Consider the following 70,930-nt stretch of genomic DNA (forward strand, 5'->3'; position numbering starts at 1 on the left):
CAGTTACACCGCACGGGCCGAGTTGCTCCACGGCACGTGGAATCTTCCTGGACCGGGGGTCAAACCTGTGTCCCCTGCATTGGCAAGCGGGTTCTTATCCACTGGACCACCAGGGAAGCCCCTAATTTGTTGTGGTTGCTGTTCAGTCACTAAGTCCTATCTGAGTCCCTGCGACCCCACGGGCTGCAGCGTGCCAGGCTTCCCTGTCCTCCGCTCTCTCCTGGAGTTCGCTCAAGTTCCTGCCCATTGAGTTGGCGCCGTTGTCTCACCATCTCATCCTCTGCCAGCCTCTCCTCCTTTTGCCTTCAATCTTTCCCAGCATCAGGGTTTTCTTTTAGTTGTTGTAGTGGGAATTTTGGGAGACTGCAACTTACCACATTTTACATGGCAGTGGAAGTCCTCTTCTTTTTGTCTGCAGTATTCCCCAGTTTCACTCTGACACGATTTGTTTGTATATATTCTTGTTCTTCCTCCTAGGTATCAAGTTTGTGCTTTCGATCTGAAGAATCTCCATGTGTCATCTCTCTGAGTGTTGTTCTCCTACCATTTCTTTTGATCTCTCCGTGTGGGGTACTTGGTAGAGCTGGGATGGAGCCTCTGATCTCTTTTCCATGGTTCTTGGCTTCTATCTCATGGCTGAACCCTTTAGGAGTCCTCCTACAGTCTGGGTGAATTTCTCGGTGCTGTCTTCCCTCCTTCTGACAACTGTGAGGGAGAATCTGTTCTCTGCTGTCTCCCAGGTCCTGGAGACGTGTGGCCATTCTTGGCGATCCCTGGACGCATCACCAGAGTCCCGCTTCATCTTCTCACTGTGTTCTCCCCGTGTGTGCGTCCGCCTATCCCTAAACTCCCCCTGTATATGAGGACACCTGTCAATCTGGGTTAGGAGCCCAGCCGGCTGCGTTATGACTCTGAGGAACATGGCACCTGTGGCTGGACAGTGGGTGTCGTTAAAGTCCCACACAAAGGTCCACAATACCCTTACCTGCTTCTGCCTTATTTTTCTTCTCTAAACACCATGAGAAGGTAAATGCAGAGTGGCTGAGCCCGTTGCATCTGGAACCATGGCTACAAGAGAGTCAGGAGAGTGCTATGCAGCCTCTGTGAAGTGAGACAGGAGGGGCAGGCAGAGGATGCTGGCCCCAACACAGCAAGTCTGCTGCTCCCCAAAGGGAAAGTCCCACTGCTAGACACTCACATCCAGGACGCACACGCCACATCCTGACTCGGAGCCCAGGCCTCTCTGCCGCGCCCTGGAATGTCCCCTGGCCGCAACATCGGTGGTGGAGTATGGTCGTGGCTGGAGGCAGACGGGACACCTGGCGCTAAGTGGAGTCAGCGCCTGGTCAGCTGGCATGCGCTCCCGGGCTCCCGGGCACCCACTTCCAGTGAACCCCCTTGTTCCTCAGTATGTTGTACAGAGACTGCTATGAAGAGTTACACTGGGAATGAATTTGATTGGCAGTGACAGAGATAATTTTATTGACAGGACATTTTATTGTATTCTAACAAACAAGTATAGAAACCTGCTGTAGGGAAGGCAGTCCTGCTGGACTGGGCTTCATTGGAGAAGGAAACTTGGATGTGATCAAACTGGCATCTTTTCTTATTGAGAAGCCAGGAGCTGGATGTTCTTGACCAGTCACGGGGAGACCCTTAACATGAGGGTCAGTGCCTGATTGTGGCGGATGATGGCCCTTAGAAGAGTCAGAAGGACAGGTGGTGGCCACCTAGTTTTTAGAGGACTGCTAGCATACAACCTTCCTCTGCGTGATGATATCCTAGATGGGTGGGGACAGCGCCATGGCTCCTCATGTGAATGGTGCATCCTCTGCTGGAGTCAGGAAATGCAGGGAAGAGGTACAGAGCAAGGTGTGTCCAGGAGAATGACCAGCCAGGGAGCCTCACAGATGCTGCAGTTGGAAGAGGTTAGCTGAATGCTGGGCTGACCATTACATCAGATCTTGCACTGGCAGCATATGGGTGCACAGCAGCTGGCCTGAGAGCAACAGGGCTTGCAGCAGCTGGACTGGGAGCAGCAAACAGGGACACAACAGCTGGACTGGGAGCAACAGGGCTTGCAGCAGCTGGACTGGGAGCAGCAGGGCTTGCAGCAGCTGGACTGGGAGCAGCAGGGCTTGCAGCAGCTGGACTGGGAGCAGCAGGGCTTGCAGCAGCTGGACTGGGAGCAGCCACAGGAGCCACACCCACCTTTGCCACAGCCGGAGCAGGAGCAGGCTGGCACACAGCAGCACACGGGCACACAGCAGCTGGAGCCGCAGCCCCCCTTAGACCCCCCACACGAGCCACAGCCCCCCTTGGAGCCCCCACACGAGCCGCAGGGTCTGCAGCAGCTGGACTGGGAGCAGCAAACGGGGACACAGCAGCTGGACTGGGAGCAGCCACAAGATCCACAGCCCCCCTTGGACCCCCCACAGGAGCCGCAGCCCCCTTGGCCGCAGCTGGAGCAGGAGCAGACGGGCACACAGGAGCAGACGGGGACACAGCAGCTGGAGCCGCAGCCCCCGGAACAGCCAGAGCAGCCCATGGTTCTGGTGGGTTGAGGATGGAGCAGGTCAGAGGAGCAGGTGGAGAGAGAGAGAAGGGGCTCAGTGTGGGGCCTCCTGGGCCAGGAGCCTTTATATACCTGCCGGGGTGTGTCCCAGGCCGTTGATCACTTCCTCTTGTCTGTTTTTCCAGGGTCATGTTTCTGTTTGTGTCTCCTCTTCCGTGACTTCCTGTTCCTGGGTCACTAACAACTCTCTCCGGTTTCTAAAGTTTGCCTCTTCCTCGTTCATCCGGGTTTCAGCCTGTCCTTCCTCAGCGTCCCCGGGGGCTGGTCACCTGCCTCTGGTTGGACTGTGTGTGACCTGCGAGGACAGCACTGGGCCCAGGCTCCTTCATCTCCGTTGGGAGCTTGCAGGTGTGATTAAGCTCAGCATCTTGAGATGAGAGACTGTCCCCCTGGGTGGTGATGGGTTAAGTGACCACAGCCGTCACTGAGAGGCAGGGGCGGAGCACGCAGAGGGGCCGAGGATGTGAAGGTGCACCGGGGGGCCTGCAGGTGCCGCTCTGTGCGTCCGAGTGAGGTGGCCACAGGCCAGGGCAGGCTGGCCGCCCCCAGCCGGCCGTGGCGCTGAGAGACGGGCTCTCCTCGCAGACTTGCAGAGGGACCACGGCCTTGCTGACAGTTTGACTTACGTGGGACTCTCGGACCAGGGCTCGAACCCGGGTCCCCTGCACTGGCAGACAGATTCTTATCCGCTGAGCCGGGGATAGTCCGCTCAGGGAAGTCCTGGGGCGAATATTATTGACCTTAGCCCTGTAGCAGAACACACAGCTGAGTTCTTGAACCATTTTCAGCTTTTAGTTTTATTGTCAGCAGATCGTGTGTACAGAGGTGACTTGAGGCGCTTCTAAGGGTATTTTTAGCCAGAAGAGGGATCCCTGAGGGCGTGTGCAGGGCCTCTGGGTCTCTGTTCCAAGACTCTTAAGTGTTCTTTCAAGAAACCTGGGTATCTCTTTGGTATCTAGATATCTAGAGCTCTAACAGAGAAAATAAAATGTGTAACTGGGAAAGGAATACCTCCAAATGGAGTTCTGACAGCTTCTTATTAGGAATATTTAAGAAGTTGGGGCTACATAGTGTTGATGTCTTCCGTGTTTGTCGTGGAGCTGGGGAGACACCCCCGGCTTCGGGCCACGCGGCCCCGGCCCCGGCCCCAGGCGCGGTTTCTTGGGTCGTCACCAGGGGGCGCCGAGGGGCCCGCAGCTTTCTTTGCTGGAGCAAAACTCGCTTGACACCAATTTGGCCTCCTTTTGAGATCTGTACGCGTTGTCTGGCTTTGGAGGCCCAACCCAGAGAGGGTATGCGTATATTAGAGTTAACCTAGTAAGAAAAGAAACAACACCAAATTACAGATTTAAAGAAACGACAGATCCCACACATAGGACGGAACCTGAGCAAATAGGGGGCTTCCCCAGTGGCTCAGCTGTGAAGAGTCCGCCTGCAGCGCAGGAGACACGGGAGACGCGGTTCGATCCCCGGCTCGGGAAGATCCCCTGGAGGAGGAAGTGGCGACCCGCTCCAGTATTCTTGCTGGGACAATCTCATGCGCAGAGGAGCCTAGGTTCACATTACGGAGCACAAACAGGGAAAATAATCTTATTTTGTTGAATGAATTGCCCCAACCCCTCTTCTCTACCCCAGAGCACTTTCCCCCACTATGGCTTTTCTTTTTTTTTGGCCACATGTCCTTCATCACTTATTCATATGACAACAATTTCAGAGTTTTACTTTCTAAAGTGACTACAAAACTTCTTCAGTTTTTCCTTTATCATGGCAGCTTGAGGTTATTATTATTATTTTTTTTTAGTTCTTGATTTTGAAAATTTGTTTTAGCCTCATGATACTGTCATGTAAGAATTTAAGTTTGCTTTCAAGTCTGGGGAAATATTAATCAAATGTCTTTACATGTGTGCTGTAAAAGTTCCGGGGATCAGCATTTTGTGTGATGTTTAATCTTACTGTTGTTCAGCTGCTAAGTCGTGTCCAGCTCTTTTCGACCCTGTGAGCTGCAGCACGCCAGGCTCCCCTGTCCTCCACCATCTCTCAGAGCTTGCTCAAACTCATGTCCATTGAGTCGGTGATGCCATCCAACCATCCCATCCCCTGTCGTCCCCTTCTCCTGCCTTCTATCTTTCCCAGCATCAGGATCTTTTCCAATGAGTTGGCTCTTCCCATCAGGTGGCCAAAGTACTGGAGCTTCAGCTTCAGCACGAGTCCCTCCAGTGACTATTCAGGACTAATTTCCTTTAGGATGGACTGGTTTGGCCTCCTTGTTTACCTTATATTTCTTTTCAATTAATTACATTTGTCAACCTGTTTGTGATTACATCCTTGGTGGAGTGAGCCCATTATGTGTTTTATACTCGCTTTTACTGTGCCAATATTTTCATGTCAAATCAGCAGGAAACTTAAAGCTTTACCAAAATATTCATGTGATTTGCTATTACACATTAATTGGATTATCAAATAATTCATGAACTTTCCTTACTTTTGTTTGAAATGTGTCACCTCTTGTTAATGAATTCTGCTATTGGCATGATGTGAAAATTTTGCTGCAATTTGGGCCTTTCATCATGACTTCCGTGGTGGTTCAGACAGTAAAGAATCTGCCTGCAATGCAGGAGACCTGGGTTCAGTCTCTGGGTCGGAAGGATCCCCTGGAGAAGGGAATGGCAATCCACTGCTCTATTCTTGCCTGGAGAATTCTGTGGACAGAGGAGCCTGGCAGGCTATGGTACATAGGGTCACAAAAGTTGGATATGATTGAGTGAATAATATTTTCACTTTTAGGAATGAGTTATAGCTTATTTTATCATGTGTATTTCACAGTTTATTACTTGTTTTTCTTTTGAGCTTTTTACTTCACATTGGAGTATAGCTGACTAACCATGTTGTGATAGTTTCAGGTGAACCGCCAAGTGACTCCGTCAGACATAGATATAAATCCATTCTCCCCCAGACCCGGCTCCCATCCAGGCTGCCACATGACATTGAGCAGCATTCCATGTGGTATACAGTAGGTCCTTGTTGGTTATCCACCTTAAATATAGCAGAGTGTACACAGCTTCCCAGACTCCCTAACAATCCGCTCCCCCATCCTTATCCCCCACAACCAGAAGTTCATTCTCTGAGTCTCTGAGTCTCTTTCTGTTTCATAAGTAAGTTCATTTGTATCATTTCTTTTTAGATCCCACATGTAAGGGATGTCATTCATTCCTTCTCCTTCTCTGTCTGACTTACTTCACTCAGTATGACGCTCTCCAGGTCCATCTCTGTTGCTACAAATGGCATTTCATTCTTTTTAACGACTGAGTCGTATTCCATTGTGTGTATGTACCACAACTTCTTTATCCATTGCTCTGTCAATGAACATTTAGGGCTTCCACATCCCAGCTGGTGTAGACACTGCTGCAGTGAGCACTGGGGTGCATGCGTCCTTTCAGATCATGGTTTTCTCCAGATATATGCCCAAGAGTGGGATTGCAAGGGCACATGGTAGCTCTGTTTTTATTTTTTAAAGGAGCTTCCATACTGTTCTCCACAGTGGCTGCACCAATTTACATTCCCACCAACAGTGTAGGAGGGCACATTTTATTCCTTTTGATGAGAAATCTTTCTTAGTTCTTTAATAAATAAGTGTGAACATGACAAAAGAAACTTAGCTTTTGTACGTTCAGCTCAGGGTCCTGTACTTTCTCAGTTTTTTTTTTTTTTTTTTTTGGCTGCACTAGGCCTCTGTTGCTTCGGGGGCTTTTCTCTGACTGCAGTGAGCGGGGGCTACCCTCCAGCTGCGGCGCATGCACTTCCCGCTGCAGTTCTTGGCTCTAGGGCGCGGCCGCGGCGGTTGCGGGACACAGGGTTAGTTGCGGAATCTTGTCGGACCAGAGGGCGGATCCATGTCCCCTGCATTGGCGGGCGAATTCTTACCTACTGGACCACCACAGAAGCCCCTGTCTCAGTTTTTTACCTGGAATGTTTAAGAACATATTTCCAAACATTTCTGGGCTTCCCTGGTGGCTCAGAAGGTAAAGAATCCACCTGTAATGCACAAGACCCGGGTTCGATCCCTGGGTCAGGAAGGTCCCCTGGAGGAGGGCATGGCGACCCATTCCAGTATTCTTGCCTGGAGAATCCCATGGATGGAGGAGCCTGGCGGGTTCCAGTCCATGGGGGTTGCAAAGAGTCGGACAATTGGCGTCATATGTGTTTTCGAATTGTGTCTTTCTTTTCTCTGGGTAAATACCGGAAGTGAAATTGCCGGGTCACGTGACAGGCCGACTTTGTCTTTCCGGAGGGGCCTCCCGCCTCTCCTCCGCAGTGGCGGCGCCAGTTGGCCTCCCACCGGCAGTGCCCGGGCTTCCCTACTCTCCACGTCCTCGCCAGCACCGGCTCTTTGTTGTCTTTATAACTGTGGTCCTTCGGACAGGGGGGAGGTGGTATCTCTCAGACCTTTTCTGGGGAGGGGTCTTCTCTGGGTTCGTGTGTGAGCTTGGCATCGCCTTGGCTTTCCCGGGCGTTTAGTCCCGGCCCCTTCTTGGCAGCTTGTCGTCTCAGCCCCTGGCGCCTGCCCCGGAACGGCCGCTCAGATGCATCGTGTGTTCTGTTTTCTGCGGCCTCCAAACCAGAGTATCAGTCGAGTCAGTGCCCCCGGCAGGCCAGACAGACGGCCGTCCCTCCGGCTGAAGTTCGTCCTTTGTTAATTATCAGTCGACACTGTTATCGTTAATTTTTGCCATACAGATTTTTCTTTTTATATGTTTATTTTTCTTTAATGCCAAATTTATCTTTTTTTTTCATTTGTTTTTATTAGTTGGAGGCTAATTACTTTACAATATTGTAGTGGTTTTTGCCATACATTGACATGAATCAGCCATGGATTTACATGTATTCCCCTATCTATCTTTTCTTTTCGTGAGCTGCTGAATTTTGTGTCACGGTTAGAAACAACTATCGCATCTCAATATTATTTTAAAAGTTCCTCTTTTGTTTTAGTCATTTTGTGTTATTATCTTTTATTTGAGTCTTTATTCTGTATGGGATTTATTTTTAGAGTAAGAGATGAAGTGGGGTTTCCCTGGTGGCTCAGCGGTGAAGTCTGCCTGCGATGCAGAAGACACAGAAGACCCAGGTTGGATCCCGGCGTAGGGAAGATGCCCTGGAGAAGGGCATGGCAACCCACTCCAGTATTCTTGCCCGGAGACTCCCATGGACCGAGGAGCTTGGTGGGCTACAGTCTACAGGGTCGCAAAGACTCAGACATGACTGAAGTGGCTGAGCACAAGAGATGAAGTAGAGGAAGAGGTTTGATTTCTTAGCGTCCTCCATGGCTGTTTCAGTTACCTGGGCGTGGTGGGTCTTTCTTGCTGCACGTGGGCTCTGCTCCAGCTGCAGTCCATGAGCTTCTTACCGTGGAGCGCGGGCTTTAGGCACTCGGGCCTCAGTACTTGTGGCTCGTGGGCTCAGTACTTGAGGCTCCCGGGCTCGAGAGCACAGGCTCAGTAGCTGTGACCCACGGGCTTCGTTGCCCCGTGGCATGCATGATCTTCCCGGACCAGGGATGGAACCAGCATCTCCTGCGTTGGCAGCTGGATTCTTTACCACTGAGCCACCCGGGAAGTCCCTGCTTAGTTGTTTTAACATCCATTTGTGGAATACTGTACTTTTAAGCAAACTTAATATGCTATCTTGTATATGTAGAAAATTCTCACACATATTTGCACCTCTCTCTGCTGGTTCTGTTCTTTTACCTTTATTTGTTGGATTTTTACATTTGTTTCAAGTTGTTTGAATGCTCATAACTTTTTAATAGGTTTGCTATCTGGTTCCATTTCTTTTTAGGCAATGGATTCTTTCTAAAACTATATCTTTTCTTATTTTTGGCTCCGCTGGGGTTTTGTAGCTGCACGTGGGCTTTCTCTGGTTGGTGCTGGGGCCGCTCACTGCAGGGGCTTCTCTTACTGTTGAGCGTGGGCTCCCGGCGCTCAGGCTCCAGTAGTTGTGGCAAGAGGGCTCAGCAGTTGCCAGGCTCAGGCTTAGCTGCCCCGCGGCATGTGTGATCTTCCCAGACCAGGGATCGAACCTGTGTCTCCTGCTTTGGCAGGCGGGTTCTCAACCACTGGACCACCAGGGAAGTCCTGGACCCCTTTCTTTTCAGCATTTTCTTAGCTATTTTTATGTATCTTTTTTTTTTTTCCCTGTATAAATGTTCCAGTCAGCATCGCTACTTAAAATATCTTCTTGGTGTATTTATTCAGATCCAACATATAGATTAATTTAGAAAGAATGACTTGCTTAAAATATTAACACTTCCTGCTCCCTGCAGCAAGGCGTGAGAGTGTGCCTGGGGACTGCGGCAGCCGGAGTCACGGCAGGACAGCCGTTTAGAAAGTTTCCTCCCCTCTGACTGAGTATTAGGTGAAAAAAGGACAACTGAAACTGCAACCAAAGGGGCATTAGGCTTCCAGAAAAATCACAAGGGCAAACATTGCAGGCAATGGTAGTAGCTGTTGGATGGGGCTCTAATGGAAAGAGTGGAGAGATTCAACCAGTTAATGGGCAAGTTGGAAGTACAGTTCTCCTCCCAGGCGATGCGAGTTTGATCTGTGTGTCAGGACGATCCCCTGGAGGAGGGCATGGCAACCCACTCCAGCATTCTTGCCTGGAGAATCCCATGCACAGAGAAGCCTGGTGGGCTACAGTCCATAGAGCTGCAAAGAGTCGGACACAACTGAAGTGACTGAGCACAAGAGATGAAGTAAAGATGCAATTTACTTAGCACACTGCACACGGAGTAGTTATAGACAACAAGGGTTACTTCTTGTTTAGAGACGGTGGGTGGCATTCTTGATAAGTATGTTGACTGAAATAAGTCACTATTGAAATGGCATCACATGAAGCTGCCCATTCCACTGAAGTTTTGAAGTCTTCCTCATGTAAATAATTTCCATGTTTCTCTTTTATAATAAACTAACAATATCCAAACTAATGATATCCACTGTCTCTAAAATATAGTTTCACCGTACTGGTATAAACATTTTGAAATAAAAATATATAAATGAAAAAAACCTTCCCATTAAAGAAAGAATTATCTGTTCTTTTATTCATGGCTTCTTTTATGACTCTCAGTATATTACAGCTTTCTTCACATAGGTTTTTAAAGACTTTCATTGAAGTATAAGTTCTCGGAGAAGAATGTCACCATGTTTCCTGTGAAGGTGTTTTACCTTAATGCTCATCACCTGCAAGGCAAGTTTTCCAAAGATGGGCCACTAAGTACCGTTTAGGCTTAGAGGCAACATGCCTTTAGTAATGAACTTGTAAGAGAGTGCAAAGGTTCTTCCCTGTTCCAGCCTGCAGTACACACCGGCTGCGTGTAACACATGAGGACCCATCTTTGACAGATTCTCACAAACTGAGCACGCATGTAACCAGCATGCCCAGATTTAGAGAGAGAGCATCCCCAGACCCCAGGAGTGCTCTTCCGTCCTCTTTCCAACCACTAGCCCCCCAAGGAGCCCCGTCCCGGTCCTGGGTGGTGTAGACTAGGTTCTGTGTGTGTTTATGAGCTTCATGTGGAGACGGTCAGAGTGCGCACCTTCCTGTTGACTTCTGTTACTCAGCATCATGTTTGTGAGGTTCCCACTGCTGCCTGGTGGTTTCTTTTCTATTAATGGACATCTGGACAATTTCCATTTTTTACTGTTAGAAGTAGTGCTTTTGCATGCAGATTTTAGAAATGGTTTTCATAAAGTTCACGTTTAAGGAGTGGAGGAAGTCCTTTCTTTCATTATATTTCTGTTTGTTTTGTGTACTTAGAAAGGCTGTTGATTTTACATTTTATGTCCCCAGTCTTCTACTTAAGTTCACTTACTTTTTGTAGTACTTTTTCATCGCCTCCCCCCCCCCCAGGTATACAATGGAAGCATCTGTAGATAATGATAATTTTGCTTTCTTTTTTGCAACTGCTGTATTTTCTGTTTCATTCTTACTAATAATTGTGTTTAAAAATGCCATCAAAGCAAGGAAAATAATGCCAGCCACAGTGAAATTATAGTAAATATTGCCAAAAATACCTTCAGAAAAAGACATTGCACCTGTTTTTTCCTCCCATCAACAATGTGCAGTTGTTTTTTGAATTCCTCATGAGAGTGTCCATTAAAGAATTATCTTGGGGACTTCCCTGGTGCTTCAACAGCTAGGACCCTGTGGTCCCAATGCAGAGGGGCCTGGGTTCGATCCCTGGTTGGGGAACTAGATCCAACCAGGGAACTAGACCCAACGTGCTGAAACTGAGTTCACGTGCCCAAACTAAAAGATCCCACTGCCTAGACTAAGACCCAGTGGAGCCAAAGAAATTTAAAAGAACATTAAAAAAGTAAAGAAGTATCATGGAGACAGAATCCTTGAGAGGGGAATGTGTTTATTTAGAGCCATCACCAGGTCCAGACTGGACTGTGGCCGGTGACGGAGGCACAGGCAAATCCTGCTGAAGGGTGGCGCTGGGCCAGCTGATGCAGGGCTGAAGGGAGTGGGGGGCACCTCCTGGGTCTGTGGTCTGGATGTCGGCCTTGTGGGAAGGGCTAGGTCAGCCAAGTCCGAAGCACGAGGGGCAATGGGCTCCAGGAATCAGGGGCCTGTGGGAACTGCAGTCATTTCGGAGACTGGGAAAGAAATGACTTCCTCGAGGTGGAGGAGGGGGGGATCCAGAACGGACAGAAGACACGAAGAGGTCCCCCTTCTACTGGATCTGGGAAGCAATCTGCTGGGACTGGAGAGTTGGGCTCCCCATTCTAGAAAAGATGGATTCAAAACCGCCACTTGCTAATCTGGGATGGGGCACCGGTCACTTCCTAGATTCCTGGGTTCCTGGAAGCCACTTGAGGTCCCTGGACACAGCTTCAGATCTTGCACTGGCAGCACACGGGGGCACAGCAGCTGGACTGAGAGCAACTGGGTCTGCAGCAGCTGGACTGGGAGCAGCAAACGGGGACACAGCAGCTGGACTGGGAGCAACAGGGCTTGCAGCAGCTGGACTGGGAGCAGCCACAGGAGCCACATCCACCTTTGCCACAGCCGGAGCAGGAGCAGGCTGGCACACAGCAGCAGACGGGCACACAGCAGCTGGAGCCGCAGCCCCCCTTAGACCCCCCACAGGAGCCACAGCTCCCCTTGGAGCCCCCACACGAGCCGCAGGGTCTGCAGCAGCTGGACTGGGAGCAGCCACAGGAGCCACAGCCCCCCTTGGACCCCCCACAGGAGCCACAGCCCCCTTTGCCGCAGCCGGAGCAGGAGCAGACGGGCACACAGGAGCAGACGGGCACGCAGCAGCTGGAGCCGCAGCCTCCGGAACAGCCAGAGCAGCCCATGGTTCTGGTGGGTGGAGGGTGGAGCAGGTCAGAGGAGCAGGTGGAGAGAGAGAGAAGGAGCTCAGTGTGGGGCCTCCTGGGCCAGGAGCCGCTATATACCTGCCCGGGCAGGTGTGATCTGGGCACGTGCTCACTTCCTGGTTCCCGTCTGTGTTGTGTCTTGTCTGTGGGCCTGGAACCCATGGGCTTCTGCTGAGTTTTCCCAGCAGACACCCTCCTCGGTTTCTAAGTCTGGATTTTTCCGCATCTTGTTTGTTTCCTGTAAAAAGGAACAGCTCCATCTTGTGCTGTTTCCAGTTTTCTGTTGACTACATATAACTGGGGGTCCTGGGATCTTTCTCAACATCTGTTTTCTGTGCTGAAAATCTCCCCATTATTTATCTTCAATATTTTATTTTTAAAAATTTGAGGTTCGTAGTGGAAACAAAAGCAAAAGTAAGCAAGCGGGACTGTCTCAAACTAAGAAGCTTTTGCACAGTCAAGGAAACCAAACCATCAACAAAGTTAAAAGGCCACCCGCTGAGTGGGAGAAAATATTTGTGACTCATCTGATGAGTCCTATTTGATAAAGGGTTAATATTCAAAGTATACAAAGAACTCATGTCACTCAACAGTGGAGAAAAAACAACAACACAAAAACAGGCAAACGACCTGCTTAAAAAACAGGCAGGTATCTGAATGGACGTTTTTTCCCCCAAGGAAGACATACAGATGACCAACAGACACATGAAAAGATGCTCAGCATCACTAGCCATCAGAGAAATGCAAATCAAAACCACAACGAGATATCATCTCACACCTGCAAACAGCTATTATCAGAGAGAAAACAAATTGCAAGGTGAGGAGGTGGAGAGAAGGGAACCCTCATGCACTGCTCATGGGGCTGTAAATTGGGGCACCCACTGTGGAAAACAGTATGGAGTTTCCTCAAAAAATTAAAAATAGAGCTAGCATATGATCCAGCAATTCTACTTCTGGATATTTATCTTAGAGAAATGAAAACATTAACTTGAAATGACATCTGGACCCCTATGTTTGCTGCAGCATTATTTACATTAGTCAAGACATGGAAGCAACCTAAATGTCCACTAAAGGTGAATGGATAAAGAAGATGTGGCGTATCATGGGATATTATTCAGCTATAAAAAGAAGGAAAGGAAAAAAAAAAAAAAGAAGGAAAGGTGTCCTGCCCTTTGGGACAATATGGATAGACCTAGAGGATATTGTGGCTGCTTACCCAGTGGCTCAGCGATAAGAATCTGCCTGAAGTGCAGGAGACGCAGGAGATGCAGGTTTGATCCCTGGTCAGGAAGATCCCCTGGAGAAGGAAATGGCAGTCCACTGCAGTATTCTTGCCTGGAGAATCCCGTGACCAGAGGAGCCTGGTGGGCTACAGTCCATGGGGTCACAAAAAGTCGGACACTGGGCAAGTGAACACTCAGAGGATATTAAGCTAAGTGAAATAAGTCAGACAGAGAAAGACAGATCCTGTGTGATCTCACTGATAATGTGGGATGTAAAACTCCCCCAAACCTAGCAGGTTCATAGGTAGAGAGAGAGGTTGGGGTTGCCCGAGGCAGGGGGTGAAGGGTGGGCAAGGTGGGTGAAGGGGTCAAAAGATAGAAATGCCAGTTACAGGATAAATAGGTCCTGGGGACCTAATGTATAGTGTGGAGACAATAGTTAACGATACTGTATTCTATGTTTCAGAGTTGCCGAAACAGGAGATCCTAAAGATCTGGTCACAAGAAGAAAATTGTAATTAGAAGGTGAGCCTGCTGCTAGATGCACTGTGGTGATCGTTTCACAATATATATATATCAAATCATTGTGTTGTACCCCCAAAACTAAGATAGCATTATACTCAAATGGAGAAGGAAATGGCAACCCGCTCCAGTATTCTTGCCTGGAGAATCCCATGGACAGAGGAGCCTGGCAGGCTACAGTCCATGGGGTCGCAGAGTCGGACACGACTGAAGAGTCGGACATGACTGAGTGACTAAAGAGAGAGAGATACTTCAATTATTTCTCAAGAGAAAAATGAGGTCTTGGTTAAACAAAATGGGAGAAGTAGAGAAGCAGGCAAATTACCCACAATCCCACTCTCTAGAGCGTCAGGTGTGTGTGTGTGTGTCTGTGTGTGTGCGTGTGCACGCGTGCTGGGTCTTCCTTGCTGCACGTGGGCTTTCTCTAGTTGTGGTGAGCAGGGGCGACCCTCGGCCCGTGGAGCACGGGCTCCTCACTGCAGTGGCTCCTCCTGCTGTGGAGTGCGGGCTCTAGAATCACAGGCTCAGTAGTGTGGTGCGTGGGTTAATTGCCCTGTGGCAGCACGTGGCATCTTCCTGGGCCAGGGATCGAACCCATGTCCCCTGTACTGGCAGGTGGCTTCCTAACCACTGGACCACCAGGGAAGTCGTAGAGTGTTCATATTTTGGTTGATCCCATGTAATTTAAAAAAAAACCAAAAACGGGCATCTCTCATACTTTCTTTATTCTCCAAGGTTATCCATGCATGTCAGTTCTCAGAAGAGACTTTTTAAGGGTCAAACAAGAGGAACCTCAGCCCTTTTCCTGGTGGGCGTGGCTGCCCCTTTCCAGACCCAGGTCTACCCTTGAGTCCCCGGGCACCTTGTGCGCGGTGAGTCTGGTTGGTGGCTCCTCCCTGTCCCTTTGACCCGCTGTTGCAGACTTCTCCCAACTCCTCTTCCGAGACTCCTGACTGCCGCATGCTCACACCAGAGAGACTTCGGGGTGACCGGATTCTCCCTTCCCTACATGGCTTCCAGTGGATTTCCTGGGGCCACTAGTGGAGGAAGAAGCCTCGTGGCCTGGCCTGTGCCAGGCTCAGCCTCCTGAGTGGACGTTTGCTGCATCACAGCCTGGGGGATAGGCTGGCCCCGCAGGCGGTGGAGGAGCAGCCAGTCGTGAGCAGAGCCTGCAGGGTCTAATGAAGCTGTTCTGTTTGTAGGAAAGAAGAGGTGGATTTAGGATTCAGGAACAGTGGTCAGCAGGTTGTCTGGGTGGTCAGAGTTTGGAAAGGCATGGCTGGAAGCTCGGTGGCAGCTTACGTCCAAAACCCAACTGCAGAAACCCAGAAGGGGGCACCTGCCTTAACAGAGGCAAAGAGAGAAAATACCTGCGTTGTCCGAGTTCAGCCAGGGCCTAGATGATGCAGCATGTGATACTGCTGGCCACACGCGCTGGTCTTGTCTGGTCTCCCCAGGACAGTCAGAAAGGAAAGAGGAACTAAAGAGCCTCTTGATGAGGGTGAAGGAAGAGAGGGGAAAAGCTGACTTAGAATTCAACATTAAAAAGACCAAGATCATGGCATTCAGTCCCATCAGTTCATGGCAAGTAGGATGGGAGAAAGTGGACAGATTTTATTTTGGGGGCTCCAAGATCACTGCCGATGGTGACTGCAGCCATAAGATTAAAAGACCTTTGCTCCTTGTAAGGAAAGCTATGACAAACCTAGACAGCGTATTCAAAAGCAGAGACATCACTTTTCCGACAAAGGTTCGTCTAGTCAAAGCTATGGTTTTTCCAGTGGTCATGTACTGATGTGAGAGCTGGGCCATAAGGAAGGCTGAGCACTTAAGAATTGGTGCTTTCAAACTGTGGTGTTGGAGAAGACTCTTGAGAGTCCCTTGGACTGCAAGGAGATCCAGCCATTCAATCCTAAAGGAAATCAGTCCTGAATATTTATTGAAACTGAAGCTCCAACTCATTGGAAAAGGCCCTGATGCTGGGAAAGATTGAAGACGAACCGAGAAGGGGGTGGCAGAGGATGAGATGGTTGGATGGCATCACTGACCCGATGGACCTGAGTGTGAGCAAACTCCAGGAGATAGTGAAGGACAGGGGAGCCTGGTGTGCCGCAGCCCGTGGGGTCGCAGAGAGTCAGACATGACTTAGCGACTGAACAAGAAGCATAACAGCAGCAGGACAGTCAGAGTCCCACCTGCCCGGCGGCGGACCCCAGGGGCTCCGCCAGGTCTTGAGCAGCTCTGCAGGCAAGCATGGGAGCCCAAACTCTGTTTACCCGCCCCCCGCCCCACCCCCACCCCCGCTGTGCTCTTTATCTGCCCCCTGCTCCCAGCCTGGGAGACGGTCCTGTCCCAAATGGAGAGTCTGGTCCAGAAAGCAAAGGCCGGAACGGGCAGACGCGACCTAAGAGTTTGGAGATGAAGGCTGCGGCCCCGGTGCGCACGCCCTGGCCCAGGCCGAGCGGGCTTCTCTCTGTGGCTGGACGTGGCCGGTTTCCGGCGCCGACGAGGAGGCAGCTGGACGCGGGTGGCTCGCTGAGCAGCGCCCGCGTCTGCAGCGTCTCCGCTTAGCACTTGCGGGTCTCGGCCGTGGAGCCCGAGGCCCCGGCGGGAACACGCGCAGAGCGGCTGGCAGCAGCACCAGGCGTGACGGGTGCACACTTGGGGGGTCCCCAGCCCGGCCTCAGGAGCCTTCCAGGTACACGACTGGCTATGGTGGCCTCCGAGCTCTGCGACCGCGCGGTTCAGAAGGCGTCCCCCTCGTCCTCTGATGTGCGTGTGAGCACACGCGCACACGCACACACACGCCTCTCTCTGAACTTGAAGAGCAGACGTCAGTGTCTGCACCGCAGCCTCGCTCCCTTCTCAGCAGAAGGGCTGGTCGTCTCCAGGATTCAGGCTCATGGGTAGCGTGGGATTTCCCCGTCTGCTTTTTTAAAAAAAAAAAAAAAAAGACTTGAAAATAGAAATGCCTTTCAAGCAAATGCGAAACCACTTGCAGCAGCTCCAGCGCCACCCAGTGGAGCTTATGCGGAACCACACTGAAGACCGGGGACTCGGGTCGCTCTCAGTTCTCTGATGCAGCGACACACCTCTCTCGACGGCTCAGCTTCCTGCCGCAGATCCAAACGGTCATTGTGTTCAAAATTCTTACGCCCAAGTTACCGAGAAACGGGGCTGGCCCGCACCCCCTCTACAGCCTGTCTCAGACCTTCACGCCGTCCCTCCCTTGGTGTCCCTGTCGCCCCCTCCCGAACCCGATGAGGGTTGCCCCCCTCCCCGCCGCAGTCAAGCCGTCTCGGGGGCAGGTGTGTGCCGGGTTCTCGCCTGAGCCCCACAGTGCTGAGCACTCTGGGTTGCTTGGAGCAGTGGGTTGCTGAATGCTCTGTTGGGATTCAGGAAATCCAAAAGAGACAACAGTCCAGAGAGAGGAGGGATGTTGAAATGGTAAACTACCAGAAACAGTGAGAAAACAATCACGATAAGACCAGGAGGTGTGCGGGGAAGGGATACGTTTATTGAAAGGAATTGCAAGGATTCTCAGAATCTGTAGCCCATGACAGAGAATTAAGCCGGTGAGGTCAGGGGAGACGTCTGAGGGCTGCGGTCGAGGCTTTTCACAGGAAGCTGATGGGAGGTCAGGGGTCAGGCCCTCTCAAGGGTGTGCTGGGTGTGCTCCTTCTACTACAAACACCCCTGCTCCCACGTTCCCAAAACAGCAGGCCAGGGCTGGGATTCAGCGCTTTGAGGTCCAGTATTGATCTCCATCCAGGGCATCTGATACGTACTGGGGTGTGTGTTGAAGAATCAGATCTTGCGCTGGCAGCAAACGGGGACACAGCAGCTGGACTGGGAGCAGCAGGGCTTGCAGCAGCTGGACTGGGAGCAGCAAACAGGGACACAGCAGCTGGACTGGGAGCAGCCACATGAGCCACATCCTCCTTTGCCACAGCCGGAGCAGGAGCAGGCTGGCACACAGCAGCAGACGGGCACACAGCAGCTGGAGCCGCAGCCCCCCTTAGACCCCCCACAGGAGCCACAGGGTCTGCAGCAGCTGGACTGGGAGCAGCAAACGGGGACACAGCAGCTGGACTGGGAGCAGCCACAAGATCCACAGCCCCCCTTGGACCCCCCATAAGATCCACAGCCCCCCTTGGACCCCCCACAGGAGCCACAGCCCCCCTTGGACCCCCCACAGGAGCCACAGCCCCCCTTGGACCCCCCACAAGATCCACAGCCCCCCTTGGACCCCCCACAGGAGCCCCAGCCCCCCTTAGACCCCCCACAAGATCCACAGCCCCCCTTGGACCCCCCACAAGATCCACAGCCCCCCTTGGACCCCCCACAGGAGCCACAGCCCCCTTTGCCGCAGCCGGAGCAGGAGCAGACGGGCACACAGGAGCAGACAGGCACGCAGCAGCTGGAGCCACAGCCCCCGGAACAGCCAGAGCAGCCCATGGTTCTGGTGGGTTGAGGGTGGAGCAGGTCAGAGGAGCAGGTGGAGAGAGAGAGAAGGTACTCAGTGTGGGGCCTCCTGGGCCAGGAGCCTCTATATATCTGTGCAGGGTCAGGTGAGATGCTGGGCGCATGCTCACTTCCTGGTTCCTGTTTGCACTACTTTCCGGCAGAAAAATTCTGAGTATTTAAAACAGATTTAGTCATGAACACGTTGTGGTGTTTATAAGAGACCCTCCTGCTGTGACTTGCGTGTTCCCAGCACATGGCTTCATCACCTGATGGGCTTGTGTTCCTTGTTTGCGGAGACAGAAGTCGGGCCCTCAGGGCCCTACTGGTCATCACCCTGGCAGGACGCCTGACCGCGTCTGGACTGTGAAGTCTTGATGGTGCTGATAGGGCTCACAAGAGGCGGCCTCAGGGCATGGAGAGATCGCCAGGCAGGAGGCCCGGCGGTGGGAAAGTCCTTCCTGTTAATCTCAGGAGCACTTGTCACCTGCAGCCCTGGCCACACAGTAGGTCTTGCCTGAGTTGGGTTGTTGCGTTTTCCAGGGATCTTGAGTCCCAGGCCTGGCCATGCTGACCATGCCTCAAGGGATCTCCTATATCCAGACAGCCAGCCAGCCAGGGTCAACCAACTGGGGATTGAAAATATTCCGGAAATAGTCCAGAAGTTTCCAAAAAGCAAAACTTGAATTTGCCCTGCTGCCAACAGTGTGCATAGCATTTACATTGTGTGTACAACTATTTATGTAGCATTGACTTAGTATTAGGTATCACAAGTCGTCTAGAGATGAATTAAAGCGCAGAGGAGGACGTGCATCATCAAATGAAAATACTGTGCTGCTTTATGGGCTTCCCTGGTGTCTCAGCAGAAAAGACTCCACCTGCCAACGCAGGAGATGTGGGTTCCATCCCTGGGTCGGGAATATCCCCCAGAGGAAGAAATCGCAACCGCTTCAGTGTTCTTCCCCGGGAAATCCTGTGGAAAGAGGAGCCTGGCAGGTTACAGCCCACAGGGTTGCAAAGAGTCAGACACGACTCAGTGACTAAACAACACCACACCAACGCCGTTTTATACAAGAGACCCGAGCATCCTTGGATGTTGGCGCTCACACGGTCCTGGAACCAGTTATCTGCCCCTATGAGGGATGGCTCTCGGCTTCCTTACTTCGCTTGTTGACCGGCGGTTCGGTTTCTCTTTGGTAATCAGGATTAGTCACTGCAGGCAGCACAAAACCTCTTTGTTGATTCTGGGCCTGACGGACCGGAAGTGGCCAGTGGCCGCTCCGCGCCAGCTCCGTGGCTGACCGCTGGTCCCCCCTGCAGCTCAGGCCTTGAGCCCAGCAGGGCGTGAGGCTGCGGGCGTTGGAAGCAAACAAGTATCTGCGGGTGGTTCAGCGGGGAAAACAGTGAGTGAGGCTGCGGCGGGCAGCGCAGCGCTGTCTCCCACGGCCTTGGGGGCCTCGCAGGGAGGCGCCCCCCCAATGTGGTCCCGCCGTGGTTCACTGATTTCCTAGTGGCTTCACTTGGCCTGTGCTCCATGGCAGCCCTCCTCTCTGGGGCAGGACCCGTGTGAGGACCGTGTTTGCTCCCTGTGGGTTTTCGGCTGCTTGAGGGTTGGTTTGTTTTTTATCACACTTATCTATTTATTTTGGGCTGTGCTGGGGCATCGTTGCTGGTCTGCAAGGGGCTATTGATATTTGTATTTCGATATTGATATTTATTTTTATTATATTTATTATAATATATAATATAATATTATATAAGATATTAAATATAAGTATAATAACATATTAACATTTATATTTAATATTAAAATAATTTTAATAATATTATATATGAAGTCGCTCAGTCGTGTCCAACTCTTTGCAACCCCATGGACCGTAACCTACCAGACTCCTCTGTCCATGGGATTTTCCAGGCAAGAATACTGGAGTGGGTTGCCATTTCCTTCTTCAAATATTATATATAATATACTATAATTATATAATATATAATATAATAATACTATATATTATATATGATATATTATGGTAAAATATAATACATATAAAATTAAATACAAATAATAAATATTAATAATATCTATTATAATATATAATATAAATATAACATAATATAACATATATAATAAATAAATAATAAACATGTTAAATATATTTAATTATATTTAAATATATAATTAAATAATAATATTTATATAAATTTATAATTATATAATATATATGGTAAATATTGTATATTATATTATACAATAATTATAATAATATAATTATATAATTATAGACTATAATATAGTTATTACAATAAGTTTATTATATTTGCACTTATGTTTAAGCTATTGACATTTATATATATATATATATTTTTTAAGCTATTGACATTTATATTTTATAAATAGCAGTCTTCTCCAGTGTGCACGGGGCTGCTTGCTCTTGCGGTGGGCGGGCTTCTCACCGCAGTGGCGTCTCTCTGTGGAGCCGGCTCTAGGCACACGGTTTCTTGGAGTCGTGGCTTCCAGCCTCCAGAGCTCAGCCTCAGCAGCTGTGATGCACAGGCTTACTTGCTCCTTGGCATATGGAATCTTCCTGGACCGGGGATCAAACCTGTGTCCTGTCTTTGGCAGGTAGATTCTTCCCTACTGTGCCACCCAGGAAGTCCTTGATTCCTTTAGGTGTTGAAATCAATATTCAATTTGTTAGCATTACAGCTTAAAAAATCTTACATTCTAAAACTTTATAAGGACAACTTATAAATATAGAAAATAAACATAATATTTATAGCTATTGATATTTATATTTTATAAAATAGATATAATTTGATAATTATATAAAATTTAATTCAATATTTATAAATATATACTGTATTTATGATATATATATTTAAAATATAACTTCAAAAATATAGATGTACTAAATTTAACAATCACCGTCAGAGGGACGTATGGTTAATGTTTCATTAACTCAAGTTGGAATAGTCCAAACTTTCTTAAGCTAAACATTCCATCAATTTTATAATTTAGCTACGTTCCCTTTCACATTTTAACCACAGGCATACATTAGTTACCACTGGTTTTACCTCTTTTGTAATTACCTCACAGTTCTCGGGTATTCTGTTCCATTTTTTTCAGACTTGCTCCTCTTTCTCTGTTTGGGGAGTTTCTAGTCTATTTTAGAAAATTATTATTACTATTTTGTCTGTGCTGGTCTTCATGTGGCACACGGCCCTCTCTCCAGTGTGAGGGCTGCCGAGCCTGCGGGCTTAGTAGCTGTCACGTGCGGGCCTGGTTCCCAGACCAGGGATGGAACCCACGCCCCCTGCATGGGAAGGTGGATTCTTAGCCACCGGACCACAGGGAAGTCCCTTCTGTCGTGTCTTTGTTTCACGCTCGCCGGTTCTTCGCTTGGGGTGGAAGGTCTGCTGAGAGCCGTGGTGTCCTCACGTCCAGCCTCCTGATGAGCCGTCCCAGGTGTGGTGCGTTTCTTTCCTCTGCTTTGACTTCTAGCATCTCTTTGATTCTCTCCTGGGATTCCCACCCGCCACCCCCTCCCATAACCCATCAGCTCCTGGGTGTCTTCTTAGAGCCTGTGACACACACACAGTGGTCTCCTCGCCTGAGAATTCCAGCCTCCCTGCTGTGTCTGAGTCAGGCTCTGACGCTGGCTCTGTCCCTTCGAGCGGCGCTCTTGCCTCTGAGGACGCCCTGTGATTTCTTGGTCACAGCTGGACACGATGTATCCGTGGGTGATGGGAACTGCGGCAAGCAGGCCTTCAGAGATGTGCAGGTTAGGTGCGTGTGTGGGGCGCAGTGTCTGTGTCTGGGCGTGGTGACCTATCCAGTGTCCTCGGCTCCTCCTCGCCCCTTGCTGGGTCAGGAGTGCTGGGGGGGCTGGAGCTGGGGGCTTCTCTCCCCCCGGGTCACGAGCAGTGATGAAACCCCCGCAGGCTGGGCTTGGTAAAGTAATTTATCATGAGGGCAGATCTTTTTTTTTAATCTTTCTTTTTTATTTTTTAAATTATGAAAATGCAATAACACATTTACAAGAGACTTGGAAAATACAGAACAAAGCTATGTATGCTTCCAGTATATATTACAATTGTTTGTTTCAAGTAGAAAAATTAAGATTTTTAGTTGGAGTTTCAATATCAAACTCTCAGAAATTAATAGAATGAATGTACAGAGAAGTAGAAGTATATAGTAGACCCAGAAAGTATTATGTACCAGTTTGAGGTAATTAATATTTATACAATTTTCACATAACAATGATATACAAATTCTATTCAAGTTCCCATAGACTATAAACTAGGAGACACTGGAACATATCCAGGGACATAAAACAAGGTGCAGAAATTTCATGGTCTAAAGGTATTGAAATCATATAGAGTCTGCTCTCTTATTACTGTGGAATTATATTAGAGATCAGTATCAAAAGATTTTTTAAAATAACCCACATGTTTTCAAGCGCAATGTGGCATTTACCAAGAGAGAGCTATGACTCGGCATTGAAAGAGGGCAGATGGTGTTACGCGTGCTCTGCGGATTTCAAAATGCCCCCTTGCCCCTCCCCGTGCCAAAAGCACGAAGGGGTTCTTCTCGTCTCCACTGTGAGAACCTAGTGGGGTTCCTGGAGGTAAAACTCATCAGAGTGTGGGGGCCCCCCGACTCGGTCCCCCTGGAGTTTTAACTCACGGACTTGTCTGCACTGAGCCTCCAGCAGTTTGAGGGCTGGGCATGGGCCCCCGTGGATGTCTCTGCTTCTCGAGGTGTCTGTATCTGCCTGCCTGCCTCTCTCCAATTTTTCGGGGCCACACTGTGCCCTGTAATCTCAGATCTTTGTTGGATCTAAGAAGAGCTGTTGATTTTCAGTTTGCTCAGCACTTTTCCTTGTTGTGTGCCTGGGAATGGCCATGTCCAAGCTCCCTACATGCTATACCAGAATGGTTTACATCTTCAAAACACTTAGCAAGCCCTAACACATACACCTCCTTTAGTACGTCATGCTCATTGACCGGATACACAAAACCTTTGATATAATGAATATCAAGTGCTCCTGAATACTTCATTACTGTCTTTAGATTTAGTTGGGATCATTTTTAACATTTATCTTGAAATGATTCTAAAATCAATGACTAAAAAATACACATATTCAGTGGAAATCACATGGTGATTTGGTAAGATTCTTTAAAATTGGGAAGTATCTAAACACATACAGAGGATGAGATGTTTAGATATCATCACCGACTTGATGGCCGCGAGTTTGAGCAAACTCCGAGAGATGGTGAAGGACAGGGCAGTCTGACATGCTGCAGTCCATGGGGTCGCCGAGTTGGACACGACTGAGCGACAGCAAAGTCATAATACATGAAATTTAAAATTGAGATACAACTCACATACCGTCAGATTTGCCCTTCAGAGTGTACAATTCAGTGACTTTTTAACAGGCTCACAAAGTCACACGACCATCACTACCACTTAATTCCAGGACAGTTTCATCGTCTCAGAAGGAAAGTCCATGTATGTTTAATGGAGAGTCTCCATCTCCCTCTTTCAAACCAGCTCATGGTAAATCTGCCCTTTGCCTCTGTGGAGTCACCTGTTCTGGACATCACATATGAATGTGGTTGTATAATATGTGGCCTTTCACTTAGCACGATGCTTTCAAAGTTTATTTCTGTTGTACCGTGTGTCAGAACTTCATTCTTGTTTAGGAGTAAATAATATGCCATTGTATGCGTGGACCACATTTTGTTTATCCATTCATCATTTGATGGACATTTGCATATTTCCATTTTTTGGCCGTTATGAATAATGCTACTATGAGCATTATTGCACAGATTTTTGTGTGACATGTGTTTTCCACTCTCTTGGGCATATACCTAGCAATGGAATTTCTGAAGCATGTGGCAATTCTATATTTAACATTTGGTGAACCACCAAATTGTTTTTTGGAGTAGTTGCACCATTTACTATTTCAGTCAGCAATGCACAGGCATTCAATTTCTCCCGTGCTCACCAACACTTGTTACTGTTTGTCTTTCTGATTATATCCACCCTAAAGGGTATGAGGTGATATCTCACTGTGGTTTTGATTTGTGTTTTCTTGATGACTAATGATGCTGAGCATCTTTTCATATGCTTATTAGTCATCTGTGTATCTTCTTTGGAGAAATGTCTATTCAGATCCTTTACTAAGTTTTTGATTGGGTTATTTATCTTCATTTTTGGGGAGTAAGACTTCTTTCTATGTTCTGAATATAAGCTAATTGTCAAATATCTGATTGGCAAATATTTTATCCCATTCTGTACATTGTCTTTTCACTTCTTAATTCATGTCCTTTGAAGCACAAAATCTTTTTATTTTGATGCAGTCTGATTTATGTAATTTTTCTTTTTTTTGCTCATGCTTTTGCTGTCAAGAACTTCCCTCATAGCTCAGTTGGTAAAGAATCTGCCTGTGATGCAGGAGACCCCAGTTTGATTCCTGGGTCGGGAAGCTCTGCTGGAGAAGGGAAAGGCTACCCACTCCAGTGTTCTGGCCTGGAGAAGTCCATGGGCTATGCAGTCCATGGGGTCGCAGAGTCAGACACGACTGAGCGACTTTCACTTTCACTTTGCTGTCATATCTAATATTCACTGTCTAATATAAGATCACAAAGACTTACTCTATCTTTTCTTCTAGGAGTTTTATAGTGTCTAGTTTTGGCTTTTATGATTAGGTCGTGGATCCATTTCAAGGCTGTTTTTTTTGTGCATATGATGTGAGATGAAGGTCCAACTGTTTTCTTTTGTGTGTGGTCAGTACTTGTCTCAGCACTATGCATTGAGTGATTTTGGCACCTTTGTTGAAAATCAGTTGCCCATAACTTAAAGGACTTGTCTCCAGACTCAGTTCTGTTCCACTGGCCTATGTCTACCCTTATGCATTTCCATATGGCTTTGTTACTGCAGCTTTCGATGCATGATTTATTTGTTGTTTTCTCGCTGCGCTGCGTCTTTGTTCGGCATGTGGTCTCTCTAGTTGCAGCAGCTCCTTGCGGTGCTGGGGCTTCTCTGCGGCGGCTTCTCTTGTTGACGCACAGGCTCTGGGCGCGTGGGCTTCAGTAGTTGCAGCAGGCGGGCTCGGGACTTGCGGTGCACGGGCTTAGTTGCTCCGAGGCGTGTGGGATCTTCCTGCGCAGGGATCAGAGCCGTGTTTCCTGCGTTGGCAGGTGGATTCTTATCCACTCTACCACCAGAGAAGTCCTGCTGTGGGTTTGTAGTACATTGTAAATTGGGAAACGTGAGTGCTCCAACTTAGATTTTCTTCTTCAAGATTGCTTTGACTATCTGTGGATCCTTGAATTTCCATATGAATTTTAGGGTCAGCTCGTCACTTTCTGCGAAAAGCAGCTTGGGATTTTGAAAGGGATTATGTTAAATCTGCAGAGTTTTGGAATGCTGTCATTTTAACAATATTATGTCTCCTGATACATGACCATTGGATATCTTTCCATTTATTTTGGCCTTCTTTAACTTCTTTCAATGGCGTTTTGCAGTTTTGTACCTCAGTTGTGAAGTTTATTAAGTTATTTTGTTATTTTCCATGATATTGTCTTCTTAATTTAAATTTTGATGGCTCATTGCTGGTATATAGAAATATAGTCGATTTTTGTATATTTGATGTTGTATCCTCCAGCTTGCTGAATTCCTTTCTTAGCTCTAATAATTGTGTGTGTGTGTGTGTGTGTAGTCCTTAGGATTTTCCATGCACAAGATACTGTCTTCTATGAATAGAGGCAGTTTTACCTTTTCCTTCCCAGCGTGGATGACTGTTATTTCTCTCATTGTTTATTCTTACAGTTTTACTGTTTGTTTTATTTTTGGCAGTGTCGGGTCTTCTGCTGCGGGCGGGGAGTTGCAGTGCGTGGGCTTCTCATCGCAGTGGCCTCTCTTGTTGCAGAGCACAGGCTCTGGGCGCGTGGGCTTCAGTAGTTGCAGCAGGCGGGCTCAGGACTTGTGGTGCACAGGCTTAGTTGCTCCGAGGCGTGTGGGATCTTCCCAGACCAGGGATCGAACCTGTGTCTCCTGCATTGACAGGTGGATCCTCTCCCACTGAGCCACCAGGGAAGCCCGTGGCTGTTGCCTCCCGTTCTGGCTTCTTACCCTGGCTAGGACTCACTCAGGGTGATGCTGAGCAGACAGAGGTGGGATGTGTGGGTGCCCTTCACGTGTCCCTGATCTTCTGGGAGGTGTCCGAGCTCTCCCAGCAGGTGTGAGGTCAGCTGGGGGTTTCCGGCAGGTGACCTTCATCGGGTCCCCTCTGTCCCTCCCCCAGCCCCACCCCTGCTGAGATCTGAGCGTGGTTGGTTCTCACTGACCCTGAGCCCAGCAGTGGGGAGAGAGCGCCTCGCTCCATGCTGAGCCAGGCCAATGCTGGTCTCCGAAACAGGACAATCTGTATCTTTGCAGCTTCTCAGGAGCACAGCTCGTTTTAGTCACCCCCTTCTCTCCAGGCTTGACCCCTGCTCTGGGGCCTGGGTGGACACACAGTCCACCCCATAGACCCTTCCCTGGGCGTTGAGGGCAAATGTCTCCTCCTGCTCCAAGCACATGCTCTCTGGGGAAGGAGCTGCACCCCTGATGCCAGCAAGGACAGCCTGAATCCTGAATCCCGTTCACTCAGCGGGTACCCTGCCTCTGCTAATAAGAGCCTCTATTCACTCTCCATCAATTCTTCGCTCACTCACACATGCACTTAGTGATTCCGCCATTCATTAATTTTCCTAACGTCTGTGGAATGACTGCTGATCCCGGCACTGGGGTGTCAGCAGTGAAGGACCTGGGGAGCCATGATCGATTAGGCAGCAGGAGAGGGAAACACGGTCGATTTTGCTAACAAGACAGGCTGGAAGGAAAACCACAGTGAGACCAAGGTCTGTGGGTGGAGGTTTTATTTATTGGTGCACCCAGACCCATTGTGGGTCTTAATGCACTTGTTTTAATCAGGTGGGTTATAGGAGACACGCTTATAGGAATGATAAAGCTCTTGGCAGACAGAGGAAGGCAAAGGTTTGGTGCCTCGCATGGAATGATTAGAAATGGAAATTTCTCCCACCTTCCTGACCTGTGAACCATTTTCAGGGCGAGTCTGGCTCAGGCATTATGGTGTGTGGGTAGAAGGTGCAAAAGTGTCTGGGGCATGGGACCCCTTTTCAGGGAATGTGTGTGGGCGAGTTCCATGCCTTTCTCTCAGGTACTGGGGAGGAGTCTGGAGCCAGGAGATTCTAGCTGTCCATCACCTGGACAGGAACTGCTTGGGGATGGTCCAGGACACGTCTACAGGCACTCGATGGGAAGCCCGCATCCTTAGGAGCCACCTGAAGTCTTCAGTCAGAGCCTCAGATCTTGCACTGGCAGCAAACGGGGACACAGCAGCTGGACTGGGAGCAGCCACAGGAGCCACAGCCCCCTTTGCCACAGCCGGAGCAGGAGCAGGCTGGCACACAGCAGCACACGGGCACACAGCAGCTGGAGCCGCAGCCTCCGGAACAGCCAGAGCAGCCCATGGTTCTGGTGGGTGGAGGGTGCAGCAGGTCAGAGGAGCAGGTGGAGAGAGAGAAGGTGCTCAGCATGGGGCCTCCGGGGCCAGGAGCCTCTACATACCTGCCGGGGCAGGTGTGACCCGGGCACGTGCTCACTTCCTTGTGTTGATTATGCTGCATTCCCAGGAGTATTCTGTTTGCCTTATACTAATAACAGACACTAAAAGGTTTATGACTGTGTCACACTTTTGCACTTTTGCTGTTGTTCACTGATCCCTTTACACGAATCCCTGTGTGGTGACTGGAGCTGCTTGTTCTGGGGTCTGTCCTCCCATCAGGAACCTCTGTGTTTATTTTATTCAAAACCCTGAGCTTTCCTTCTGTTCTACCTGAATGTCTGTCCAACCGTGAGCCATCCCTGCCCTTGTTACTGTGGCTTGTATGGTGTCTTCACATCTGGTGGGCCCAATGCAGCCTCCCTCCCTCTCTCCCTTCCATCCTTTCAGGCTTTTTTTTCTCTAAGTCACACACACATAGTCAAGACGTCACGCAGATCAGCATTGTTGCCACAGCGCTGTCAATTGTTCCAGCTGGTTTCTTCTATTAACCTCAGTCTTAAAAAAACCCCAAACATTATTGTTTGTTTTTTCATTGAGTGGGTGTCCTGTGGGATTTCAACAATGAAAGATGAGGGTTTTACTTTCTTTAAGCCCCTCTGCTGAGCACATAAACTTCTGGGCCATTTTCCCAGCAATCTCTGTTCACTAATTCATCCCTGCCTTCTGCAGCTCAGGTGTAAATCTCCTTGCAGAAGGGTCTGGCTTTATGCACATTCTCTAATTGCAGCTGTTTTCACCTTGAAGGTGATGCCTGGGGTCCGTGTCCCGGCTCCTGGCTCCCTGCCGTCCCGGGGCCCTCTGTCCTCCGGGCTCCCTTCCGTCCCGGGGCCCTGTCCTCCTGGGCTGTCCTGTGCTCCCGCCCGCCGACGGTTCTGCAGTGAACCCTGCCTTTCTTTCCTGGTTTGTCTCCTTGTCTCGGTGGGACACATTCACCAGTAATTTCTTGAGAAAGAAAGCAGTGAGGTCACACCTTTTGGAAATCGGCATTTCTGAAAAAAGATTCTGATTCTTATTTCGAGTCTGGTCGGTCTTGGCTAGACCTCTGAGTCCAGGCTAGCAGCTTCCTTCCAAACAGAGATGACGGTGCTTTTCCTGCAGCCACGGAGGATTTAGACACCTTTCTGTCTGTTGATTTCTCTCCCTGAAAGCTTTCAGGATCTTTTCCTGGACCCCATTATTCTGGAATTTCACACAGTGTCCCTTGGCTCTGGGCCTGTTTCTTTCCCACCTCTTGTGTTGACGTAACACTGGACGCCTTGAATATGGACAAGAAGAGACCAGCAGACTAGAATCCCAAGATGCCCCAGACCTGTGGTCTGCAATCACCTGCCAACTCTTCCCCAGGGATCTCTGAGTGCGTGGGAGCAGCACCCCTCCTATGCGGTGGGGAAGAGAATCTGAGAAAGATCCCTTGGGAGATGTGTGATGGCTCCCCAGGTACCCCAGAAACAGCTGGGGGTCAGGAGGGAGCCCCCTGAGTATCCACAGCCCTTAATTAAGAAAGCTCACACCCCCTCATCCCCGATGGGGTGCCACTGTCAGGGAAGCAGGAAATGACAGGTGCTGGTCGAGATGTGGAGAAATCGGAAACGAGCTCTCCTGGTGGGAATGTAAACTGCTGAGGCAAACAGCGTGGAGGCCCCTCAGAAAGAATGTATTAGGGTAGAATGAATTAGAAAGTATTAGAGGGAACAGAAAGAACCTCTATCTGAGCTTCCTCAAATAGAACAAAAATATGACCCAGGTGTTCAACTTCTGAGTGTGTCCTCAAAACGATGGAAAGCGGGAACTCAAACAGGTATTTGCATGCCCACGTTCAGAGCAGCATCATTTACAGCAGCTGAAGTGTGGGAGCAACCCAGAGGCCCATCAACGGATGCAGGGGTGCACACACTGTGGTCCATGCTCACAGTGGAGTGTTACTCAGCCTTGAGCAGGAAGGCAAGTCTGACAGGCTGTGATGTGGATGAACCTCGCGGGCATCATGCTAGTGGAATAGTCCAGTCACTAAGGGACGAAGCCTGTCTGAGTCCGCTCACACAAGGCCCCTAGAGCTCTAGTTCGTAGACGCAGACAGCCGGACGGCGGGCCAGGGGCTGCGGGGCGGGGCTGAGGAGTGAGTGTTTAATGGGGACAGAGCTTCGGTTTGATGAGATGGTGCTGACGGTCGAAGAGCAGTGTGACTGTGCTTAATGCCGCTGAACTGTGCCCTTAACATGGCTCAGGTGGCATGGTTTCCGTTATGTGTTTTCCTACAATTAAAACAAATAGCAAAAAACAAAAAAAAAGCCTAAAACAAAAAAGGAGAGCTGAGAGAAATCCCTGCAGCGCTCGGGCTTTAGGGCACAGGGTTGATGACCTGCTGTGTGCAGAGAGCGGGGCCGGCAGAGGGGAGAACACGGGGACCCAGTGACCCCGAACCCTCGCAGAGGGGCCACGAACAGGGCCCTGGCAGAGGCCATGGAGAGACAGGACCCCAGAGGGGAGGAGGCGGGTAGTCTCTCGGGGTCTCCAGGTGGGCCGCCTGGTGGCCCGGAAGCCTGAGGGGCGCTGGGCTTTCCGGAACCCTGGACACCGCGCTGAGCGTTCTGCTCCCACGCCTGCGGAGAGCCTGGCTGTGGGTGTGCTGAGCTTGGGTCACGAGCCGGGAGACCCTGAGCTTTATTAGCAACTCCATAAAACTAAGAAATCGTTGAAAATTATTGTAGGGTGAGTGTTCTTTCCAATAGTGATAGAAGCCTGGGGTAGGATGTGCAGTGAGCAGAAAGACTGGAAGCTTGTCCTGTTCCCCAAGGGTCCCCAGAGCCCATGGGAGCTGGACCTTGACGGTTTACAGAGGACAACGGTGTGCGAGGAGGAAATGGCTTCCAGGTGGAAAGCGACACTTCTGTTATTTTTAAATCACAATTTTCCTGAGGGAAGAAACATAAACAGAAATCAGGAAGTGAGCATGTGCCCAGCATCACACCTGACCCTGCAGGTATGTAGAGGCTCCTGGCCCTGGAGGCCCCACGCTGAGCACCTTCTCTCTCTCCACCTGCTCCTCTGACCTGCTCCACCCTCCACCCACAGAACCATGGGCTGCTCTGGCTGTTCCAGAGGCTGCGGCTCCAGCTGCTGCGTGCCCGTCTGCTCCTGTGTGCCCGTCTGCCATTGTGTGCCCATCTGCTCCTGCTCCGGCTGCGGCCAAGGGGGCTGTGGCTCGTGTGGGGGCCCCAAGGGGGGGCTGCAGCTCGTGTGGGGGCCCCAGGGGGGGCTGCGGCCCCAGCTGTTGTGTCTCTGTGTGCTGCCAGTGCAAGATCTGAGGCTCTGAGCCCAGACCTTGGGTTTCTCCCCGTTTGGTGAAACCTCTCTTCTCGGGGCCCCCCTGAGCTGGCTCCTCCTCCCTGAAGCCCACTTCTGAGGCCCTCATCTCCCAGTGTATGGGAGCTGGCTGGCTGGACGGAGGAGGACTGGTTCTGCGGGTGTGGAGGACAGACCTCGCTGCCTGCTGGAACTGGGCCCCTTCTCCATCCTCAGGGAGTCGGCCCCGCGGGCCCCCAGCCCTTGGTGCACCGCCTGGGCTCTGGCTTGACTGGCAGTCCTCGTGGACACCCCACCTTCTGAAGACACCCACCCGCACCCTCTCCCTCTTGCCTGTGTCATCTCCACTGTCAATGGGTGTCAAGTCCCGGCAGAGCAGACAGTGGGGCCCCTAAACCCTGGGCCCGTCCCCTGGAGCCATGGGCCCCTTGGCCCCAACGAGTTGGCGCTGCCCTAGGGCATCTCCCCAGGGCCGTTTCTTATCTTCTCCCCTTTCTGACTCCGTTTTGGGGCCGAAAATGTGCCGTGAGCTCTGTTATGCCCGATGTCTGAATCCCCGAGCGGGAAGAGAGAAGGCTTCCAAGACAATGCAACTGGCAAAAAGGGGAAGTTTATTACTGACTGGAGCCAGGGCTCTCCGCCGCAACCAACGCAGTGGTGCAGGTCAGAGAGCCCCGAGCCCAAGCTGTTACACAAATCTATAGGGTGAGCACACGCCGTTGGTTTAAGTGGATTGGTTACAAGTTTGCAAAGCAATTTCATTGGTCAAAACTTTCGCGCTGGCGGGACTTTCCTGGGGGTTTCCACCCCGTTCCTAATTTCCTAATTGGCAAACAGCGGTCAGTGTTAAGCGAAAGCTAATTGGTTGTATCCAGGTGGCCTGATAATCTTACCAAGTAGGAAGGCCTACTCCTAATCTAAGCTGCGTTACTTCTGCTCGCCTCACATTCCCCCCTGTCTGTTATTCAAGTAGAGGAATCTTCCTCTTTTCCATCTTGGGCTACTGACACTATAAGTGGACCCAGGAGGGTGGAAATTAAGGTAGTCAGCCAGGGGGAGTGTTGAAACCAAGACTCAAACCATCTCTGCTGGGCTTCCCGTTCTCTCTTTCATTGTGCCAGTCCCTCTCTCGCTTTTGCCATAGATTCTCTTACCACTCTTGTATGGTCTGCATAGAAACAACATTCTTTTCCCAGAACCTCGCAGACCCTACCCTGTTGAAGAAAAATCAAGTCTAATCTTCTCTTATTCTGCAAGACCACCTCAGACAAGGAAGTCAAAGACTTCTCTAAGTGACTGATTGCATCTACAGCGGCTCGTAGGGAGGAAAGCCCTTGGCCTTGCAGTGGTAGTGAAGCTTGGCTAAATTGCACCTGTATCTGAGGTACTTGGCCCTGGGGATTGAGCCACACTCGGGGCTACCAAATCTGTTTCCTACGTCCCATTCCCAGGGCCCATCACAAGAAGTTACACAGCTCCAGCTCCTGCAATAATAGCTTTCCATGCCACCACAGATTTGCCCAGGCACGTGAAGAACCCCTCTTGGCCGAGTTTTCTCCCGGTCCCCACGGCTCCCCATGGCCCGAATTGTGGTTATTTCCCTTAGGTCAAAGTAAAGGTCTGGCCACTAGGTGTTCGGAGGGTGGATTCCTGAGGTCTCATTGAGCAGCTCATGAGCCTGCCTGTCGATCAGCAGGAGAATTAGGAGGCCTCCCGGTGGACGAGTTTCAGTTTCAAAGGATTTGACGGGTGAGGACTCGCCTTCCATTCTGCTCGCGCTTTTTCCTGTTCTTCCGGTGTGGCTTGCCGCACGTGATTGCAGTGAACCCAGGGTCCAATCCCGTCGACCTTGACAGCAGTAGGAGTGGTAAGGAGAACAACGTAAGGGCCTTTCCATCGAGGTTCTAATACACACAGGAGGGGGTCTTCCATACAGAGGGGTGTTACGCGCCCGAAAGAGTGCGAAGGGAAGGAGGGTCACCCAGTCCCCGCCAGTCTCTATTGCCAAATTTGTCAAAGTTTCTTTTTCTCTCAACCTGTCCTGAGCTCTGGGGATTATATCCATTTCGTCCCCAGAGCTTAGGCCAGCCCTTGTACAATCTGGCTCACAAAGGCAGGTCCGTTATCAGAGCCCATAGTCACTGGCAGCCCGTACCTAGGCACTATCTCCTCCACTATTGCTGTCTCTCCCTTAGCGGGGAAGGCTTCCACCCACCCTGAGAAGGTATCTACCAGAACCAACAGATAGCGATACCTGTACTTGCCTGGCCTTACCTCAGTGAAATCTATCTCCCAGTGTTGCCCTGGCTCTTCCCCTCGGTACCTCGTTGCTGTCATTTATCTACTGAGTGTACCCAAGCTTCTTCTTCAGAGACTCTGGCATCTCAGGGGGAGGAGGGCGAGGGAGCCTGAAGTAGACCTTCACAGAATCATAGATAGTGCAGTCAGAGTGCCGATCATGATGATGCGGGCAAAGAGTCCTTCCATACACCTCTAAATCCAAGTCTCTTGAGGACCTGAGAGGCACTGCTACCCTTCTCTTTATTCAACACAGACATCACAGAATCGGCAATAGTACGTTCAAAGCAGGCAAACTTCATCATGGTGTATGGTATCTGTCTCATCCAAAGAGGAGCAACCCCCTCGTAGAACGCCTTTAAGCCTTCTTCCTTATACATTTTGGGAGCTGCATCCCTCAGAGTGTTAGCATAACCTGGTTGGGTTTGAATTCAAACCTTAGCAGCTTCCATAGGAGCCAGCAATGTCAAAGAATTCAGCATTGGCAGAGGCAGCCAAATACAGTGATGTGCGCCACAGATAGGCATTCTCCTCTCCAAGCATGTACTTCATAAAAGCCAAACTTGCAGAGCCCCTGCAGGGAGTAGCCAATGAGGGTCGGGGCCCATCCTTTGGCCAAACCACGGAAACCATCCTCTTTGAGTGTAACTGAAAATCCATTAAGAATGCCCTTGTACTTCTGTGGGTCCGCCTGCATACGGCATTTCACCAAATCCAGAGGAACAACAGCAGTGTGTATCAGACCACAACTTAAGACCCCACCAAAGCCACACAGTGCATAAAACTTCGCGGAGCCATATTCACAACTGTGCTCTTCTACCGCGGCGGCTCCCGCTTTCCTTTGCCCATCTTTTACACAGCTGCTCCCATCGGTGAACCATACTAGCTCACTGTTGCCTAGGGGTACACCAGTTAAGTCTTTCCGTGCCGCCAGGGCCTCAGCCAGTATCTCGCTGCAATCATGGAGCTACAAACAGCTGGAATGGCTTATTTGGGTTAAGCAGGGCAAGGGCTGGGGCTTCTAGTAGGGCCCGTCTGAGTGTCTGGTGGCTCAGTCCAAGTCCAGTTTGGGGTCTCCTTACTTCCCTCATACAAGGGCCGGGCCTTCTCAGCAGACCCCATGATCCACAGTCTGCAATATCCAACAGTCCCCAGAAACTCTCTCACCTGGCGGGGGGTCTTGGGCCTTCATGGTCTGGGTTAGCCACCTTTGCCCCTGCCTGATCTTATACCCCAAACAGGTGACCTCTTGCCGGGCTATTAATTGTGTAGCAGAAGGACCTCTGGGTGGCAAGTCCAATATTTGTAGAGGTCCTCACTCAGAGCCTCTTGAACCTCTGTGGGATTACTGGTTGGCCTTCCCCCTTGGCCCACTCAAAGGCAAATATCTCCTGGCTCTGGGCCGCCAGGGCTAGGCTGAAAAAGGCACCTTTCAAGTCCAACACAGTGTACCAAGTGTACTCAGGCAGCAAACTGCTCAGGAGGGTATACGGGTTAGATGTCACTGTTTGTTGACTTCTCGCAGGTAATCTGTCCCCCCTGGCTTCTTTACCGGCAGTAAGGGGGTGTTCCAAGGGCATTGACACCACTTGAGAATTCCGGCATTCATGAGATGTCGAATGTGGGGAGTGATCCTCCACCGAGCTTCCTGGCTCATGGGGTACTATCTCACCCTCACAGGAGTTGCCTAGGCCTTTAGCTTGATGACGACCGGATGTCCGTTTGGCCAGTCCCATCCCTGCCGTTTCAGCCCAGGCCAACGGGTATTTGTTCATCCCTTAATGCTAGGGATAAGACATGTATCAGCTGTCCAAGTCCGTCCATGATTGTCATTCTCCCAGCTCTGTAGGCTTAACTGAATAAAACCCAATGGCCTCTCCTTTCTTCCACAGAATCTTAGCATAATCAGTACTGCTATGACACAGGAATGGGATCTCATTTCTCTCCATTTCCTGCTTTAACTCTCTCCCCAAGAGTTCTCACCTGCTTACGCCCCTCTCTAGAAGGGACAGATGTTTTCACAGTATCATCAATAGCCCACCACTGATCAGCAAGGTAACGCACCACAGCTGTGAGTGAGTCCTCAGGTGCAAAAGAGCAAGAACTTTCTGGGTCTGATCTCCACCACAGAGAGGTACAAAGCCTACATTTGACAGGCTAATAGGGAAACATTCCAGATTTTCAGGGTCCCCACACCTCAGATCTAACATGTAATCTTCAGCAGAATTTTCCAGTTCCTCATGACTGCAATTATCCAACATATCCCCAGGGAATGCTATCGGCCAAAATGAATCTGAGCATTAACTTTAGTCAACAAGTCTCTTCCAAGTAGAGGGGCTGGGCATTCTGGTATCACCAAAAACGAATGGGACTCCTGGTGGGTCCCCAAATCTACTTTTCGTTCTGTGGTCCAATATCTTTTTGTCCCCGTGGCTCCTTGCACCAAGCTGGTTTTTCTTAGACATTGGTCCCAGTTTTTGATTTAAAACAGTGTTGGGCACCAGTATCTACCATGAAGCCAACGGGTTTCCCCTCCACATGTATGGTTACCCAGGACTCGGGGAGGGGTACCGAGTCTTGACACCCCCAGTCACTGTCTTCCCCCGCATATAGAACTCGAGTTCTAGGGGAGATTTTCTCTCTCTGGGTCATTCCTCTCCTCGGGTCCCTCTTAGGGCACTCGTTTTTCCAGTGCCCCTGTTCTCTGCAGTAGGCGCACTGATCTTTCTTTAGGGCCTGCCTTTTTGGTTTCTCTTTTTCTCTCGTCCGGGGGTCTCGAGGTTCCCTCAATTCTGTTCCGGCTTTTATCCCCGCAAAAAGAATCTGGGCTAGCTCCCTCTGGTTCTTCCGGTTTTCCCTTGCTCTATGTATTGTCTGTTCTCCCAATCCCTCTATCTTTTGTAATTTCCTCCTGATTTACAAACGCTAACAGAACTGCAGCGCGTGACTCCTCAGCCTGGGGGTCCACAGGTGTATATTGCCTGAAAGCTTCCATCAGCCTCTCTAGGAAGGCTGCCGGGCTCTCAGTGGGCTCTTGCCTTACTAAATTTACCTTTGCCAAATTTGTCTGTTTCCTTGTTGCGGCCCGCAGGCCAGTCATCAGAGTCTGGCGGTACACTCGGAGATGCTCCCTACCTTCCGCTCACTCAAAATCCCAGTTAGGCCGCAACAGAGGAGACCCCTCGTCCACGAGATGAGGCTGGGCGGTTGGCCTCCCGTCGGCCCCTGGGACCCGTTTCTGCACTTCTGCCAGAATTCGCTCCTGCAACAGCTGCTGACAATCGTAGTGAAAGGAGAGTTTCACCTGGTCGGGCTCTAGTCACTGAGGCTCACTTATTGTAGGGCCTTCAGAGTCCGCCAGAGTGTAGCCCTGGCCGGGACTCATCAATTGCCCCCACAACCATTTGCCTGTTCACTGAAACTCCTGAAAAGAGTAGGAACGAGACCAGAGACAATGCCGGCACACACACAAACATGGAGAGCCAAAGACAAACACACGGACAGCTGACAACACAGCGCTGGGTTTTCGGGCCCCCTGAGTTTTCCTAAGCACCGGTGCTATTACCTATCCTTCCCCTCTGTCCTGGAAGTGTTCTCTTCCCCCGGTCAAGGGATCCCAGATGAGCCCCCAGATGTTATGCTCGATGTCCGAATCCCCGAGCGGGAAGAGAGAAGGCTTCCAAGACAATGCAACTGGCAAAAAGGGGAAGTTTATTACTGACTGGAGCCAAGGCTCTCCACCACAACCAACGCAGTGGTGCAGGTCAGAGAGCCCCGAGCCCAAGCTGTTACACAAATTTATAGGGTGAGCACACGCCGTTGGTTTAAGTGGATTGGTTACAAGTTTGCAAAGCAATTTCATTGGTCAAAACTTTCGCGCTGGCGGGACTTTCCTGGGGGTTTCCACCCCGTTCCTAATTTCCTAATTGGCAAACAGCGGTCAGTGTTAAGCGAAAGCTAATTGGTTGTATCCAGGTGGCCTGATAATCTTACCAAGTAGGAAGGCCTACTCCTAATCTAAGCTGCGTTACTTCTGCTCGCCTCACAAGCTCCCTCAACAAACACCCCTCCCCACGACGCCGTCTCACCATGGTGCCCCATGCTAGGGCGCCCGGCGCCCTCCCTGCCCTCCTCTCTGCCCTGGGGCTCCCCCCGCGGGTCCTCCCCACGACGCCGCCACTCCCGGGAGCGCACACAGAGGTGCAGCGTCTAGGGGGCCAGGACCCATCAGCTCCTGCCTCTGGGAGCTCGTCGCCCTCGGAGAGTCTGGAAAGCGAGGCAACCGACAGGACACAGACAGCTTTTGTTAGTTTAAATCACGGAATCAAGATCGATGCCAAGGATGCCCGTGAGGTCCGAGTGCCGGCCAGGTCAGCCGCCCCCTCGGGCTTCCTCGCTCCTCACGCAGCCTGGTCCACAGGAGGCAGGCTCTGCAGCCTGAGGACTGAGGGCGTTCCTGGGGAGGCAGGGGCTTCTTTAATAATAATTTTTAAGTTTATTTAGGCCGTGCTGGGTCTTGGTGCTGTTTGGGCTTTTCCCTGGTTGTGCTGAGCGGAGGCTGCTCTCCGTTGCAGAGCGCAGGCGTCCCATTGTGGCGGCTCCCCCTGTTGCAGAGCTCAAGTTCTAGGGCGCGCGAGCTTCAGTGGTTGCGGTATGGGCTCAGTCGGTGGGGTTCCGGGGCTCCAGAGCACAGACTCAGTAGCCGTGGGCATGAGCTTAGTTGCCTTGTGGCCTGTCGGGTGGAGCAGGATCGAACCCCTGTCTTCTGCATCGGCAGGTGGATTTTTTTCTCACCACTGAGTCACCACGGAAGCCCCCTGGGGAGTCCGAGTTTTCTGAGGAGCGGTACGTTTGGCGCCGGTATCTCTATCAGCCCATTTCCTGCCTGTAGACTTTGCAGTGCGACAGCCTCTTTCGCGTCCTGTGTCTCCCTTCCCTCCCGTCTGGACTAGAAGCGATTCTGCTGATGTGGCGTTGTTGCTGTTCTCGCTAAGCTGTGTCTGACTCCTGGCGGCACAGCAGACTCCTCTGACCCCTCCTGCCTCTCAGAGTTGGCTCAAAATTCATTCTGCTACAGCAAGATTCTGCTGATACAGCGTTCACAAAACACGCGGCCTCCCACGTACGTCACAGTGAGCCTCGCGAGTAGGTGCTGGTGTCAGTCGCTCAGTCGTGTCCGACTCTTTGCGACCCCGTGGACTGCAGCCCGCCAGGCTCCTCCGACCATGGGATTCTCCAGGCAGGAATACTGGAGTGGGTTCCCATGTTCTTCTCCAGGGGATCTTCGTGACCCAGGGATCACACCCATGTCTCTTGCGTCTCCTGCATTGGCAGGAAGCCAGTGCAGCCTAGGAAGCCCCTAACTTGCTTGTTCAGTTCAGTTCAGTCGCTCAGTCATGTCCGGCTCGACGCTTTGCAACCCCATGGACTGCAGCGCGCCAGGCCTCCCTGTCCATCATCAACTCCCGGAGTTTACTCAAACTCATGTCCATCGCGTCGGTATTGCCATCCAACCATCTCATCCTCTGTCATCCCCTTCTCCTCCTGCCATCAATCTTTCCCAGCATCAGGGTCTTTTCCAATGAGTCAGTTCTTCGCATCAGGTGGCCAAAGTATTGGAGTTTCAGCTTCAGCATCAGTCCTTCCAATCAATATTCAGGACTGATTTCCTTTAGGATTCACTGGTTTGATCTCCTTGCAGTCCAAGGGACTCTCAAGAGTCTTCTCCAACACCACGGTTCAAAAGCATCAATTCTTTGGTGCTCAGCTTTCTATATAGTCCAACTCTCACATCCATACATGACCACTGGAAAAATTATAGCCTTGACTAGACAGACCTTTGTTGGCAAAGTAATGTTTCTGCTTTTTAATATGCTGTCTAGGTGGGTCATAACTTTCCTTCCAAGGAGTAAGTGTCTTTTAATCTCATGACTGCAATCACCATCTGCAGCAATTTTGGAGCCCCAAAAATAAAGTCTCTCACGGTCTCCATTGTATCCCCACCTATTTGCCATAAGGTGATGGGACCAGATACCATGATCTTAGCTGAGATTTAAGTCAACTTTTTCACTCTCCTCTTTCTACAAGCTATAGACTTGTAGCTATATAGCAAGTCTTCAAGTCATATATTGTTCTTCTAATTACATTGTTTTTAAAAATTGCTTCGACTATTGTAGTTCCTTTATCTCTCTATATACCTTTTAGAAGCAGCTGAGAAGAAGAATCCTGCTAGCATTCTGATAAGAATTTCTTTAGAATTTGGGAGAATCGACACCTTAACTATGTTGAGTTTCCCAGTCCATGAACCTGGTATGTCTCTCCATCTCTGTGATTGTCTTTTGATTTTGCTCCTTAGCATCTTGTAGTCTTCAGCATGCAGAGCCACACTGTTGTTGTTGCCGTTAGACGTACGTGTTTTCTCTTTTTGGAGAGTTTGTGACTATACTGTGCTCTGAGCTTTGGTTTCTGGTTGTTTGTTCCTGTCTGTAGCTGTAATGATTGGTTTTTGCTGTGTTGACCTTGTATCTTACGACTTTGGCAAACGCAAAACTCATTTGTAAGCTCCACGAGTTTGTTCTCTTGTTTGTTTTGTACGTTCTTTAGGCCTTTCTGCACGATCGCGTCTCTCCACGCGTGGAGTCTGGGAAAGCCCAGCTCCCCGTGGACTCCCGCGTCAGCAGGCCTCCCTGGAGCCCCAGCACCTCCGCGGCCCGCGGACGGCCCCTGCTTCTTCTCCTGTTTGGGGTCACTGTTCTCCAGTGTCCGTGTCCCCCGGGCCCTGCCCTTGGCTGCTCTTTTCTAGATCCTAAGATTTACCCCAAGGCTGACACCCTCTGGTCTGGTTCACTCCCAGCTTTTTTTTTTAATGTTTGTTTGGCTGCACCAGGTCCTAGTTGTGGCACTTGGGATACTTGATCTTCATTACACAGGCAGGATCTTTACTTGTGGCATGTGAACTCTTAGCTGTTCATGTGGGACCGAGTTCCCCAAGGAGGGATCCAAACTGGGCGGCCTGCTTTGGGAGCTCAGAGCCTTACAATCACCAGGGAAGTCCTTCATTGTCAGCGTTGCTGCCATCACGTGCTCTGAGAGCCTCTAGATCTGTGAAGACCCACCCTCCAGGCCTCCACGCCTGACTGCCTCCGGGATGTCTCCATTTTTGATGTCCTGTGGATATTGTGAATGTGACCTGTCCTCATCTGCACACTTGTCTCTCCTCCTGGGATGGACAGAACTGTAAAATGACCCTGAGTGACCCTCCTCCTTATAGAATCTCCTTCTGAGTGTGTACAGAGCTTGTGATTACTACGAGGTATCACTCATGGGACATGTTTGGTTATGTGGCACAGGGGATGTTTGCAGATATAGTTAAGGTCCCTGATCAGTTGAGTTCCTCAAAAGGGAGGTTGCCTGGGTGGGCCTGCCTGAATCTGTGTGTTAGTTGTATAGTCATGCCTGACTTTTTGCGACCCCATGGACTGGGGCCCACCAAGCTCCTCTGTCCATGGAATTCTCTAGGCAAGAATACTGAAGTGGGTTGCCATTTCCTTCTTGAGGGGATCTTCCTTACCCAGGGATTGAACCCACGTCTCCAGCATTGCAGGTAGATTCTTTACCATTTCAGATTCCACCATGGAAGCCCAAACCCGGGGAGCTCTGAAAGGTTGGAGGCTGTGAGTCGGAGAAAAGCAGTCCTGCTGGCCGGGGAGGAACACGACGTGTTGTGCAGGGTCTTCAGGAGCGCGGGCCCCGGAGCTGTGGGCTCTCCTGCGGGTGAGAACGATCCCTGGCTGAGAGGGCTCAAGAAACTGGGAGACGCATTCTTCACACACCCCGCGTGGGGAGGGGCGGGCCCGGGGCCTCAGATGAGAGGTGCGTGCAGTCGGCCCTTGACTGCAGCCTCGTGAGACCCCACAGGGGCTACCTGCTGACCCATGCTTGGGCTTCAGACCTGGGGAAGCTGTGAGACAGTAAACAAGTGTGTGCTATATTGACCAGCCCCCAAGCTGCGGTCATTGGTGGCCCAACAACAGAAAACGAATACACCTCCTCTTAGCACCGTGTGGTCCAGGGCCAGCCCCCCACCACCTGGCCGCCTGGAGCCATGTCGCTCTCCACATCCCCAAACATCTCAGCGAGCCCGTCCCCCCGGCTGGGGCCTCTTCACCCGTGCGTCTGCTGCCCCACCTGCGTGAGTTAGGCTCTTGATGACCCCCCCGACCAAACGGACTTCCAGCCAGCCTGCTTCCAACCTCATCCAGCGGCTCTTCAGTTTTCAATAAAAGATCAAACTCCTTTCGTAAGAGCCGGGAGGGTCCTCCGCAGCTTCACCCGTGCCTGATCGTACCCCTTCTGCGAGCCGTGGTGTGAAGATGCCGTGCCTGTGGCATCCTGAGTACTTGGCGTGGGCCAGACTCTCCAGCTTCACCACAACACTGACCCCCATTTTCCAGGTGAGAAAACCGAGGCAGGAGCCCAGGTTACCTGGCAAAGGTCACACAGTATCTGATACTGACTACAGAGCCGGGAGCTTCCCCAGCAGCCCACACGCCACGGCGCGTGTGTCCCTGCCCCCGGACAAGCCTCCTGAGCCTGTGCACCTTCCCTGGGGCCCCTCCCGAGTGCCCCCCAACCCCTCCTCTCCCCCCACGGATGGGCTGAGTCCCGCTGTGGAGTCCCCGCCACACTCCTCCCCCCAGGCAGCCGCGTGTCTCACTCATTCCGTAACAGACACCAATGTGGGCCACACACACGCGGTCTCCGTCAGTGTGTGAGGAAAAGAGAGAGTGGGCTGGTCGGGCGGGACACCGGGAGGGGACAGTGATCAGGGTGGGAGCAGATTTGTGGGTTTTACTCATAAGGTAGGAGCTGGAAAAAATTTCACCGTGAGAATGTGTCTTGTGCAGAGGAAGAGCGTTTATTGAAGGATTTAACAATGGCCAGTGTGGACCAAAATATGCCAAGGAAGAGAGTGGGAGGCATTCAGGACTTGGGGTGGCTGGCGAGGCCCTGGAGAGGAGCCCAGCGGGACACAGGGGCCCAGGCTCTAAAGACCATGAGGTGCTGGGAGCAAGGACCACGGGAGCCCCTTCGGGTGGTGCTGGAAGCGGGGGCAGCTTTCCGTTAGGGGGTGATGGACATGAGCTTGATGCCCTCCTTGTCTGCCTTCATCTGCAGCTGGGCTGGGTATGCCCAACTCTGGAGACTGAGGACAGAAACTCTGGAGGATTTGATGACATTACAACTTCAGGGCTGTGACATGCAGCCCAGGACATACCCTGAGATGCCTGAAGCTGGAAGAATTACATGGGTCTGTGGCTAGAGTCTCAGATCTTGCACTGGCAGCACACGGGGACACAGCAGCTGGACTGGGAGCAACAGGGCTTGCAGCAGCTGGACTGGGAGCAGCAAACGGGGACACAGCAGCTGGACTGGGAGCAGCCGCAGGAGCCACACCCACCTTTGCCACAGCCGGAGCAGGAGCAGGCTGGCACACAGCAGCAGACGGGCACACAGCAGCTGGAGCCGCAGCCCCCCTTAGACCCCCCACACGAGCCACAGCCCCCCTTGGAGCCCCCACACGAGCCGCAGGGTCTGCAGCAGCTGGACTGGGAGCAGCCACAAGATCCACAGCCCCCCTTGGACCCCCCACAAGATCCACAGCCCCCCTTGGACCCCCCACACGAGCCACAGCCCCCCTTGGAGCCCCCACACGAGCCACAGGGTCTGCAGCGGCTGGACTGGGAGCAGCCACAAGATCCACAGCCCCCCTTGGACCCCCCACACGAGCCGCAGCCCCCTTTGCCGCAGCCGGAGCAGGAGCAGACGGGCACACAGGAGCAGACGGGCACACAGGAGCAGACGGGCACACAGCAGCTGGAGCCGCAGCCTCCGGAACAGCCAGAGCAGCCCATGGTTCTGGTGGGTTGAGGGTGGAGCAGGTCAGAGGAGCAGGTGGAGAGAGAGAGAAGGTGCTCAGTGTGGGGCCTCCTGGGCCAGGAGCCTTTATATACCTGCCGGGTGTTTATACTCAACACATGACTTCCTCTTGTGTGTTTACCTATTTCAAACACACACGTTGTTCTTAAACTCTTTACAGTCCCGTGAGCCCCCAGTACCTCACGCCGAGGTCTGCTTCCTTGATTTCTAAATGCGGTTTCCTCCTCAGGGTGTTTTTGTAAACAGAGCCGGTGCTCCCAGCTCAGGGAGCCCTGAGATCCGATCCCCCTGGGCAGCGGGTCCCCATCCTTGGTTTTCCTATTTCTGCTCATTGGTAAAGATCCTCTGTAAGGTTCTATTTCTCTTCTTAAAAATCAATTGGTGTCATTGCTGTAAATAAAAGTGTTGAGCAGAAAAATAAAAGACTACTTATAGTTCTCAAATCCCGACACTGCCTGCCTCAATATTTTGTTGAATTTGAGAAGCAGGATTTGAAGTCCTTCACCTTTGTGACCTTCCTGTCTTCTTGTTTCCGGCCTTCCCTTGGCTCAGTTCATCCCCCCAAACACAAATTAGACCCAGTGTTCTTCTCTTCACGGGACCCAGCTTCACAAATTGCTATGACTCCTCCTATGCTTTTTAATTTTCTTCAGTCCATTTTAATAAAAATCCCATGAGTCAACTGACATAATGCACAGTGACTGTCTTTGAGGGCTGTGAAAATAGTTTGGGTGGATTGGCCACCGTTTGCTTAGACATTTTCTCCGATGGAGCTTCATTTCCTAGGAAATTGATTTTAGTTTTCCTATTGAGGTGACAGTTACATCCAGAGATGTAATTCAAGTGTTTTCAATCCGTGACCCCACCAGTTTTGCTCAGCAGGCTGTGATGTAACTGCCACCCTGGTCGTGGTGGACGGTCTCCACCATGCAGGGTCTCTGGCCCTTCTAGCCCCTGTCCCCAGGCCCACAGCGCCTCCCTTCTGACTGGTTTTGCCTGTTCCTGGAGGCACATAAACGATATCGTAAAGCATATATCCTGGCCTCTTTCACTTGGCGTCTGTGTCTCAGAGACGAGCATACACGTTTAATCGCCAGGTAGTGTCCCAGGGAAAGTGTGCCCCGGGGGGACCCCTTTCACCCCCTTGTTCACAGGTATCTGCTTTGTGTCCAGTGCTGGGCGGTGATGAATGAGACTCCCATGGACATTCTTGCGCAGTTACTGTTTTACTGGCGTGTGACTGACGTACAATATTGTTAGGTTCAGGAGCAGCAGCGTGATTCAGTCACGTGTACATGCACGCGTCTTTCTGAGAATGTGTCTTGTTTTGGTCACACGTGTACAAGTGGGCTGGTGGACTGTGGGTGGGGGACCGAGGCAAGGGTTTAACTTCATCAGAGCCTGACGGTTTCCGTGACACTCATGCCATTTTCAACCTTGCTGGTGGGTTTGACAGTACCAGCGACCCCTGTCTCCCCTTATATTTGCAGATCTTAAAAACCTGCGGTGTTCCCATGGGTGTGCGGTGGTGGCCCGCGTTCACCTCCAGTGGCATCCCTCTGGTGACTGAGGCTGTTGAGCACCTTCCCACCTGCTTACTGGCCACTTGCATACTTTCCTGGAAGAAGTGTTTGTTCTTCTTTGGGGCCCAGTGTAGTGTGGGTTTTTATTTGTTTTCCTTTTTTTCCATGATTGATTTATTGGAATTCTCACAGATTATATCTAAATAAACTGTGTATATATATATATAATATATATATTTCTCCTATTATCTGCTTTGCCTCACTATTGTCTTGATATCTTTTTTCAATTTAAAGATTATTTTGATGCAGACCATTTTTAAAGTCTTTGTTGAATTCATTGCAATATTGCTGCTGTTTTTTTGTTTTGGCTTTTTGGCTGTGAAGCAAGCGGAGTCTTAGCTCCCTGACCAGGGATCAAACCCACACCCCCTGCACTGGAAGGTGAAGTCTTAACCACTGGACCACCTGGGAAGTCCCTGTCTTGATATCTTAATAGCATCCTTTGACAGGATTTTTTTTTCACTTGCATGATCTAATTGAACATTTTTTATCTTTGATGGTTAGCGTGCCTTCTTCTGAGCCCTCTGAAAAATCTGCTAGCTCTCCTTCTGGGCGCGTTCACTTTTGTTTTTACGTTTAGCTCTGTGATGGACGGCAAACTCGGTTTGTGTGAGTGAGTGTCGGGCAGGAGCTCATCTCCCTCACGCTCACCCAACCGGCTCAGCATCTGGGGCCGCAAAGACGCGACAGGCGTGGGGGGTAAACTGCATCGCAGCAGGGGGCGACGGGAGCAGACTCATTCTAGAAATGGCTGGCTGGGCGGCGGATGCTTTCAAGACTTGAAGGCCCTTCCCCACCCCCAGGGTAACCAGACCCGAGGAAGCGAACCTGGGCCAGGCGGGCTGGGCAGAGGGGTGGGGGCCGAGGGGCCTCCTGGGCGCGCGTCTCAGCTCTTGAAGGAGGTTCGGGGGTTGGGGAGCTGCTCCTGAAATGGGGGGAGCGATGGGGACGGAGCCAGGACTCCACAGGCGGCGTGGTTCCTCCTGTCGCACCAGCACCTCCCGGTTCTGCTGCTGAAACACATCAGGCTTCCCTGGTGGCCCAGACGGTAAAACGTCTGTCTGCCATGTGGGAGACCGGGTTCGATCTCTGGGTCGGGAAGATCCCTTGGAGAAGGAGATGGCAACCCACTCCAGTACTGTTGCCCGGAAAATTCCGTGGTCGGAGGTGCTTGGTGGGCTGCAGTCCACGGGGTCTCAAAGAGTCGGACACGACTGAGCAACTCCCCGTCTTTCGCCACCTTCGCCGCCGCCTCCTGACATGCGCAGCGCTTTCTACACACCGGCTCCACGCCGCTCAGCAGAACCGCTGCGACAGCCACGCTCTTATCTTGGGGTGACTGCAGATTCCCTGCCTGCAGGTGTGGCCCCCCGCAAGGCCTTCGAGAGGTTTGCGCTTAGAGTGGGCACGTTTTAGTTGGAATCTCCGCGTCCTTGGCCGCTCTACCACCTTCTAAGTGTTTTCACTGACCAGTGGGGCTTGAGAATTCATTCCAGCCCCCTAAATGTGAATTTCTGAGCCCCGAGGCCACCCAGGAAGGAGAGCAACGCTTGCCATCTGGTAACCAACCAGGCTGCGGCCCCTGCCTTCCGGGAGCGCAGAGGAGCTCAGGACGCCGGCCCCAGACAGCCGAGATGCACACGAAAGGAACGGCTTCAGTGAGCCCAGACTCCCACATCTTCCCATACCTAGAAAAGCACTGAATCCCTTGTTGCAAACTTCTACATAACCTGACTCCTCCCCCTGCCTCCAAGGAGCAGTTCTCTCAGGATTGCCTGAGATGCTGCCTCCCAGGCTTAAGTCCTAAAAATTTCCACCTAGTAAATAAAGCATAACTCTCAACTTTGAGGTTGTGACTTGTTCTTAAGGGGACACTTCAAACTTCCCCTCTGACTGTAAACGGAGCAGTCCTTTAAACGTCACGTTTTGCTCCAAATGCTTTGCCGGCCGCAGCCGCAGCCACTACCCGGGGCAGCACGGAGCCGTCTGCGTTCTTCTCGGAGATGCAGGGCTTCGCCAGGGGCGCGGGGGCCCGCTGGCCTGCCTGTCCTGCCAGCTTCCTTCCCGCGTCTGTCCGCGGGGAGGAGCCGCTGCGCCGCCAAACCGGCCGCCCCGCAGGTGCCTTCTGGCCGGTGTCGGTCACGCTGGCTCCGCCCCGGCCCCTCACCGTGTGGCTCGGCGGGGGCGCCCCTGGGCACCCCAGAAGAAGGAGGAGCGATGCGGCAGCGCGTGAGTCCCGCTCGGGCAGCGGAGCTTCCAGGGGACCCGCCAGCGCCACCATCGCCTGCCTGCTGCCCGGTTCCCAGGGGCGGGCAGGGCCTGGTAACGGCCCTAACTCAGGCTCTGTAGGTCCTTGAGGTGCGTTTTCTACTTGGTAGTCTTAAGCCCGTCTTTTTGCTCTAAGGTGCGTTCCAGGGTATCCATTTTTCTCTAAATGCTGATTTGGTTGCCTTCAGTAAACTCCAGACATAACGATTCATTTTCTTTGCCTAGATTCGTTATTTCATGAATGACACAGGATGTTGAGTTTCTGATCCTATGATTTCTCCCCATTTATAAGCTGGAATTCTTCCTTTCATTATATGATTACCATGGGATAGAGTTTGTGTATAAAAAAATTGGATAAACCTACTTTCCCTTTCTCATGTTTAAAGTAATGAATCAGTTCTCAGCTTCCTCCAAAGGCCAACTAATAGGGTTTGTGTTTTGCATATTTTTTCTGTAAGTGAAAAAAGGTTAGGATTGATAAATACATAAAAATTGCTTCCGCTGTCCTCTGTGTGTACACATGCATTAGCTATATCCACACGTTGTGAAATGGTTCCAACAATCTGGTTAACTCACACACCTGTCACCTCACACAGTCGCCCTTCTCTTGTGATGAGAACACTTGACAATCTACTGTCTTAACCAAGTTCAAGCATTTAATGCACTATTAACTATAGTCACCATGCTGTGCATCAGACGCCAGAACGTTCCGTTCTTGTAGCCGAATGCTTGTTCCCTTTAACCAACAGGTCCCTGTTTCCGTCACCTCCCCAGTCCCTGGAAGTGTGTGTGTTAGTCACTCAGTCATGTATGACTCTTTGCAACCTCATGGACTAGAGCCCGCCAGGCTCCTCTGTCCCCAGAATTCTCCAGGCAAGAATACTGGAGTGGGTTGCCATTCCCTTCTCCAGGAGATCTTCCCAATCCAGGGATCAAACTCGGGTCTCCTGCACTGTGGGCAGATTCTTTACCATCTGAGCCGCCAGGGAAGCCCAGTCCCTGGAAACCACCATTCTACTCTCTGTTCCCATGGGTTCAGGTGTTTTAGATTCCCCGTGTGAGTGAGATCTCACAGCGTTTGTCTTTTTATGTGTAGCTTATCTTACTCAGCACGGAGTCCTCCAGGTTCATCCATGCTGCCTCACGTGGCAGGGCTTCCTTCTTTTGTAGGGTTGTATGCTGTCTCATTGGGCTTCTCTGGTGGTTCAGTGGTAAAGAATCTGCTCCCAATGCAGAATTCAATCCCTGGGTCGGGAAGATCCCCTGGAGAAGGAAGTGGTAACCAGCTCCAGTATTCTTGCCTGGGAAATCCCATGGACGGAGGAGCCTGGCGGGCTACAGTCCATGGGGTCACAAAGAGTCGGACATGACTTAGCGAGTGAACAGGAGCATACTGTTCCAGTGTGTGTATAAACCATCTCAAGTTTCTGGAGAAGTAACCACATGCATTCATCTGCCGATGGACACCTAGGTTGCTTCTGTATCTTGGCTGTTGTGCTTAATGCTGATGCCCACGGGAGTGCAGATAGCTCTTTGATATACTATGTTCATTTCTTTTGGAAACAATTCCAGATATGGCATGCTAGATTTTATGGTAGTTCTATTTTTAATTTTTTGAGAAACCTCCATACTACACTCCATGAGGGCTGCACCAATTTATATTCCCACCAACACACAAGGGTTCCCTTTCCTCCACATCCTTACCAAGTTTCTTATCTCTTATCTTGATGATGGCCATTCTGACAGGTGCAAAGTGATACCTCATTGTGGTTTTGACTTGCATCTCATTGATGGTTAGTGATGTTGAGCACTTTTTTGCATTGTACCTGTTGGCCATTTGTACGTCTTGGGGAAATATCTGTTCATGTTCTCTGCCCATTTTTAATTCAGTTGTTTGTATTTTGCTACTGAGTTGTGTAAGTTCCTTATATGTTTGGATACTAACCCCTTATCAGATAAATGATTTGCAAACATTTTCTCCAATTCCCCAGGTTGTCTTTTTACTCTGTTGACGGTTCCCTTGCTGTGCAGAAACTGCTTAATTGATGTGGTCCCACTTGTTTATCTTTGCTTTTGCCTCTCATGATGCCATCTGTGCTGAACCTTTGTTGGGAGTTTTTTGACTCAGTCTGTTCAGACTGTGTTTCTTCATGATTCAGTCTTGGTCATGTGTCTCCAGGACTCTATTTCTTCTAGGCTCTTGTGTCTAATAAGAATACACCTACTGTCTTTGTCTTCGGTTCCTAGCACAGAGCCCCTGGAACCCTTGGGGTTTCCTTAGTGATGGGAGTGTCTGTCATTCATTAGAAGTCCCGTTTGAGCACCTGAGGGGTTGCTAGCCAGGTGACTCAGGTGGGACCCCTGGAGCGTCTCAGGATGGGGCTGGTCATCACAGACTAGTGATCAGAGAGAACTCTCAGGCTGACCCACTGACACCTGGGAAGGGGGGCTGCAGACTCAGCTCTGCGAAAGCTCTTCGGCAGCGAGGGTTCGCGAGTGTCCAGGCTGATGAACACGTGGAGACTCAGGGAGAGCGGGCGGCTGCAGAGGACATGGAAGCCGTGTACCCTGCACACGCCTGGCCCCGTGCGTCTCTCCCATCCGGCTGTTCCTGAATCACATCCTTTTACGCTAGGTCAGTAATCTAGGGAGTAACATGTTTCCTGGAAGCCTGTGAGCTGCTGTAGCAAATCAGTCAGCCCCAAGGAGAGCGTCGCTGAACCTCTGCCCTGCCTCCCATCAATCTAGAAGCCCCGGGGACAACCTGGACTTGATGTTGTTGTCTGAAGTTGAAAGTGGGCAGTTGAAGGGCTGAGCAGTAAGCCCTGGGGTCAGACGCTAACTCCAGGCAGACAGTGTCACAACAGAATTGAGTTAAATTTCTGGGACACCTGGTCAGTGGCCACAGAGAACTAAAAAAATTGTCTGGTGGCATTGAAAAAATACACATTGGAGTTTCCCAACTTGTTGGTGCCAACTAAAAATTGTCCCTCACCATCTGGTTCTGTAAGAATGAGGTCACGAGCCACTGCAGTCACTGACCTTCAACACTCTCTGAAAGGAGGTCAGGAATGAAGCACTCTGTGCTCTGGGAAAAAACTAGCAGAACAAGCCTTCAGAGAGAGATTTATCAGGAGAAGAACTGATGAGCTGGGTTTCTTGCATCTTTTCCTATCTAGAAAAGCACTAAAATCATTAACCGAGACATCTGATTCCTGTGACCAGTGGCAACCTTCTGCCAAAATGCTTCTGCCAACCAAGGCTTGGTTGCTGCTCTCCCCCTTCGCCAAAATCACATACACTGAGCTCGCCTCACCTTTGCAGAGCAGTTCCGTGGAGACACTGAAATAGCTTAAATAAAACTTAATTCACAACTCTCAACTTGTGCATTTTTCTTTCTTTTTTTTCAGTTGGCATTGGTGTATAATTGCTCATAATAGACTTGTATGATCTGTGCATTTCTGTGGTATCTGTTATAATGTCCTCTCTTTCATTTCTGATTTTATTTGAATCTTCTCTCTTTTTTATTGAAATACACATTGCTTTATTACAACTTGCTTTCCTTTTGTTCTTTAAAAATTTTTTTAAAAACATTTACATTGGAGGATAGCTGATTAATAATGTTGTGGTCAAGTCTTCTCTTTCTATCTAGTCTCTCTCTTTTTTCCAGTTAATCTAGCTAAAGGTTCATCAATTTTGTTTCTTTTCAAAAGCCCAGCTCTTGGTCTCATGGATATTTGCTATTGCTTTGTAGCCTCAGTTTTATTTCTGCTCTGACCTTCGTTATTTTCTTCCCATTGCTAACTTGGAACTTTGTTCTTCTTTTTCTAGTTCCTTGAGATGTAAAGGTTCCTTTCTTGAGGGCTTTCCTTTTTCTTTATGTGTTTATTGCTGTAAACTCTGTCTCAGGCCATTTGGGCTGCTATGACAAAATACTGCAAATGGGTGGCTTATAAGTGACAGAAACTTGCTTCTCACAGCTCTGGGGATGGGCAGCTCCACGACGGCGTGCTGGTGGGGGCCTGCATCCGGGTTCATCGGGGGCATTGTGTGGCTGTGTCCTTGCGAGGTGGGAGGGGCGAGGGGGTTCTGTGGGGTCTGTTTTATAAGAACACTAACCCCATTCACGAGGGGCCCACTCTCACGACCTGAGCACCTTCCAAAGACTCCACGTCCAAACACCATTACATTGGATGCCGGGGTTTCAGTGTAGGGTCCTGGGGCTGGCGGTGGGGAGGGGAACACAACTGTCCGTCACATTGGATGCTGGGGTTTTAGTACAGGACCCTGGGGCTGGGGGCCGGGGTGGACACAGCTCTTCAAACTGTGTGACTGTCTCTCTTAGAGCTGCTCTTGCTGCATCCCATGAGTTTTGGTATGTTGTGTTTCCATTTTTGTTTGTTTCAAGACACTGATTTATTTCCCTTTTGATCTTTTTCTTTGACACATTGGTTGTTAAGGAATGTTTCATTTATTTCCGCGTTTTTGTGAACCCTTCTATTTTCCTGTTTATGATTTCTAGTTTCATGCCATTGTGGTCAGAAAGGATACTTCATATTATTTCAGTCTTAAATATATTGAGACTTTTTTGGTGACCTAACATAGGACAATGAAGAGTGGAGAATGTTCCACGTGTTTCTATTGGATGGAACATTACTTAGATATCTGTTAAGTCCTTCTGATATAATGTGTAATTCAAGCCCAATATTTCCTTATGTATTTTCTGTCTGGACAATCTATCCATTGCTGCATGTGGGGTACTGAAGTTCCCTACCATTATTGCATATATGTCTAGTTCTGCTTTAAGGCCTGTTAATTGCTCCAGTGTTGGGTGCATCTATATTTACGGTTGTAAACTCTTGATGAATTCACTCTTTTGCCATTACATAATGGCATTTTGCCTCTAGTTACAGTTTTTCACTTACAAATCTATGTTCTCTGAGGTAAGTGTATCTTTCCCTGTTCATTTTCATGGAATATCTTTCTCCTTCCCTTCAATTTTAGCCTGTGTATGTCCTTGAAGTTCAAATGAATCTCTGTAGAAAGCATCATATAGTTGAGTCTTAAAAAAAATGCCACTCAGTCACTCTGTGTCTAAGGTTGGAGACAGGGTAGGCAGGTAAAATTCAGGAGGCCAGTGGAGCCTGGGTTTCACATAGACAAATTATTTTTAAGAATAAGGATGTCCCAGGTGTCGCATGGGTGTGAATACTTCTGAGCTCAGAGGGGACCGACGCCATGCTGTTCTTCCGGCGGCCACACGGTGTCGCTGCAGGACCTCCCAGGAGCGGCCCTCAGGCCCGCAGGCAGGCAGCTCACCCCAGGCAGAGACAGCGCATCCCCCTGAAGTTACAGAGAGAAACGCTTGTATCCAGGTGCAGGCAGTGTGTTAACGTGTCCAGAGAACTCCTAGTAACTGCCTATGGGTGGGCTCCCTCCCCAGGGTATGAGAGGACTTGGGTTTCCTTGGGGATCTTTAGAGTAAGCCTTCACTCTTTTTAGGGATTTTCTGGTGGCTCAGACGGTAAATAATCTGCCTGCTATGCGGGAGACCCAGGTTCCATCCCTGGGTGGGGAAGATCCCCTGGAGAAGAGAATGGCTACCCACTCCAGTCTTCTTGCCTGGAGAATTCCGTGGACAGAGGAGCCTGGCAGGATGCAGTCCCTGGGGTCGCAAAGAGGGGGACACAACTGAGTGACCAACAGTTTTCATTCCCTTTGATGTCTTCAGGGTCACTGAGTCCTGCAAAGTGGCCTCAAGCCTGAGCTGGTGAGGAGGGGGCTTCCGAAACCTTCCCGCTGAGCCGTCAGCCCAGTAGGGGCCTCGCCCCTCCCAGAGGCCCCCCAGCGATGAGCAGCGTCTGAGCTGCCCCAGGAGGAAGGTATTTCTGTGATGTACAGATGGTCCTACAGTGTTACACACAGCGTGTTAGGCAGTTTTAACTTTCTGAAGGTGAAACCCATGTGTTTTAAAATCCTTTCCCTGCTCCATGTCAGGTACCTCACCTGTAGGCCCATTCTGAGTACTTCCTTGCAAATGCCCCTCTAGAGTACTTGCTGTGTGTATAGCCCTCTCTGATACTTCTCGAGCGTATATATAATCCCCTCTCTGAAGTCCTAATGCTTCTCCCCATAGACAGACTTACGCATCTGCATGTCAACACACAGCTCTGCATAGAATTATGAAGACCCCCGGTCAGCCTGTGGTCCTCAGGCCCCCTGCTGAGGATGAACTAGCAGAGAGGCCCGGGAACACGTGGAGAGCAGCACTTCCTCTGCAGTTTCCGGCGGGCGTCCCATGGAACTTGGAGGGCAGATCACGGGGGTTTTCAGTCCTCCATCACCTGAATGCAAAATAGATTGACAGCAAAGGTACAGGGTAAACTCTTTTTTTTTTTTTTTTTTTTAAGATGGTAGAATACTGATTTATGTGAGGAAGGTAAATTACAGACTTGTAGAGAGTAATACAAGTGAGAATCATCACAGCAATGATTCACTTGCAGTGAACAGACCCTGCAGAGGAGCAAGCGTCAGTGACCAGGCTGGTCCCACGAGGCTGGTCCTCCACTAAACTACTGGACGTTGTCTAAACATGCATTGACATGGGTAGTGACGGACCAATGGATGCCACTGTCTCCAAACTAATCACACAGCCGATTCTACCATCTCCCAGAGGGCTGTATGGGAACTGAGCAAACATTCTGCAAAGATGTTGAAGCAGAAAATTCAGGGATCACCAGAGAGGGAGAGTCAGCCTTCAGGTGTGGGCCTGGGCCCTGAGAGGCAGGGCTGGGTCAGGACAGGAGGCAGAGACGGGGGGACCTGCCACCTGAGCCTCACACATCAGGGGCAGTGATGGTGGCGGGTGGTACTCGGGGCCTTTCTTATTGTCGGGAGACGCTGTGAGTGTCCTTCAGACATGCCTCACTGGTGCTCACATTGGATCCTGGAGACAGGAGTAGCTCTAAGCCCCTTTACATGTGATGGGACCATGGCCCCACTAGGCAGGCACTCAGAGCCTGGACCACATCGGAGGATACTGGCCAGGCCTGGCTCCTGGGGAGGAAGGTGGGGGCGCTGTTGATGTCCACAGCTAAGACAACCTGGAGGTGGGATGGGGGCTTACGCTGGAGAACTAGGTACCAGAGGGAAGATGGACCGGGTTCATACAAAAAAAGTGACTGAATTTTCAAAAATGTAATCTTCAGCAAGTAAAAGGAAAAAATAAAATCTGTAGCACAGCACATGTGTCAATTTCAAATAAAAACATCAAAGATACACTGTGTTTCCCAGATCTTCTTTCTTGCAGGAAATTGGGGAGATCAGAGGAGTCCAGCCCCTCCTTAACAGGGTGCCAGGATGGGAATAACACAAACCAAGTCAGGGAAAAACAGTTTTCAAAAGAAATTTGTGACGCAGATTTGATGGTAATTTCCTGGTCCCCTTTAGAAGATACCAGGAGAATTAGCGAGGGGATGAAGAGGAGATTCCGCAGGTCACAGTGTTACACTCCAGGCCTCCATCGCTGGTCCCTGCTGTGATCATCATTTGTCATCACTCAGGATTAATCCCCATGTTATGGGTTCCCATCAGGGCCTCTCCCATCACTCTTCTTTGATGTGAGTCAGTCCCCAGGGATGAGTCCTGTCAGGCTCTTGTCGAGGAGCCGGGGGTCCTGCAGCTCTGGCCTGGCACGTAGGGATGGAGCCTGTTTTCTAGGACTTGCAGGAGGCTGTGTCCACAGGTGCTGTTTCAGGGGGACTTTGCTCCCATCAGGTGTTTGCAGATGTTGCTCCTGCATCGCTGGGTTTAGGATGTTTCCAAGAGACAGGGCCCAGATTGACCAGATGGCCACAGCCTCCCTGCCCCATGGGCCCGGGCCTGGGGAACTGGTGTTTTTGCAACATTTCTTAAAACCTGTGGAATTCTACATGTAATCGTTTTATGTCTTCATCCTGAGCAGTTTGTATCTGTTTTCCCCTGAAACATGTTGTCCTCTTTCCAGCTTAGCTTGCAGATTTTCCTTCAGGTCGTGGAGAGTTTCTTATATTTGAAGAATACATTTCCGTCCCACTCACCGAGTCTTTACCGCTTGTACTGACCTGGTGCTCACGGCCCCCACCAGGCAGCTGCTCACCTCTGTGCTCCCACCAGCGCGGTGAACCCCCCGGGTCTTTTTTCTTCCCGATTCCCCTTCTCAGTTTGTGCCCCCGTCCGGCTCCATGCTCTTCTGTCTCATGTATTCTGTCTGCAATGGTCTCTGATGGTCAGTTTGTGTCTATAGGGCTCCACTTCCCAAACTTCTGTAGTTGTGTTATTTCATCTATGATGTCACTGTTCAAATGATTCTGCCATATTTGAATTTATTGTATTGCTAAACCATGTGTGGGAAATGCACTTTTGTTTCCTGGATCGTGTTTTGATTGAGACTGATTGCTCTTCCCTTCCTCAGCTTCTCTGCATTTTAAATGGGGGTTTCAGTCCGTTTACATTTACTTAAAGGACTTGTTGGCACGCAGGGGCACACTTTGGCCCCCTTGCGTGTTTCGGGCTTTTCTGCAGGTTTTTTCTTCTCTCTCTTTCTCTTCTTTTACGATGTGATGGTTTTCTGTAGTGGTGTGCCTTGATTCCTCTCTATCTTTTTTGTATCTTCTGCTGGTATTGATTTCTGATACTGGGAGGCTTAGATGAAATTCTTAAGAGTCATGACAGCTTTTGCATTTGGCATATTATTTGCATTTATATTTGTGTATGATTATGTACTCACAGATTTCAGCCCAACTGAAAAATTAATGTTTACATGTCTCTAGTTTGTCTACTGGGAGTCTTCTAGAGTTTGGTGCCTCATTCCAGTGGCATGACTGAGTAACCTTTCCTTGTTATGTTCCTTTCTGGATAACAAGGTGTTCCAGATTCATCTTGGCACTTCCATTTCTCCAGAAGACTCAGGTCCCCTTAAGAGACATAAAGAGATTGTCCCAGAGCAGTCTTGGCACAGGGGTGCTCATAGCTCCTGGGTTGGTCATTTTTCTAGGTCTTTCAATGGGATAGAACACTGTTTTTTTTTTTTTTTAAGATAATATTAATACATATTATGATTTCATTTTGCTATTTCTGACTCAAATATAGCCACAGGCCCTGAGGCTGGAGTCACAGCCCCCAGAGCGTGGAACAGTGTGCTAATGTGTCTGGTGGACCCCCAGTAACCGCCTCTGAGTGGGCACCCTCCCCAGGTATGAGAGGACTTATTTTCACTTGGGGGTCTTTAGAGTAAGCCTTCATCCCCTTTGGTCCTTTGATGTCTTTAGGTTCACAGAATCCTGCAGAGTGGTCTCAGGCCTGAGCCGGTGAGGAGGGGCTCCTGGAACCTCCCCGCTGAGCCGTCAGCTCAGCAGGGCCTCGCCCCTCCCGGAGGCCCCCCAGCGATGAGCCGTCTGAGCTACTCCAGGAGGAGGGTCTCCTGTGATGAGAGATGCTCCTGTGTCATCAGGCAACGCCTGTCAGCTCATCCTCACCCTCTGACGCTGAGACCCAGGAGTGCTTCCGTGCCCTTTCCTCCTCCGCAGCGGGGCCCAGAACGGTAGCCCCGTGCTTAAGGACTTCTGGTGCATATGCCTCTCTTTGAAATCCTGCTGGGCTTCTCCTCAGACACATCCACATATCTGCACATCAACACACAACTTTGCATTGAATTAAAAAACTCCATATCAGACCTGATGTCCATCCATGGACTGCCGGCTCCACGTTGAGAATTTCCTAGAAGCGGAGGCCGCAGGGAAGGGGGGAGAGCAGCGTTGCCCCTTCTCGTCGCTGTGGGATCCCGGGGGCTCGGTGGTGGATCACGTGGGGTTTCCCTCCTCTGCCACCTGACGCCGGAATCCACAGACAGCTGAGGTGCAGGGACAGCAATATGTAAGATGACAAAATGCTAGTTTATTTGAGCTTGGAAAGTTTCAGGCTTGTAGAGAGGGCTACAAGTGAGAATATTCATAACAGAGATTCACTTGCAGGGAACAGAGCAGGGACAGGAACAAGGATCAGCTACCAGCGTGGCCCCCGCCAGGCGGATCCTCCGCTAAACTGCTGGACGTTGTCTACACCTGCATTGACACAAGGTTCTGTTCAGTCACTCAGTCGTGTCCCATTCTTTGACACCCCGTGGACTGCATCACACCAGGCTTCCCTGTCCTTCCTCAACTCCTGGAGCTTGCTCAAACTCATGTCCATCAAGTTGGTGATGCCATCCAGCCACCTCATCCTCTGTCGTCCCCTTCTCCTCCTGCCTTCAATCTTTCCCAGCATTGGGATCTTTTCCCATGAGTCAGTTCTTCACATCAGGTGGCCAAAGTATTGGAGTTTCAGCTTCAGCATCAGTCCTTCCAATGAATATTCAGGACTGATTTCCTTTAGGATGGACTGGTTGGATCTCCTTGCAGTCCAAGGGACTCTCAAGAGTCTTCCCCAACACCAGTTCAGAAGCATCAGTTCTTCAGTGCTCAGGATTCTTTATGGTCCAACACTCACATCCATACATGACCACTGGAAAAACCATAGCTTTGATGAGACAGACCTTTGTTGGCAAAGTAATGTCTCTGCTTTTTAATGTGCTGTCTAGGTTGGTCATAGCTTTTCTTCCAAGGAGCAAGAGTCTTTTAATTTAATGGCTGCAGTCACCATCTGCAGTGATTTTGGAACCCAAGAAAATAAAGTCTCTCACTGTTTCTATTGATTCCCCATCTATTTGCCATGAAGTGATCAGACTGGATGCCATGATATTAGTTTTTTGAATGTTGATTTTTAAGCCAACTTTTCACTCTCCTCTTTCACTTTCATCAGGAGGCTCTTTAGTTCTTCTTCACTTTCTGCCATAAGGGTGGTGCCATCTGCATTTCTGAGGTCACTGATATTTCTCCCGGCCGCCTTGACACAAGACAGTGATGGATGGAGGATGCCACAGTCTCCAAACTAATCATACAGCCGATTCTGCCAACTGCCAGAGACTCTGTGAGGAGCTGAATAAACACCTCTGAGATGATGTGGGAGTAGGAAGGTTCCAGGATCCCCAGGGAGGAGTCACCCTCCAAGTGTGGGGCCTGGGCCCTGAGAGGCAGGGCTGGGTCAGGACAGGAGGCAGAGACGGGGGGACCTGGCACCGGAGCCTCTGAAATCAGGGGCAGTGATGGAGGCGGGTGGTGCTCGGGGCCTTTCTTATTGTTGGGGGACGCTCTGAGTGTCCTTCAGATGTGCCTCTCTGATGCTCACATCGGATCCTAGAGAAGGGCATAGCTCTAAGCTCCTTTCCGTGTGATGGGACCACAGCCTTCCTAATCAGGTACTCAGAGTCCTGACCACACAGGTGGATGCTGGCATGGGCTTGGCTCCTGGGGAGGAAGGTGGGGGCACTGCTGGTGTCCCGGAGGTGGGGTGCGGGTATTTTTTATTGGCAAAGCAGAGAGAAGATAGACTGGGTTTCTACAAAGAGACTTTGTAGAAGTTTTTGGATTATTATTCACAAATAGAATATTCAGCAAGTAAAAGGAAAGAAACAAGGTCTGTAGCACAACATGTTTGTCAGTTTCCAGGAGAAACATCAAAAGCCACACTGTGTTTGTCAAGGCATAGATACATGCCTGGTTATCTTTAAAGTGCATTGACATTTGTTCTTTCTTAGAGGAATGTGGAAAAATCAGGAAGGGTCCTGTCCGTTCTCACAGGAAGGAACTCAAACCAAGTAAAGTACAGTTTTCAAAGGAAATTTGTATACAAGCTTTGGTGATAATCTCTTGGCTTACTTGGAAGATACCAGGAGAATTAGCGAGGGGATGAAGAGGAGATTCCACAGTTCACAGTGTTACACTCCAGGCCTCCATTGCTGGTCCCTGCTCTGATCATCATTTGTAATCACTCAGGATTAATCCCCACGTTATGGGTTCCCACCAGGGCCTCTCCCATCACTCTTCTTTGATGTGAGTCAGTCCCCAGGGATGGGTCCTGTCAGGCTCTTGTCGAGGAGCCGGGGTCCTGCAGTGCTGGCCTGGCCCGTAGGGATGGAGCCTGTTTTCCAGGCCTTGCAGGAGGCTGTGTCCACAGGTGTTGTTTCAGGGGGACTTTGCTCCCATCAGGTGTCTGCAGATGTTGCTCCTGCGTCGCTGGGTTTAGGATGTTTCCAAGAGACAGGGCCCAGATTGAGCAGATAGCCACAGCCTCCCCGCCCCATGGGCCCGGGCCTGGGGAACTGGTGTTTTTGCAACATTTCTTAAAACCTGTGGAATTCTACATGTAATCGTTTTATGTCTTCATCCTGAGCAGTTTGTATCTGTCTTCATGGAACATGTTATCCTCTTTTTAGCTAAACTTGCAGATTTTCCTTCAGGTCGTGGAGAGTTTCTTATGTTTGGAGAATACATTTCCATTCCACTTACTGAGTCTTTCCATTTGTACTGAGGCTTGTGTTCACTGCCCCCACCAGGCAGCCGTTCACCTCTCTGGTGACGTCATAGCTCTGCGTTTCCCATGCAGATGGCATGGTGAACTTCAGCTATCGAATCTGCAGCCATCTCTGCCCTGTCCAGGCTTCTCTGTTTCATATGTTGTGACTATAATGATCCCTGATTGTCCTTTTTTGTCTATAGGGCTTGGCCTCTCTCTTTTCAAACTTCTATAGCTGTAGCATTTCAACAATGAGTCTTGTTCAAATGCTTCTGCCATATTTTAATTTACTGTTTCCAAATTAGGAAATGAATATGACAAGGCCATAGTACATCATGCAAAATGCTGGGCTGGTTGAATCACAAGCTGGAATCAAGATTGCCTGGAGAAATATCATCAGCCTCAGATATGCAGATGATGCCATGCTAATGGCAGAAAGTGAAGAAAAATTAAAGAACCTCTTGATGATGGTGAAACAGGAGAATGAAAAAGCTGGCTTGAAACTCTACATTCACAAAACTAAGATCATAGTATCCAGTCCCATTCCCTAGTGGCAAATAAAAAGGAAATAATTGGAAGTAGTGACAGATTTTATTTTCTTTTGCTCCAAGATCACTGTGGTAGGTGACTGGAGTCATGAAATTAAAAGACAACTGCTCCTTGGAAGAAAAGCTATGACAAACCTAGATGGAGTATTAAAAAGCAGAGACATCACTTTGTCAACAAATATCTGTTTAGTCAAAGCTGTGGTTTTTCCAGTAGTCATGTACAGATGTGAGACCTGGACCATGAAGAAGGCTGAGAGCCGAAGGATTGATGCTTTCAAATTGTGGTGCTGGAGAAAATTCTTGAGAGTCCCTTGTACACATGGAGAGCAAACCAGTCAATCCTAAAGGAAATCAACCCTTTCAAATCAACCCAGTGAATACTCATTGGAAGGACTGATGCTGAGGCTGAAGCTCCAATACTTGGGCCACCTGATGCAAAGAGCTGACTCATTGGAAAAGACCCTGATGCTGGGAAATATTGAAGGCAGGAGGAGAAGGGGACGATAGAGGATGAGATGGCTGGATGGCATCACCAACTCAATGGGCATGAGTTTGAGCAGGCTCAGGGAGATGGTGATGGACAGAGGATGCTGGCTTGGTGCAGTCCCTGGGGTCACACAGAGTCAGACACGACTGAATGACTAGCACACATAGTCTTTTCTCTCACCAGCCCATCACCTGAGGGGCTTGGCTGGTGGTAAAATCAGGTTCTGGTGGAGCCTGGGTTTCAGACTGATGAATGCTTTATAAGAAAGAGGACGTCCCTCATGTTGTGTGTGTGCTCGGTCGTGTCCGACTCTGTGCCATCCCAGGGACTGCAGCCCGCCAGGCTCCTCTCTCCATGGGATTTCCCAGGCAAGAATACTGGAGTGGGTTGCCATTTCCTGCTCCAGGGGATCTTTCTGACCCACGGATTGAACCTGTATCTCCTACATTGGCAGGCAGATTCTTTACAACTGAGCCACCTGGGAAGCCCATCCCAAATGTCAGTTCAGTTCAGTTCAGTTGTTCAGTCATGTCCCGGTTCGTTGCGACCCCCATGGACAGCAGCATTCCAGGCTTGCCTGTCCATTACCATCTCCCAGAGTTGGTCAAACCCATGTCCATTGAGTCCATGATGCCATCCAACCATCTCATCCTCTGTCATTTCTTTCTCCTCCTGCTTTCGATTTTTCCCAGCATCAAGATCTTTCCCAGTGAGTCAGTTCTTCGCATCAGGTGGCCAAAGTATTGGCATTTCAGCTTCAGCATCAGTCCTCCCAATGAGTATTCAGGACTGATCTCCTTTAGGATGGACTGGTTGGATCTCTTTGCAGCCCAAGGGACTCTCAAGAGTCTTCTCCAATACCACAGTTCAAAATCATCAATTCTTCAGCACTCAGCTTTCTTTATAGTCCAAATCTCACATCCATACATGACTCCTGGAAAAACCATAGCTTTGATTAGACGGACCATTGTCGGCAAAGTAATGTCTCTGATTTTTAATACGCTGTCTAGATTGGTCATGGGTGTGAACACTTCTGAGCTCAGAGGGGACGGAGGCCATGCTGTTCCTCCTGCGGCCACACGATGGCGCTGCAGGACCTCCCAGGAGCGGCCCTCAGGCCCTCAGGCAGCTCAGCCCAGGTGGAGGCAGGGCGTCCCCCTGAAGTTACAGAGAGAAAGGCTTGTATCCAGGTGCAGAGTGTGTGTTACGGGGGCCAGAGAAGTCCCAGTAACTGTCTCTGAGTCGGCTCCCTCCCCAGGTATCGGAGGACTTATTTCTTCACTTGGGGGTCCTTGGAGTAAGCCTTCATCCCCTTTTTTGTTTTCATTATATCTGGGGTCAGTGAGCCCTGCAGTGGTCTCAGGCCTGAGCTGGTGAGGAGGGGCTCCTGAAACCTCCCCGCTCAGCCGTCAGCTCAGCAGGGCCTCGCCCCTCCCGGAGGCCCCCCCGCAATGAGCTGCCCCAGGAGGAGGGTCTCCTGTGATGAGAGATGCTCGTGTGTCGTCAGGCGGTGCGTGTCAGTTCATCCTCACCGTCTGACGCTGAGACCCAGGAGTGCTTCCGTGCCCTTTCCTGCTCCGCATCAGGGACCAGACTGGTGGTTCAGTTCAGTTCAGTTCAGTCGCTCAGTCATGTCCAACTCTTTGCGACCCCATGGATTGCGCCACGCCAGGCCTCCCTGTCCATCACCAACTCCCGGAGTCCAGTAGACCCATTTTTAAATGCTGTCCTAGAATATGCTCCTCTTTGAAATTCTAATGAGCTTCCCTTCAGACAAGTCTGCACATCTACACGCCAACACCCAACTTTGCATAGAATTTTAGACTTGGTACTACTCCTCACATCCACCCATGGCCTTCAGACTCCAAGTGGAGAACTGGTTACAAGCACAAGCATCAGAGAGGAGGGGAGAGGGGAGCGTCCCCTTCCGTTTTCTCGTGGACCTCCGACGGGACTCGGGGGGTGCGTCAGGTGGGCTTTCAGGCCCGTCTCCTGAAACCAGAATATACCGAGAGCCGAGGTGCAGGGCAACAATGTGTAAGACGATAAAGCATATTGTATCCGAGCTCGGTGAACTGCGGGCTGGGAGAGAGGGTTACAAGTGAGAATGTTCACAGCAGTGATTCATTTTAGGGGATAGCGCAGGCACAAGAGCAGGGTCAGGCACCAGGCTGGTCGTCCACTGAACGACTGAACATTGTCTAAACCTGTGTGGATGCAAAGTAGTGAGGGGCGGAAGGATGCCTTTGTCTCTGAACTAACCACACAGGCAACTGTACCAACGCCCAGCAGGCTTTTGAGGAAATAACGAACAATTCTGCAAAGATGTGGAAGCAGAAAGGTTCAGGGATCAAGAGGGAGGGAGTCACCCTCCAGGCGTGGGGCCTGGGCCCTGAGAGGCAGGGCTGGGTCAGGACAGGAGGCAGAGACGGGGGGACCTCCACCTGAGCCTCACACATCAGGGGCAGTGATGGTGGCGGGTGGTACTCGGGGCCTTTCTTATGTGTCAGGAGATGCTGTGAGTGTCCTTCAGATGTGCCTCTCTGATGCTCACATCGGATCCTGGAGACGGGAGTAGCTCTAAGCCCCTCTCCGTGTCATGGGACCATGGCCCCACTAGGCAGGCACTCAGAGCCAGGACCACATCGGAGGATGCCGGCCGGGCCTGGCTCCGGGGGAGGAAGGTGGGGGCACCTCTGGTGTCCACAGCTAAGACACAGCTAAAGTGTGGCCTCATGCTGGAAAACTAGGTACCGGAGACAAGATGCACTGGGTTCATACATAAAGGGTGACTGAATTTTCAAAAATATAATATTCGGCAAGTAGAAGGAAAGAAATAAAATCTGTAGCACTGCATATGTGTCAATTTCAAATAAAAACATCAAAAGATACACTGTGTGTCCCAGGTCTTCTTTCTTGCAGGAAATTGGGGAGATCAGAGGAGTCCAGCCCCTCCTTAACAGGGTGCCAGGATGGGAATAACACAAACCAAGTCAGGGAAAAACAGCTTTCAAAAGAAACTTATGACCCAGATTTGATGGTAATCTCCTGGTTCCCGTTAGAAGATACCAGGAGAATTAGCGAGGGGATGAAGAGGAGATTCCGCAGGTCACAGTGTACACGCCAGCATCCGTTGCTGGTCCCTGCTGTGATCATCATTTGTCATCACTCAGGATTAATCCCCACGTTATGGGTTCCCACCAGGGCCTCTCCCATCGCTCTTCTTTGATGTGAGTCAGTCGCCAGGGATGGGTCCTTGTCAGGCTCTTGTCGAGGAGCCGGGGGTCCTGCAGTGCTGGCCTGGCCCGTAGGGATGGAGCCTGTTTTCCAGGCCTTGCTGGAGGCTGTGTCCACAGGTGCTGTTTCAGGGGGACTTTGCTCCCATCAGGTGTCTGCAGATATTTGCTCCTGCATCACTGGGTTTAGGATGTTTCCAAGAGACAGGGCCCAGATTGACCAGATGGCCACAGCCTCCCCGCCCCATGGGCCCGGGCCTGGGGAACTGGTGTTTTTGCAACATTTCTTAAAACCTGTGGAATTCTACATGTAATCATCTTATGTCTTAATCCTGAGCATTTTGTATCTGTTTTCCCCTGGAACATGTTATCCTCTTTCCAGCTAAGCGTGCAGATTTTCCTTCAAGTCATGGAGAGTTTCTTATATTTAGAAAATAGATTTCAACTCTGTTTACTGAGGTGCTTACCGATTGCAGTGAGGCTGGGTGTTCAGTGTCCCGGCGTCTGCTCACCTCTGCTGATGACACACCTCTGCCTCTTCACCTGCTTGGTGAACCTCTCACGGGTTTTTTTTTCTGGTGCAGCTGTTCAATTTCTGACGATATCTGGTTTCTCCACGCTCTTCTCTTTCATGTTTTCTGTGTGACGATCGCTGATGGCCCCTTCTTTCTATAGACCTCTACATGTTCCTTTCCACTCCTCCTATAGTTTTATCACAACATCTCTGATTCCTGCTGAAATGATTCTGTCATGTATTTTAATTCAGTATATAATTAAAGCATTTGTAGGAATTGCACTTTTTCTACTGGATTATGTTTTAATTCAGACTTTCTGTTTCAGTTCAGCTTCTCTATGTGTTTATTTGGAGAATCTGAGTCCTTTGCATTGATTACTGCTGGTTAGGGCCTTGCTCTTGTCATCTTGTCAATTGTTTCTTGCTGTTCTGCAGCTTATTTTTTCTCCCTCCCTTTCTTTCTTCCTTTGTGACTTGATGATTCTCTGTAGTGGAATGCCTTGGTTCCTGTGTCTTTCTCTTTTCTGTATCCATGGTAGAATTTTACTTCTGATTACCATGAACCTGCAGTGATTTTGGACCCTAAGAAAATATAATCTGCCACTGTTTTATTCTTTCCCTGTATATTTGTCGTGAAGTGATGGGACCAGATGCCTAGTCTTTTGAATGCTGAGTTTCAAGGCAGCTTTTTCACTCTCCTCTTTCATCTTCATCAGGAGACTCTTTAGTTCCTCTTCACTTTCTGCTATTAGGGTGTGTAGTCTGCCTAGCTAAGGTTGTTCATGTTTCTCCTGGCAAACTTGATTCCAGCTTGAAAGAAAAGCTATGACAAATCTGGACAGTGTATTAAAAAGCAGAGACATCACTTTGCTGACAAAGGTCCATATAGTCAAAGCTATGGTTTCTCCAGGAGTCATGTACGGATGTGCGAGCTGGACCATAAAGAAAGCTGAGCGGCAATGAATTGACGCTTTGAACGTAGTGCTGGAAAAGACTCTGAAGGTCTCTTGGACTGTAAGGAGACCAAGCCGTCAATCCTAAAGGCAATCAACTGCAAATTGATTGGAAGGACTGATGTTGAAGTGTTAGTACTTAGGCCATGTAATGCAAGAGCCGACTCATTGGAAAAGACCCTGATGCTGGGAAAGATTGAGGGCAGGTGGAGAAGGGACGACAGAGGATGAGATGGTTGGATGATATCACCCAATCAGTGGACATGAGTGTGAGGATACTCTGGGTGATAGTGAAGGACGGAGAATCCTGGCATGCTGCCGTCCAAGGGGTTGCAAACAGTCAGACATGACTTAGCAACAGAACAACAATGGCATCTATAAAACTTAGATGAGGCATCTTACAGTTATACTAAGCTATGCCTTTTGCATGTTATTATAGTATTATTGGTGTGTGATTGTGAACTCTGAGATTTAAATATATTTGACCATTTGAAAACTGGTGTTTTTACAAACCATTTGAAAACCTGGTGCTCACATTGTCTCTAGTTTGTTTTCTGGGTGTCTTTTCAAGTTTCTGCCTCACTCTAATGGCATGACTGAGTAGTCTTTCTTTGCTATCTTCCTGCTTCCTCGGATCACGAGATGTTTCAGGTTCACATTCTTCATTTCCAGACCCATCTCTCTAGGAAACCCAGGCCCGGTTCAGGTATGAGGAAGGTGTTTCACCAGAGCAGTCTCAGTGCTGGCGTGCTCACAGCGACGGGCGTGGGCATTTCCTAAATCTCTCAGTGGAACAGAACACCACGTTGTGAGATAGTACACGTCCCGATTTCAGCTGCCCTTTGTGATTCACGTGCAGCACAAGAGCCACACACAGCCAGCGCTCCCACAGCTGGGGCCACGGGCCCAGCAGCCCAGGGCTGGGGGGGTGAGGGTGGAGCCGGGCGGAGGGGCAGCTGGAGAGAGAGGGCAGGTGCCCAGGCTGGGGCCTCCTGGGCCCGAGGGTCTGCCTCCCTGTCCGGGGAGAGGGTGAGCTGGACAGACGGTCCATCCTGGGTCTTGTGCCACGTCCGCAGGGGTCTCTCTGCCTCACGTGACCTGAGTCCTCTCTGTTCACACAGTCCTTTCTGCACCTTGCTGTCAGCCTCGTTTGTGGAATCTTGTTCTCGGGGAAGGTGCCCCACAGCATGTGACACTCGTTTGATGACCACGGGCGTGGAGGTGCAGAGAAGGTGGAGACTCGCTCAGAGCTTGGTCTTGGGAAGCAATGCTGAGCTCGGGCCTGGATCAATCCTGTGTGATGTCACCTTTGAAACCACTTCTCCGGGTTTGGAGGGTCCCGGCCCTTCACCTTCCTTATGTGCAGGGGGCTCCCGTCCATCGGCTATTCTGGCCTTCGGTATCTCGTCTATGCAGGACTCTATGGAGATCCTCAGGATTGGTGAAACCATGGAGTAAGGTGCTTATCCCAGGATTTTCCTCACGCTCCATCTAGGAAGGTCCTCCTGTGATAACAAGGAGATTGGTTCTGGTCTTCTAAGACCTCTCTCCTCAACCCATCACCTGGTTGGTAGGGTTGACAGGTAAAATTCAGGATAGGTGGAGTCGGGATTTCTCACAGGTGCTTCTGAAGAAAGAGGATGTCCCAGCTGTCCCATGGGTGTGAACCCTTCTGAGCTCAGAGGGGACAGACGCCATGCTGTTCCTCCTGCGGCCACACGATGGCGCTGCAGGACCTCCCAGGAGCGGCCCTCAGGCCCTCAGGCAGCTCAGCCCAGGTGGAGGCAGGGCGTCCCCCTGAAGTTACAGAGAGAAAGGCTTGTATCCAGGTGCAGAGTGTGTGTTACGGGGGCCAGAGAAGTCCCAGTAACTCCCTCTGGGTGGGCTCCCTCCCCAGGTACGAGAGGACTTATTTCTTCACTTGGGGGTCCTGAGAGTGAGCCTTCATCCCCCTTGCTGTTCTGATCACCTCTGGGGTCACTGAGCCCTGCAGAGTGGTCTCAGGCCTGAGCCGGTGAGGAGGGGCTCCTGGAACCTCCCCGCTCAGCGGTCAGCACAGCAGGGCCTCGCCCCTCCCGAGGCCCCCCCACGATGAGCTGCCCCAGGAGGAGGGTCTCCTGTGATGAGAGATGCTCCTGTGTCTTCAGGTGGTGCGTGTCAGTTCATCCTCACCCTCTGATGCTGAGACTCAGGAGTGCTTCCGTGCCCTTTCGTGCTCCGCATTGGGGACCAGACTGGTAGCTCCGTACTTAAGGACTTCTGGTGCATATGCCTCTCTTTGAAATCCTGCTGGGCTTTCCTCAGATAAGTCCACATATCTTCACGTGAATACATAACTTTGCATCGAATTCAAATACTCCATATCAGACCTGATGTCCATCCATGGACTGCCGGCTCCATGTTAAGAATTTCCTACAAGCGAGTCTGCAGGGAAGAGGGAGAGAGCGGCGTTGCCCCTTCTCGTCGCTGTGGGATCCTGGGGACTCAGGTGGTGGATCATGTGAGGTTTCCCTCCTCTGCCACCTGAAGCCGGAATCGACTGGGAGCCGGGGCAGGGGCTGCAGAGCTGATCAGGGCGAGTTTCAGGCTGTAGAGACGGTAACTCAGGAGATCACTCATCACAGAGGTTCTCTTGCAGGGAACAGAAGGTGCAGAGGAGCAAGGGTCAGCACCAGCCTGAGCCCCCAGGCTGGTTGTCTACTAAACTACTGGGCGTTGTCTACACCTGCGCTGATGCAAGGCGGTGTTGGATGGATAGATGCTGTTCCCCCCAAACCACACAGCCAATTTTACAGACTCCTAGAGACTCTGCGAGGAAATGAACAAACAGTTCTGCCAAATGTGGAAGCAGAAACGTTCAGGGATCAGGACGAGGGGCAGTCACCCTCCAGGTGTGGGCCTGGGCCCTGAGAGGCAGGGCTGGGTCAGGACAGGAGGCAGAGACGGGGGGACCTGGCACCTGAGCCTCTGAAATCAGGGGCAGTGATGGTGGCGGGTGGTACTCGGGGCCTTTCTTATTGTTGGGAGGTGCTGTGAGTGTCCTTCAGATGTGCCTCACCGGAGCTCACATCACATCCTGGAGATGGGCGTAGCTCGAAGCCCCTTTCTGTGTGATGGGACCATGGCCCATCTAGGCAGTCACTCAGAGCCTGGACCCCATAGGAGGAAGCTGGCCAGGCCTGGGTCCTGGGGAGGAAGGTGGGGGCACCTGTGGTGTCCACAACTTAGACACAGCTAAGCTGGGGGTATGGTCTCATGCTGGCAAACTAGGTACCAGAGGAAGAAGAACTGGTTTTCTACCAAGAAACATGCCTGAATTTTCAGAAGTATGGTATTCCACAAGTAAGAGGACTGAAATAAAAGCAGCTGTGGGAAAACATTTTTGTCAATTTCAAATAAAAACATCAAAGCCACTCTGTATTTTTCAGGATGTACACATATGCCTGTGTTCTTGAAGTATGTCCGTGTGGATTCTTTCTTTGGAGAAGGGAGGATCAGGAGGGGTGACAGGTTGGGAGAACCTAAAACTCGCAAAGATGAGACAGTTTTCAAAGGACATTTGTGACACCAGCTTTGATGGTCATATCCTGGCCCCTTTAGAAGATACCGGGAGAATCAGCGAAGGGGATGAAGAGGAGGTTGTGCAGTTCACAGTGTTACACTCCAGGCCTCTGTTGCTGGTCCCGGCTCTGATCATCATTTGTAATCACTCAGGATTAATCCCCACGTTATGGGTTCCCATCAGGGCCTCTCCCATCAGTGGCTCTTCTCTGATGTGAGTCCGTCCCCAGGGTTGGGTCCTCTCAGGCTCTTGTCGAGGAGCCGGGGGTCCTGCAGTGCTGGCCCCCTGTCCCGTAGGGATGCCTTCCTATTTTGTTTTGCTTGAATGATGCTGTGGCCTCTTGTATTGTTTCCGGTCAGACTTGTTTTCACCAGTTTCCTGAAGCTATTTCTCCTGCATGTCTGGCTTTAGGATGTTTCTGAGGGACAGGTCTGGAGTCGACCAGTTAGCCACACCCTCCCCACCCCATGGAATGGGGACTAGGGAATTGCTATTTTCGCCACATATTTTAAAACCTTTGGAATTCTAGAATGTAACCAACCATATGTCTTCGTCTTGAGCATTCTGTATCCATTTTCCCATGGGAAAGTTGTTATCTTCTTTGGAGGTAAACTAGCAGAATTTCCTCCAGGTCACGGAGAAATTCATATATCTTAAAAAGTACATTTCGGGCCCACTTACTGCACCTCTACCACTTGTACTGAGGCGGGGTGGGCGCTGCTCCACATGTGTTTACCTCTCTTTCGTGGTGGCTAGAAACGGAGCTCTGTGGGTCTCTGCAGTCTTCTTTGTAGGTACTGCTGTTCCATTTCTCGCCATCTGTGTCCTGCTTGGGGCTCTTCTGTTTCATTGATTTTGTCTGTAATGATCTCCAGTGGTCATCATTTGTCCACTGGCCTCTATGACTTCCTTTTAAAGCTTATTTTACAGTTTTATCTTTTTCATCTCTGAGTCCTATTCAAATGATCCTCAGTTCAGTTCAGTCTCCCAGTCGCGTCTGACTCTTTGCGACCCCATGGACTGTAGCACACCAGGCCTCCCTGTCCATCACCAACTCCCAGAGCCTACTCAACTCATGTCCATTGTGTTGGTGATGGCAGCCAACCATCTCATCCTTTGTCATCCCCTTCTCCTCCTGCCTTCGATCTTTCCCAGCATCAGGGTCTTTTCCCATGAGTCAGTTCTTCACATCAGGTGGCCAAAGTATTGGAGCTCCAGCTTCAGCATCAGTTCTTCCAATGAATATTCAGGACTGATTTCCTTTAGGATTGACTGGTTGGATCTCCTTGCAGTCCAAGGGACTCTCAAGAGTCTTCGCCAACACCACAGTTCAAAAGCATCAATTCTTCGGCTTTCAGCTTTCTTTATATTCCAACTCTCACATTCACACATGACTACTGGAAAAACCATAGCTTTGACTAGATGGCCTTTGTTGGCAAAGTAATGTCTCTGCTTTTTAACATGCTGTCTTGGTTGGTCATAGCTTTTCTTCCAAGGAGCAAGCGTCTTTTAATTTCATGGCTGCAGTCACCATCGGCAGTGATTTGGGAGCCCAAAAAACAAAGTCTCTCACTGTTTCAATTGTTTCCCCATCTATTTGCCATGAAGTGATGGGACCAGATGCCATGATCTTAGTTTTCTAAATGCTGAGTTTTAAGCCAACTTTTTCACTCTCCTCTTTCACTTTCATCAAGAGGCTCTTTAGTCCTTCACTGTCTGCCATAAGGGTGGTGTCATCTGCATATCTGAGGTTATTGATATTTCTCCCAGCAATCTTGATTCCAGCTTGTGCTTCATCCAGCCCAGGATTTCACATGACATACTCTGCATATATGTTAAATAAGCAGGGTGACAATATACAGCCTTGATCAATGATCCTGCCATATTTTAATTTGCTGTGTTTTCTCAACTGTCTTTACGAAATTCAGGTTTGTTTTCTGGATTGTGTTTTAGTTACGTATGTCTTCTCCTTCCCGCCCTCCCTCTCCTCTTTCCTTTCCTTGCATAGTCG

The 70,930-nt window shown here is 50.3% G+C and overlaps 1 protein-coding gene and 1 pseudogene across 1 annotated transcript; one reads left to right on the top strand and one right to left on the bottom strand.

The window, feature by feature from the left end:
* The first annotated feature begins 1,803 nt into the window (after positions 1–1,803).
* On the top strand, positions 1,804–18,241 carry LOC122677262 (gamma-gliadin-like). The gene is made up of 4 exons (XM_043877209.1): positions 1,804–1,822; positions 2,005–2,404; positions 11,521–11,837; positions 18,032–18,241. The coding sequence occupies exons 1-4, from the start codon at positions 1,804–1,806 to the stop codon at positions 18,172–18,174; spliced, it is 879 nt and encodes a 292-aa protein (XP_043733144.1). The 3' UTR covers positions 18,175–18,241.
* Positions 18,242–33,262: 15,021 nt separating this feature from the next.
* Positions 33,263–41,846, bottom strand: LOC122677270 (annotated as a pseudogene).
* Positions 41,847–70,930: the final 29,084 nt, after the last annotated feature.

Source organism: Cervus elaphus, chromosome 2 (genome assembly GCF_910594005.1).
Source record: "Cervus elaphus chromosome 2, mCerEla1.1, whole genome shotgun sequence".
Lineage (NCBI taxonomy): Eukaryota > Metazoa > Chordata > Mammalia > Artiodactyla > Cervidae > Cervus > Cervus elaphus.

What these genes read in the sequence shown, in the direction of transcription:
- LOC122677262 (XM_043877209.1), top strand. An exon ending in CAGCTGGACTGGGAGCAGCC is followed by an intron (nt 2,405 to 11,520) that starts ACAAGATCCACA and finishes CTGAGAGCAACT; the next exon opens with GGGTCTGCAGCAGCTGGACT. An exon ending in CCCACAGGAGCCACAGCCCC is followed by an intron (nt 11,838 to 18,031) that starts CTTTGCCGCAGC and finishes ATCCACAGCCCC; the next exon opens with CCTTGGACCCCCCACAGGAG.